Source organism: Dipodomys spectabilis, unplaced genomic scaffold, assembly GCF_019054845.1.
Source record: "Dipodomys spectabilis isolate Male_0828 unplaced genomic scaffold, ASM1905484v1 ptg000443l, whole genome shotgun sequence".
NCBI classification, from domain to species: domain Eukaryota; kingdom Metazoa; phylum Chordata; class Mammalia; order Rodentia; family Heteromyidae; genus Dipodomys; species Dipodomys spectabilis.
Genome location: NW_024871120.1, coordinates 525629 through 597717, shown reverse-complemented (window position 1 = coordinate 597717; position 72089 = coordinate 525629).

Genomic DNA, 72089 nt, shown 5'->3' with positions numbered 1-72089 from the left:
AGCAATACTCACAAGACAATATGTTGGAAATTTACATTACAACTTGTGAGGGGTATTGGAGTGAAGGAAAAGTGTGAGAAAAATGAGGGGGGAGGTAAAAAAGTTCGACATGGTATGTATTCACTACTTTACAGTTACTGCAACTCCTTCAATACATCACCTTGACAATAAAATTACATTTTAACAAAAGCACATAAAATATAATAATTTCACTGTATTGATATAGTAAAATTATTCTATGTGTATTAACTTTTTAAAAAATGAACACTATTTGACATCTATTTGAATTCATTACCCCTTCTTTTCAGAGGGTCATCAACTTGAATGTTATCCAATATTTTCACAATATACTTGCCATTATATTGAAAAAAACATAATTTTAGTATTGTCTCATAGTAAAACAGAAAAGTTTAATTCTATGGAAACTGCTAACTTTTAAAACTGAATAATTAAGAGGACAGAATACATATTTTCTTCAAAATTCCTATGACTATTAACTACTCATTTTCAAATTCTGAACATTCTGTACCAGAGACATTCAAAACAGTACCTGTTTGCATGTTACTTAATTCTGCAATAGATGCATATTCCAATGGGGTGGTACATATTGAGAAGTCAACAGAAAAAATAGCCACATTCTGGTAGAGGTTAAAACTATAAAATATCTGTAATAATTAATTCCTCAAGACTGAACATTTGTTCATCAGAGTAAGCTATTATTTCTATGCCCAACAATCCCACACTTTTATGTCATAAAGTTATCCTAACCCAACAGTTTCCAACTTGTAATGTGCACCTTAATATTCCCTAAACTTACAATATGACTAGCTTATCATTATTGTGAAAAAATACTACACTTCTGCTAATGTGATGCCCTTCCTCTTGTGGAAAGAACACTACACTAAACTTTGCTGCAACATTTCCTCCCCAGTAGTATTCTTGAAATCAGAACACTTGCAAATATTATGTATATTTATTTTTTATCTATTATAGATATTCCAGAGACTAAGATCGGAAGATTATGGTTCAAAGCCCACCAAGGCAGGAAGTTTCCTTAGATTCTTTTCTCCAATAAACTGCTCAAGAAAAGCCAGACACAAGTGACACTGAGGTTGAAGTGGTAGGGCACGAGCCTTGAGCAAAAACAGGCTCAGAGAGAATGGCCAGGCCAAGAGATCAAGCCCTAGGACAAAACAAAAAACAAAAACAAAATAAAAACAAACCCCAACCCTAGCATTTTTCTCATTGTATACAGAGGCACGTAATTAAGGAAATTGCTTCCTGTGTTACAAATAGAAGAACCAAGATGTCACACAATTGCTCTCTTCACACCGTGTTACACCAAAGCCTCAAAAAGTTGCTTTTTCTAAATTTATAAATTGTTATCATCCATTTGTCAGCAACTCTGTCCAGATTATTCACGTTATCATTTTATACATGAACTGCTGGAATTATGTATTAACTAAGTTCTAATTATACCTTGCTTGAAAGAATATTTTAGGAAAACAGAATGCCAGAATCATTTGTGAATTTGTCAATTAAACCCTCTACTTAAAGAGAATTTTGTAGTATCCTATAGAATATGAAATTATAAACAAAACCAAAATATTTATTTTAAATCTAAATTCTAATTTAGCAAGGTCTACAAAGTCCTACATTAGATGAACATTGCTATTTCTCCAGGCTTAAACTTTTGTAAGCCTTCAAGATTTCTTTGGAATCCAACAGAATGATACTTACTTTTTCAAATTTTTGGTTGGGAAATCATGAGCCATTTCACATCTAGGAATATTCTGTAAAGAAGAGAGTATTAAAAACACAACTGAAGATTATATATGACTTACATTTCAATAGGAAACGACTTCTCAAAACATAATGACAAAATTATCCCAAACTTCTAACTGTGAATCCCTTTCTTGTTATTTGGTATGTTTCATTGAGACAAAATTATACTACCTGGTCCAGGGAAGGTATCACTATGTAATTACACTCTCTAATCTCCTGTCTTAGTCTGAGTGCTAGAATTCCAGGCTTGTATCACATTGCCCTGCCATAGTTTGTTGGTTTATTTAATCTAGATACAGACTAGCAATTCTGAACTTCTCCAATGATATTATTCACTAGACTGACTGCTCAGACTGTTTATGTACTATTTTCAAAGATGTTCTAATATTTGACACAGCATATGAACATTTTCAGATGCACCTGCAGGGGTCTCTGATTCATTCCTCATTGGATCTGATCCCTTTAATAATGATTACTTGACTTTCTTACTATCTCTGATTCCTACCTATGTAATATACTCAAACATTTTTGAAGAAAGTTCACTTGAGGACTTTCTCATATTAAAAATTATCATTTCATCTAGTCTTACTCAGGACATATTTTCTATTGTTTTCTAACTTTTCTGCACATTCTGAGAGTTGTTTCATTTGTGTATGTGTGTTTGCACATAGAAGTGTCTCTGTATGTATGTGTATGTTTGTATGTATGTATGCAAAATCCTCAAGCTCTTATTCAACAATCTTGCTCATGACTAGTATTCCATCACTTGAGGCAACCTTCCAATCCAGGTTTTTGGCTGGTTAATTATAGATAGTGTCTCAGAGACTGTTTTTCCCAGGCTGGATGCACACTCAACTTTCCAGACTCCTTTATATTCTTAGGTTTTATTTTTCCAGGAGTATCAACTTTTTTTTTTTTTTGGGTCCGGTCATGGGGCCTGAACTCTGGGCCTGGGCACTGTCTCTCAGCTCTTCAGCTCAAGACTAGCGCTCTACCACTTGAGCCACAGCACCACTGCCAGCTTTTTTCTTTTTGCTTATGTGGTGCTGAGGAATCGACCCCAGGGCCTCAGGCATGCAAGGCAAGCGCTCTACCACTGAGCCACCTTCCCACCCAAGGAATATCAACTTTTAAACTAGAAATATTTTTTGAGTGTGATGTCTAAACTCTAGCCCAGATTTTTAACTCAAGGATTCATATAAAGATAGATGAAGATACACATTACAGATCCTGAGTGTACACTGTTAGAAATGTGATCTTAAGCCATGTGCCAGTGGCTCACACTTATAATGCTAGCTACTCAGGAGGCTGAGATCTAAGGGTTGCAGTTCAAATCCAGCACGAGTAGGAAACAATAGCAAGAAAGAAACAAGTTGGGGCTGGGAAGGCAGCTCAGTGGTAGAGCGCTTGCCTTGCATGCATGAGGCCCTGGGTTTGATTCCTCAGCACCACATAAGCAAAAAGAAAAAAGCTGGAAGTGGCACTGTGGCTCAAGTGGTAGAGTGCTAGCCTTGAGCTGAAGAGCTGAGGGACAACGCCCAGGCCCAGAGTTCAGGCCCCACGACTGGACCCCCCCCCAAAAAAAAGAAATAATAAATTGTGTCCCTATCTTGGGGTTCATTTCACTTAACACCATCTTATATGGCCATATGTAAATGGATAATGTTTTTATAAGTCATATAAATTCCATATTTTGTCTTTACTAAGTTGTCTCTGAAACACATGTTATCTCATGTCCAATGATGTCTTTGATCTATTTCAATGGTTTCTCTTATTTGCAATAACTAGTATATGTCTGAGTCAAGCAGTAAAGGTCAGATAAGATGATGTTAGGAGAATGAACCCCAAGATAAATATTCAAATGTTTTTTTTGTTTTTTTTTTCCTTTCATGCAATTGTTTCTAACATATTATAAGATTATTTCTTTGTTGCTTTGTATGTCCCTCCCCCACCGTATAACCCATACTTTCACTGTATTTTATGTTGGTATTTGTGGAGGGGAAGGGAAAAAACAAATTGTTTAACTAGGGATACAGGTGGACCGATTGCAACAATGAGATGTACAAGTAGTTATGTCGAAAAACGAACTTTACAACTTTGGTGTGGTGTAGGGGGTAGATCGGGTGGGGGGAAGGGGAGTATGGGAAGGGATTGGAGGGGAAACAAAGAGGAGGCAACAATGCTTGATAAGAAATGTACTCCTGTGATGGGAAGGTGGCTCAGTGGTAGAGCACTTGCCTTGCATGCATGAGGCCCTGGGTTTGATTCCTCAGTACCACATAAGCAGAAAATAAAAAAGCCGGAAGTGGTGCTATGGCTCAGGTGGTAGAGCGCTAGCCTTGAGCTGAAGAGCTGAGGGACAGCACCCAGGCCCAGAGTTCAGGCCTCACGACCGGATCAAAAAAAAAAAAAAAAAGGAAATGTACTCGTTATGTAATTGTAACTCCTCTGTATGGTATTCTCACAATTAAAAAAAAAGAAAGACTGAAAAGCTCAGAAGACATTTTGCTTTTACCGGTATGGTTCAACTAAAACCAGAAAATACTTCTTTACATTTATATAAACTATTATAACTAGTGAGGATTTAAAAAAGTTTTAGAATATATATTTTATGTCAAAATATTTGTTTATTTTTCAGTTTTGTCAGTTGTGGGGTTTGAAATCTGGGCCTGGACGCTGTCCTTCAGCTCTTCACCTCAAGACTAGTGCTCTACCATTTGAACCATTGCCAGTTTTCTGGTGGCTCTTTGGAGATAAGAGTCTCACAGACTTTCTTGCATAGGCTGGCTTTGAACCATGATTCTCAGCTGTCAGACTCCTTACTAGCTAGGATTACAAGTATGAACCACTGGCACCTACCTACATAATTATATTTTACACATTTATGAGGTATGGTGTGGTAATCCCATTCATTTATATCTTGTGTAATGATCAAGCTATATCATATCCATTAGTTTCTGTGTGTAACATTTCTTTTTAGTGAGACTGCTCAACCCTTATCTTTTCGCTGTGATGAAATATATATTCTTAACTATAATCACTTTGCTTCTTGTGGCATACAATTAATATATTTACTTTTAGTCATGGAAGTCCGCTAATTAAGGTTATATAAAACATGAATTGTAAAGTGAAAAAAATGGTTCCATTACTTGTTTTATCAAAACAATTATGCCTTTTTTCAATTATATTTCTGTGGGAATGTGTAATATTCATTGATTTAACAGTTAAAATTGATAACAGTTGATTCAAACTTGTATTTGAAAATTGCACACAACACAAATATACTTCCACTTTCTTCTACCACATAATTAAAATAACAGTATAGCAAAGCTTGGTGTTAGAGGCTCATGTGTAAAATCCTAGAAACTCAGGAGGCTAAGAACTGAAGATTTTGTTTCAATGTCAGTCTAAACAGACAAAAATGTGAAAACTTGACTCAGACATATACTAGATATTGCAAATAAGGGAAACCATAGGATCTATGTTTCTTTGGGCCTGGTTTACTTCACTTAATATAATTTTTCCAAGTCTTTCTATTTCCTAAAAAATGGGGCAATGTCATTCTTTCTGATGGAGGCATAGAATTCCATTGTGTATATATACCACATTTTCTTGATCCATTCATCTACTGAGGGGCATCTGGGTTGGTTCCATATGTTAGCTATGGTAAATAATGCTGCAATAAACATAGTCGTGCTGGTAGCTTTAGTGTGGTCTTGTTTGTGATCATTTGGGTAAATGCCCAAAAGTGGGATTGCTGGGAAATAGGGGAGCTCCATGTGGAGTCTTCTGAGGAACTTCCATACTGTTTTCCAAAGTGGTTGAACAAGTTTACACTCCCACCAACAATGCAGTAAAGTTCTCTTCTGTCCACATCCCCTCCAGCATCTGTTGTCATTAGAGTTCTTGATTATAAATGTACTCATTATCTTGACCATGTAATTTTAACCCCTCTGTACAATATTTTCACAATAAAAATAAAAAATACAAAAAAATGTGAAAACTTATCTCCAATTATCCAGCAAGAAGGAGAAGGTAAAGATGTGGCTCAAGGAATAGTGTCATCACCCATGAGCAAAAAATACAATGGAGACCATTAAACATAGAATTCAAGTCCTAAAAATTGCATATACACAGAAGACAACAATAAAAAGTACTGTGAACACCAATAATGAAGACAAAATAGTAGAAAAGATCATGAGAAATTTTGTGTTAACATCTGGAGGACAGAAATCATTTGACAGAATTTTGATTCATGAGAGGGAAAAATCAAAGTCTCATTTGTACAATCTCATTGTATCTATTTGTGGTGAAACCTGGCTATTGGGTAAAATGTGGAAGTGTAGATTGGATTACCTGACAAAGCAGACATTGCCTGTGACTATGCACCATCCCACTCTGCAAAAATCTAAACTTGTGCTCGTTAATTTAAATGAAACCTCATGTTAGAGACTGTTTGGTTCACATAGACAAGGGTCCTTATTTTGAGGCTTCAGACCAGTGCTTTTGTTTATAAGCACTCCTGCTTTACCCCCCTTCCCTTGACTTACTTAGCTGGCACCAAGCCAAGACTTTGAACTAGACCCCACTGCCTTAATCCCTCACTTTCTCCAGCTAAAACTCATTTCACATGCTACCTATGTCTTAGCATTAGTTGTTTTCTTTCTAATCCCCACCAGAAAACTCTTATATACATGTAAATCCACTATAAATACCCTAGTTAGAAAGGTAGTAAGTGTTTAGCATTGGCTGAGGCTCTCATCTGTAGATTTGCTCCCTAATAAATCTGTGCTACACTATCTCTTTTCTCCATGGCTTTTGAGTCTGACAACTGATTGGTTTGGTTTGATGTAATCCCATTTATCCAGACTTACTTTGATTTGTTGTGCTTCATGATCTTTGGAAGATTTGACCTATGCCAAGTGGCCCTTGTGTTTCCTGTAACATTTTCAAGGAATTTGGACTTACATTGAGGTCTTCGATCCATTTGGAATCGATTCTGGTGCAGGGGGATATATAAGGATCTAACTTCAGTTTTCTGTGTACAGCCAATTCTTCCAGCACAATTTTTTGAAGAGGCTTTTGAGGAGCTTGAGGCCTTTGTGACTCCATCTTGAGCTAGATGTCATCTTCTGAAGTATGAGTTATGCAGCTGACCATGAGCCCTGCCTGGGAATGAACAGAAGAAGCAATTCCTGGGCAACTAGGAACATAAACAATCCTTGGGAAAACCGCAGGCAGGCAGGTTCTGGAGGGCATGGTGACCCCTGCAGTCAGGCCACAGGTGGTGCTTGTTTAAGAAAGGAACCCTGCAGTTTAGCAAGTGTGTCCTTGAGACTCCCTGTGGTGCAAGCCAACCAGTTTAAAGTACTTCAACCCTCTGATCTAACCAACAACCTGTTTCTGCTTTGTAGTGTGCCAATCATACTATAGAATTGTATTAAGAGTTTCCTGTGATGTGTTATAATTTGTTGCAAGATGCTATGATGTATACAAAGTCCCTGCCTTCCCTAAAAAGTGTATAAAAAGTACTATAACCCTGGGCTCGGGGCCTCTCAGCGTCATGGGCTGCTGCCATGTATGTGGGGGGACCAAGTTCTAGCTTGCAATAAAGACTCCTTTGCTTTTACATTGTTGATGGTCTCTGGTGGTCTTTTGGGTAAGGATTTCCAAATTCAGTTTTACATTTGGTACATTGGCCGGGAATCCCCCCAAAGCCCACCCAGACGCCTTAACCAAGGAGTCATGAGAAACCCGGCCGGTAAGTAGAGGTATTGCCATTCTGAAATCATCTGGTATTTGAGTTGCCTGCAGGTTCTGTATTGGGGTTGGCAAGAGGTCTTGGCAGACGTGCTATAAGACAGCCAACGGGGCCGGTGGGAGATGTCCCTCAGACCTCCTGGGGGGTAAACTATCCACTAGTGCAGAAGCTTGAGTCTGGCACTTTCTGACTGATAGTTTACAGGGTAGGCTATCCACTAGTGCGGGGTCCGGCACTTTCTGACTGACAGTCTACAATGCACATGCTGTGAACATGTCTTGTCTCAGGGTTCAGTGTTTTGTCTGTGTGTCTTTTGTAATTCTTGGAATGTTTCTTCTCCCAGATTCATCCTGATGCAAGGGCTCAGAGGAGACTGGCTAACACCCCCTTAATATCTGTTTCTCTCTAGCTCCTTCTTTTTTTATGAAATTGCCACTGACCACTTGCAAGTGGCACCAGCAAGATCTTAGCCTCGGGCCTTGGCCCAGGGGGTCTGAGTACGGGGGAGAACCTGTCAGTCTGAGGGGATGGCCACTAGGGACTTCTTTCCCTTGCCCCAAGATGACTGGGAATTCTCCTTTGCCTTGGAAGGCTCCTGGGTCAATGTTTGCAGGAATCTAAAAGAAAAATCCTCCCGAGGTGAGTAGAGGGGGATCGAGTCCCCTGGTAAGTGAGTGGTGCTGAGATGTCGCCCCATTCACTGAGACCTGATTTTGTCTTTGTGGCCACTTGTCTGTCTTGTTTACTTTGGTGTGTTTTCTGTTCTATGTTTTCTGAGGTAGGGAAGTTCTGGGTGAGAGTGGCAGGCTCACTCAGCAAACTCTGGATTCAGCTTGAGAACAGCACAGAGTTCTGGGGGCCTATTAGTCCCCAACTCAGCCTTTGGTTGTTGTTTTGTCTAGTTCCGTTTTAGAATTGGTACCAGTTTTAAATGTGAATCCTTGGTTTTTGTGTTTATCAGTGTTTTTGATATTTATTTGAACATCTCTGGGGGAATAAAAGTCTCAGCCTCTGGCTGGGCTTGGTCACAAACCTGCTAAGTCTCCTTCCCCCCTTCTTTTGTTACAGCAGCCAAGAGGAGGGGCATGGACAAGCCTCAGGTGCACCTTCTCCTGGTGGAGGCTGCTGGAGAGAGGTTAGGGTGTAGATAGCAGTGAGCCTGGTCTGGACTTTCAGCTGCTCCAGACAGCTTAACAATTTGTAAAGTGCTCTTGTCAAAATTGGGTAAAAATCAGGCCAGTTCAGTTTCAGGTGACCCCCTCCCCCAGCCCTCCTCCAACAGAAGGGATTCAAAAGACTGATTGGTGAAATCCTTGCTAAACAAGCAAGCCCTGGAAAAATGAAGCTCAACAAAGGTACTTCGTTTAAAAGAAATATGTCTTAAATTTTTTAAAAAAACTAGAAAATGTACTTACAACTGATTTTGATTTTTGTGTGCTTTAAGATCTGTGTGAGTGTTTTGTATGTGTTTATGAACATGTTCAAGATAAGAGTTGTCAGCATGCTGTAACAATGGGTGAGTTTAAGTTTAAAATTCAAAAGGTTATGAGGTTTGGACATTACCAAAAATTTTAAGGAATCTTCACATTGTTTTTAATGGCTTTTTAAGGATTCTTTAACTTAAAAATTAGAAAATCTAGTGTTGAGTTCTAATTTTATTCCCTTGTGGTCAGAGAGAATGCAAGGTTTCTGAATTTGGAATTTTGCTTTGTGGCTTAAAATGTGGTCTATTTTAGAAAATGTTCCATGTGCTGCTGAGAAAAACGTGTATTCTGATGCTGCTGGGTGAAATATTCGGTAGATGTCTGTTAAATCTAGTTGATCTATGCAGTTGTTTAGATCTGCGGTTTCTCTGTTGAGTTTTTGCCTAGTTGATCTATCTAGTTGGGAAAGTGGTGTGTTAAAATCCCCAACAATTAATGTCTTTGGAACTATGTGGGATTTGAGGGAAAGTAGTGTTTCTTGGATAAATTTGGGTGCTTCGTTGTTTGGTGAATAGATATTTAGAATTGAAATATCCTCCTGAAGGAGAGATCCCTCAATTAGTATGTAGTGACATTCTTTGTCTCCTCACGAATTTTAATTTGAAGTCTATTTTATCTGATATTAGGATTGCAACTCCCGCCTGTTTATGGGGGCCGTATCACCTTGCACCAGAATCAACTCCAAATGGATCAAAGACCTCGGAGTCAAAGCAGACACTCTGAAAACATTACAGGATGCAATAGGAGAAACCCTAGGTCTCCTTGGCACAGGCTGAAAATTTCTTAATAAAGACCCAGAAACACAACAAAGCAAAGAAAGGTTGGACAAATGGGATTGCATGAAGTTAGAGAGCTTCTGCATGGCAAAGGAATAGCTAGCAAGATCCATAGAAAGCCTACGGATTGGGAGAAGATCTTCACTAGCCATATATATCTAATATATCTAATATATACTTAGAACTCAAAAAATTAAATCCCCCGACAACAAATCCTCAAAGAAACAACTGCCCAATAAATAAGTGGGCTAAAGACTTAAAGAGAAACTTCTCTGAAGAGGAAAGAAGTGTAGTAGGAAGACCCCCTCCTCAGGCAAGCAAGCCAACGTAGTCGTCTGGAGTGACAGAGCCCACCGCAACAAAGTTGTTATTAAACAAGCCACTTTATTGAGAAGGTTCCTGCACTGACTGGCCAGGGCCGCAGCACAGACTCGGGAGCTGATACTGCGACCCCGAGCAGCCCATGTGCTTAGGTTTTTATTAGCAAAAATCACAAGGTGACGCCTGGTCACATAGGCGACCAATGAGATTTTCACACACCCAAAAGATTGCACAGTCATACCAGACCACACGCAGGTGGCCAGTGAGGTTACACTTTGTCACATAATGGCTGTTTAAACCATCCTATCACTTTTGGTTTAAATGACTTGCAAATTTAATGGTAAAGCGGAGCTTAAGGTAAACATACACAAAGGAGTTTAACATATACATGTGAAAAAGGCGGAGTTTATAGTAAACTCGGGATGTCGCCAGCATGCCAGCCAGCATGCCAGCATGAGCCGGATTACTGGCTACCTGTTTAATCGGTCAGTCTTTAACAAAACAATGAAGGTGGGTTAAGTTAAGGGGAGGGGGACCTAGAGGCATTCTTTTCATTTCAAGAACTGGGCTGGTTGGAGCCAAGGTTTTTGTTTTTTTTCTATAATCCCTAAAACAAAAACAAAATCTTTAAAGAAGCTGTCCCAGCTCGAGTCTCCTCTCAGGGCCTAGTTCAGAAGGATGGCCAATAGACATATGAAGAAATGCTCAACCTCTCTAGCCATAAAAGAAATGCAAATCAAAACAACATTGAGATACCACCTCACTCCAGTTAGAATGGCTGAAATCAAAACTCTAAAAACAACAGATGCTGGAGGGGATGCGGACAGAAGGGAACCTTACTGCATTGTTGGTGGTCGTGTAAAGTTGTTCAACCACTTTGGAAAGTAGTATGGAGGTTCATCAAAAGACTCCACATAGAGCTCCCATGTGACCCAGCAATCAGACTTTTCGGCATTTACCCAAAAGTATACAAACAAGACCACATTAAAGCTACCAGCACGACTATGTTTATTGGAGCACTATTTACTATAGCTAAGTTATGGAACCAACCCAGATGCCCCTCAGTAGATGAATGGATCAAGAAAATGTGGTATATATACACAATGGAATTCTATGCCTCCATCAGAAAGAATGACATTGCCCCATTTGTTAGGAAGTAGAAAGACTTGGAAAAAATTATAGTAAGTGAAGTAAGTGAAGCCCAAAGAAACATAGGTCCCATGGTTTCCCTTATTTGCAATATCTAGTATACGTCTGAGTCAAGCAGAAAAGGTCAGATCAGGTGATGTTAGGAAAATGAACCCTAAGATATGTATTCAAATGTTCTTTTTCTTTCATGTATTTGTTTCTAACGCATTTATAAGATTATTTCTTTGTTGCTTTGTATGTCCCTACCCCACAGTATAAACCCTGCTTTCACTGTATTTGATGTTGGTATAATTTGTGAAGGGGAAGGGGAGAAACAAGTCGTTTAAATAAGGATACAGGTGGACCCATTGCAACAATGAGAAGTACAAGTTGTCATGTGGAAAATGAACTTTACAACTTTGTTGCGGGGGGGGGGGGGTGCGGGGGCCCCCCGGGAAGGATTGGGTGGGGAGGTGGGGGGAGGCTGGGAAGGGATGGAAAGGGGAAACAAAGGAGGAGGCTACAATGCTTGATAAGAAATGTACTCATTATCTTGCCCATCTAATTGTAACCCCTCTGTACAGTATTTTCACAATAAAAAATAAATAAAAATTAAAAAATTAGGAAATCTGGTATTTTAAAATCTAATATTTTAAAATGCATAAGGCTGTTTATACTGTAATCAAGATATCTGGCTTAACACAAATGCATTGGCTGTTTGGAATTTAGTTCCTTGGCTAAAATTTGGAGATAAATATTAGAAATTTAAGTGTAAAGGTTAGTTTAACACTGTCAAAGATGTTACCTGTTCTGTCTGTCTAAAACTGTGTATTTCATTCGAGAACCAAGAGATAAGAAAAGGGAAAACTTAGAAACCAACAGAAGACCTGTCTTTAGGGGTGAAGAGTGAACAGGCAGAAGCACAGTTCAGCTGGTCATGCATGGTGGGACAGGCCCTAAGGAAGTCCACAGATAATGGGACAGGCCCTGGGAGGAGTCCATGCATGGTGAAAGGGGGCAAGCTGGCACAAAGGCATTTCATCTAACACTAAAGAGTTGGCTTAGGTACGTGCCCTTTCCATAGGAGGGGCCAAGTGGCCCATCTTTGTTCTGTCCCTTTTCCCTGCAGATAGACACTGGAAAAATGATTGTTAAAATGAGTGATGTGATGATCTGATTAGTATTGCTAAAACTGCCCCTTGGACTTAAAAAGAGGGTTAAAAAGTTTATTTGTATAATGTGACTTGCTTTCAATGATGTTCTACAAGTAGTATATGTTTCTAAAAGTCATAAGGGTGTTAAGTCTAGCTTCTTGGTACAGTGATGGTGATTGTAATTCTTGCATTAAGGAAAAATTGACATTTAAGTTTAAAAGTTTTAATGTGTATCTGTTTTAAAACAAGCAGCCATGAGACAATGAATCACACTTTGCCTCAAGATTTTAAGAGATTTTTTAAAAATGCAACTAAAAACTAATGTATAGAATATTAAAAAGGAGATTAATAGGAGGCTTAAAAATTAAGGATGGATTTTTGGATATAAAGTTTAAGAGTAAAATTGTTCTTAATATTTGCCTCAAAGTGCACAAAAGGAAAAATTAGGATTACCAAAATAATTGCTATTCTAGTTTGCTCTTATAGGTTTTTTTTTTTTTTTTAACAGTTTCCAGCAAGCCCAGAGCAAAGTACAGAGGATTCTTACAAGTTTGTTAGATGTAATTTTGGCTTTTATAAGTTCCAGGTAAGAGCATGCTTAAAAGCTACTTCTATGTTGACCACCTTGTTGCTTTTAATTGGAGTAAAGTGGCCTTCTATAAGACTCATTGATCTGCAAACTGGTTCGAAGCCAGCCCGGGGAAGAAAAAGGTCCCTGTGAGACTGTCACCTCTAATCATCCAGCGGAGTGCTGAAAGAGCAAGAAAGTTGCTTTGGGACTCAGTGGCAGAGTGTTAACCTTGAGCTGTAGAGCTGAGGGACAGCACTCAGGCCCTGAGTTCAAGTTCAGCGACCAACTAAGGGAAATGCCAATGAGGCATTTTTTCCAGTGTGGAGAAGACACTCCTGGAACAAAAGCAATGGTGGAGCATCCAGAGGCAGTAAGCCACTGCTTGGATGGCGGAAATGTCGGATCCTAGAGTCATTTGTGCATGGCCCTTCAAGAATTGATCAGCCAGGAGGTCATGCGAAGACAGTTTGTAAGCATGCCTAATGTCCATGACTATTTACCTCGTAAGGGACAGGAACTTGCCATCCTGTGATAGTAGTAAAAAGCTAAAGTTATAAAATGTGGGGGATAGTTTAAATCCCAGCCCTTGTATGTGCCAAAAATTCTAATTGGCAGTAATTTTTGAGCTGACACCAGCTACATGAAATTCATCTCCTCAGGAAAAAGTTTGTAAACCTGTAAGTGTGTTTCTATTGATATCTCTCTGAAGGTCTGCATAGGTAACTTGGGCATCATTAGAGACCACATTCCTAAGCCATCCAGAAAGATGCTTTTGCAAACCAGAAGGCTAAACAAGCTACACTGCTGTAGCCAGAGAAAAGATTTGTGCATTTGCCAAAAGTTAAAATATTGTTCTTTGTAAAGTAGGCTAAGGTTATAGGTTCCTGGCTAGGTAGGATCAACACCCCTGAGTCAGCTTAAAGAAGTTACAGAAGATGAATATTCACCCATCTTCTGCTTTTAAGAACAAGGGACCAGAGTCACTTTAAAAAGTTGTGGCCAAATAGACAGAAGGAAAAGGCATGGGAAATAGTACAGGCCTGAGCCCTCTATAACTGCCTAGAAAATCAGCCTTATTAAAAGAACTATCTAGTTTAAAAAGTTGTCATCTTGGTAAATTGTCCTGGGCTATTGTCTAAATAGTCTTAAAAACTAGTGGGGTCACAGCCTACCAAGCCTATGCAATGTATCCTTAACCAGACTGTGTAGGAATTTGCAGCCCAGCAGGAGGTGTGACAGTCCCTTGAAGCCACTGAAAGACCCTGCTGCTGCTGCTACAGCTTGACAGTCCCCTGGAAGAAATCTACATTGTTACCCTGACCACCTCCACTGTGAAAAAAATAGAGTGAACTGCCTGATTCCATCACCTGAGACTGCATCCTGGTTGAAAGCTGCTAAAACTAAGATCTTGTGGGACATTCTTTTGGGTGATATCAAGAAACCTTCTCTATTCCCATAGTGGATATTGGGGGCAAGGATCACTGGCATGCTTGCCTTAGGCACTTCAGTGCATAGTGACTGAAAATCCACTCTATAGTCACAGCCAAGTTTGGCTCTGGTATGGTAATAACCTGAGTGTGTTTTCAATACAGGTAGTAATGAGACCCAGCCTTGATCTTAGACTTAAAATCTAGCAAGCTTCTGCATCCCAGTGGTGACTTGAGGCTGCTCTGAGATAACTTGGTTCTGCAAGCCAAAGGAAAAATGGGCATTTTAAAACTCTAGCCATAAAGAAGTTCAAGGAATTGCAAACAAGAGGAGGGTAGTAAAGAAAGCCTTGGGAATGGAATTGGGAAAAAATTAGTATCCTCTTTGGATAAAAAAAGGATTTGAAAAGTAAGGATTGTCTTAAAACATTAAATCATTGGAGTAAAGAAGACAAACCTCAGACAGTTTACGTATGTAGTAAATGGTATGAGTATGTCTTAAATTGGAGCTTCATGAGTACTGCTGGTATAAAATTAAGTTAACTGATATACGGAGTCAGGACTGGTGGAAAAAAATGTAAGAGCCTTTGGTACTGTTAATTTTGTTACTCATAGTTGGGTCCAGTGTTGTAAACCGGCTAGTGATATTTGTTAGAAAACGCATTAACAGTGTACAGCTGATGATCTTAAAGGCTCAATATCAACTGGTACCCAATGGAGAACATGATGTGTGCCCATAAGGACCATGATTGGTCCTTAAGGTGCCTATCAGAAAGGGGGAAATGAGGAGTCTGAGGCCTGAGTGACTCCATCTTGAGCAAGATATCATCATCTGAAGTATGAGTTATGCAGCTGACCATGAGCCCCGCCTGGGAATGAACAGAAGAAGCAATTCCTGGGCAACTAGGAACATAAACAATCCTTGGGAAAACCGCAGGCAGGCAGGTGCTGGAGGGCATGGTGACTCCTGCAGTCAGGCCACAGGTGGTGTTTGTTTAAGAAAGGAACCCTGCAGTTTAGCAAGTGTGTCCTTGAGACTCCCTGTGGTGCAAGCCAACCAGTTTAAAGTACTTCAACCCTCTGATCTAACCAACAACCTGTTTCTGCTTTGTAGTGTGCCAATCATACTATAGAATTGTATTAAGAGTTTCCCGTGATTGTTATAATTTGTTGTAAGATGCTATGATGTATACAAAGTCCCTGCCTTCCCTAAAAAGTGTATAAAAAGTACTATAACCCTGGGCTCGGGGCCTCTCAGTGTCACGGGCTGCTGCCATGTATGTGGGGGGACCAAGTTTTTCTAGCTTGCAATAAAGACTCCTTTGCTTTTACATTGTTGATGGTCTCTGGTGGTCTTTTGGGTAAGGATTTCCAAATTCAGTTTTACACTGTCTTTCTTCCATCCTGTTTCTGGCTCCCTAATCAAAAATTATGTGCCTGTAGGAGTGGATTCATTTCTGGGTCTTCAATTCTGTTGTATTGATGGAATTCCGTGTTTCTATCGGAAAGAATAGCACTACCCCATTCCTGAGGAATTGGAAAGACTGGAAAAAAATGATATTAAGTGAAATAAGCCAGATCCAATTAAATATATACTGCATGATTTTCCTCATTTGTAATAACTAGAATATGTCCATAAATCTACACGTTAAACCAATAGGTAGTAAAAGACAAATAATTATACTTGGACATGAATAACTAACAGCAATCTAAGCATTCACATGGCGAAAACAAGGGCAGCTATTCTTAGGAGAGGATCACAATGGTTCAATACCTATGTACATAGGACCATATTGCAACGAACTCTAAGAATCAATCATGCATATGAAATACATATATCTGTATATAATTTTAATAGATGTCATAAAAATAACCGACTTCCCTGTAATCTCAAAGCAAAATTCTAGGTTTAGAAGATAAAACTGAGGAATGTTTTCAAAACAAAAACTAAAATATATAGAGGAAAAAGTGGGAGAGAAAAGATAAGATGAAAAGTACAGTAGCTATCTGTTGAAGAATTCATAAAAAATTTCCAAAACTATACAAGAGAGCTGGGGTACAGCTCAGTTGTAGGACTAGACTAATATATACAAAGCCATGGATTCAATCTCCAAGAAAGCATAATAAGGTAATAAATAGTAATAATAAAATAATTACTTGAAATAAATGCTTTCAAGTTAGAGAGGCCTGATTCCTAAAACAGTATACAAATTACTCTCAATTCTTGTATCCAATGACATAAAACTACAAGAATGAAGAGGAAATAGTTTTCCTTTTCTATCCTTTCCTTTAGTTTTCTGTTTTCTTCTTTTCCTTTTTCCTTTGGCACTACTGGTGCTTGAAATTGCTAAGGCTCTGACCACTTTAGATTATTTTTCAGATGAGGTCTTACTTCTTGGCCAAGCCTCCTTTGAGCAATAATCTCTTACGTATGGCTTCCACAAAAGTGAGATAACAGGGAAATTACACTATATCTAGCTTTCTGTGTTTTTATAGTTTCTCACGATTTTTTTTTTTGTCAGAACTGGCCCTGGATGTTGGTGTTCTAAAGATCTGCCTTCTAATTAGCAAGCTTGGACTCAGACTATTTTCCAATGTAAACATTCGATATTGACTTCTATTTTCTAGATAGCATTAAATTCTATTGAGCTTAGTATGGATCATTATGATGTTATAAGAAGAACACAGAGAAATCCCTTGAATATTTTCCCAGTTTCTTTAAATATTTATAGAATGACATCACAAGTAGGACATTAATATTTCACAAGTGCCTTATGCAGACTTCAGTTACTTTAATTATTTTGTGCACATATTAAGTCCAAAATAATTTTATCAACTCTATATTAATATATCATATTTACAGATAATGTTTCTTTACCAAAAATGAGTCTGTCTCATGCTTCCCTTTTATAATTAAACCCACTACTTCTCTTTGTCCCATCCCAAACCTGTTTCAACCTGGCAACCAACACATTTTTTTTCTCCGACTTCTAGCTCATGCAATAAATAAGCTTTTAGAATTTCCTTCAAATCTATGGTAGATTACTGTCAGTTGTTGTATGCCTTAATAATGTATTGTATTCCCACGAGTTGCCTTTGGTTCTGTCATTATAGAATGTAGCACAATTCGTTTCCCATTCACCTGAAGAAAGCCTGAACTGATTTCCATTTCTTTGATTAGAGGAAATAATGCTGGTATAAACCTCTATGTTTTGGCCTTTGGGTGAATGTTACATTTTATTTCTATGAGACAAAGCCTGAAGAACTCAATTCCTGTGCTACTGTGGGTTGTTGCATATTTCATATTCTAGGAACCTGTCAAAATGTTTTCAGAAATGGCTTTCCCAAAGACATTCCTGCCAGCATCCAGTTTCTCTGTTTCTTGATAGCATTTAGTATGGACATTATTGTATTATGTGAAGTAATTCTCATACATGTTTTATAATGTCATTTTAGTTTTAATGTGCATTCATTTGATGACTGATGATGCTTTTCTTGTGCTTATTTTTCACAAGATGTATTTTGCTGGTTTTTAATCGATTTTTTTTTAACATTAGGTTTAGAGCATTTTACGTGTAGTCTACATTTGAGGCACTCTTCAGGTACAGGATTGCAAATATTTTATCCTTGACTATGGGTACCCTTCATCATCATTACCATCATCATAACCATCATCATCATCACTATTAGTATTACTATTATTAATTTTGTACATGTATGTATGGTCCTGGGGATTGAAATCAGGGCCCCTGAGATTTGTTGCATTTGTTAACAATTTACCATTTGAGGGGCTGGGAAGGTGGCTCAGTGTAGAGCGCTTGCCTTGCATGCATGAGGCCCTGGGTTTGATTCCTGAGCACCACACAAGCAAAAAAGAAAAAAGCCATAAGTGGCACTGTGGCTCAAGTGGTAGGGCGCTAGCCTTGAGCTGAAGAGCTGAGGGATAGCACCTAGGCCCAGAGTTCAGGTCCCACGACTGGACCTAAAAAAATAAAAATAAAAAAACTTCTGGCTTTTTTGCTAATTAAGCAGAGATAAGATTCTCCGGGACTTTATTTTGTGGGCTGCCTTCAAACAGAAATACTCAAATCACAGCCTAGCTGTGATGAGATACATGAACACCCTGCTCCTAAATTCTCTTCACTATTTGTATATGAGACTAAATTATTTTAGACTTTTATTGAGTTTTATTGAGTTATACTATATCAAGTTTTCCTTTCCAATAATTTTAATGCCATATTTAAGTATACTTAAATTGTCAAGACATCTTCCTTTGCTTTATATTTACATCACTCTTTTGTTTTATGTGCCACTTTCAAAACCTGCTTGAAGATAATATTTGAATAAATTGTTATATTTAAGTCAACCTTCACTTTTTAATTCTCCCCAATACTGTCTAATCTATCACCACTTATTAAAGAGAATGTCATTCCACAAGTGTTTGGTTTTAAACTCTTATTAAATATTCCTTGATAATATGTATGTGGCTCTAGTCTGGTGCCCTCCAGACCCATTGAGCTTTGTAATCTTTCCTCTACAAATATAACAATTTTACACTAACACCTTTAATATTAGACAGAGAAATATATTCCAGTTTATTTTCTTTTGTCAATGAGTCAAGAGTGCTGGTCAGGTGTTTTAAGAAATTGTCATAAACATAAATAAAATTGTGAAGCTGGGCACTGTCGGCTCATGCTTATAATCCTAGCTGCATAGGAGACTGAGATCTGAGGATTGTGGTTCAAAGCCAGCTTGAACGGGAATGTCTGTGAGATTCTTATCTCCAATTAACCACCAGAAATCCAGAAGTGGCACAGTTGCTCAAGTGGTAGAGCACTAACTTTGAGCTGAAGAGTTGAGGGACAGTACCCAGGCCCAGATTTCAAGCCCCAAGAATGACCAAATAAAAGGAGGGGGATGAAGCAGGAGACAATTAAATATCTTTGCTCAAATGTATCCTCCAATCCACAAAAATTATATGTCTCTATTTACTTAGATTTTTGCCTTTATATTCAGCATTTTATAATTTTCAATGATACTGGGTGAACAACACTGAAATACATTTTGACGATGTGTGGAGATAGCACAAAGACATTAACAGAAAACAATTGAAAAATAAGAGGCAATGGGAATGGAGAAAGACAGAAACAAGTTAATCAGGCCCTTGATCAATATGTGCATGTGCAAAATATTTCAATAAGATTTCTTCGTACAATTAATATGCACCAATTAATAAATACCTTCCAAAGGCATTGGTATTCATGTATGACATAAAGGATAAATACAGCTTCTCTGGTGAAATGAAAAAAATATAGATGAGAAAATACATAATTACAGTAATTGTGTAAACGAACTAAGAAATTTGGTCAACATTCTGAGGGCTCATGGTTCATTAGACTAGAAGGCTATTGGTGTCAAGATAATACTAAAATGTTAGACTTGAGCCTATCTTTAAGACTGCTTAATGCTAAAGTAAAATCAATAAAGGACATGTTTGACAAATAAAGTAAAATGACCGCTTATGGACAAATGAAAATAATAATATACATATATGTCTATATACATGTATGTACACATCTGTATATTCATTTATATGTATAAATATATAGTTATTTGTATATATACACATATAAATATGAAATATGCATAGGTACACATAGTATGTATACATATACACTTATTTAAAGAGACTTGAATCAGAAATATATTAAGAGCATATTAATGCCAATGAAAAACTTTAACCATCCTGAATATGTTATCCAAAAGTCCAAATACATATCTCTGTAATAATATACCAACAACCAAAGAACATATTAAAAGATCATAACATACCTATACATTGCATACATATAGAGATTAGTGGAAATAGAAACAACAATAAGATAGCACTGCACAACCATTATGTAGGAATTGGAATCCTTATACATTGTTGCTTAGCACTTAAAGTGATATAGTCAGTTTATTAAACATACTGGCAATCTTTAAGATACTACACATATAGTTGCTCTATTATCCAGCATTTTTTTTTTGTCGGTCGTGGGGCTTGAACTCTGGGCCTGGGCGTTGTCCCTCAGCTCTTCAGCTCAAGGCGAGCGCTCTACCACTTGAGCTACGGCGCCACTTCCGGTTTTTCTGGTGGTTTATTGGAGATAGGAGTCTCACGGTCTTTCCTGCCCTGGCTGGCTTTGAACCGCAATCCTCAGATCTCAGCCTCCTGAGTAGCTAGGATTACAGGCGGGAGCCACCAGCTCCCGTCTTGTTTTTGTTTTTTTTGAGTCCGGTCGTGGGGCCTGAACTCTGGGCCTGGGCACTATCCCTCAGCTCTTCAGCTCAAGGCTAGTACTCTACCACCTGAGCCACAGCGCCACTTCCGGCTTTTTTTTTCTTTTTGCTTATGTGGTACTGAGGAATCAAACCCAGGGCCTCAGGCATGCAAGGCAAGTGCTCTACCACTGAGCCACCTTCCCAGCCCCCCCCCCCCCCCCCCGCTTTTTTTAAAGCATTTGTTAAGCCAACACTTTATTATATAATACAGAAGTTTTAGGGTTTTTTGGCCAGTAAGGAGGCTTGAATTCAGGGCCTGGGCACTGTCCCTCAGCTTCTTTATTTTGTTGTTTTTTTTGGGTCCAGTCGTGGGGCCTGAACTCTGTGGCCTGGGTGCTGTCCTTCAGCTCTTCAGCTCAAGGCTAGCGCTCTACCACTTGAACTACAGCGCCACTTCCCGCTTTTTTCTTTTTGCATATGTGGTGCTGAGGAATCGAACCCAAGGCCTCATGTATGCAAGGCAAGCACTCTACCTCTGAGCCAGCTTCCCAGCCCTTATCCAGCATTTTGAATCATAATTTTATATACAAAATAGATTTCAACACATGCCCAATGAGACACATGTACAAGAATATACACAGCAAAACCTTTTCCAATAATATATAATAAAATATTGAAATGCCCATTGAGGACGTTATATAATTATACACATGTATACAAAACAATATGCTCTATCCGTCAGAAAAATTTACATGAACTTACTTGGGAAACACTAATATTACATGGGAGAAATGGATAAAATAGACTGCATTTTCTAATTAAATGAGCTTTTTAAAATTGGCACATCTATAGTGGTAGACTATGAAGTAATGGTTGGTCAAGTGGAGGGTAGGTTGAAATGATGACAGGAAGTAACTACTAATAAATATTGGAGTATTTTGAGGGGGTAGTAATGATAAAATGTTCTAGAACTGAAGGTGATGTTATAGTCCAACTCTTAACTTTCTATGAATCATTGTACTTTATCAAAGAATTACAGATTGCATTTGCATTAACTTTAGGAAAATTTTTAGAATAGTAGTGGGTGAATCTGAGTGATAATTTAGTATTTAAAATCACAGAATTCTGTAATGCATATGTTTAGTATGTTGATGAATGAGACTATCAATAAAATATGAATTGTGACATATCCTCTAAGTCACTATATATGACGTTGTGAGTCAGTGAATCTTCTACAAAATTATGTAAATTGAGAGATGAGATAGGATTGAGAAGGATGAGGGACAATGATAATCAAGATGCATTGTACTGGGCTGGGAATGTGGCTTAGTGGTAGACTTAGTTGTAGTGAGAAGCCCTGGGTTTGATTCCTCAGTACTACATAAACAAAACAAGCTGGAATTGGTACTGTGACACAAGTTGCAGAGTGTTAGCATGAGGAAAAGAAGCTGAAGGACAGTGCCCATTGTCAAGGCCCTAAGTTCAAGACCCAGGACTGGCCAAAAAAAAAAAAAAAAAAGGAAGCATTGTATTAAGACAGGCACTAGCAGCTCATGCCTGTAATACTAGACACTCAGGAGGCTGAGGATTGAGGTTTGAAGCCAGCACAGGCAGGAAAGTCTGTGAGATTCTTATCTCCAGTGAAATCTGAGAAAAATCTGAAAAGTGCTGCTGTTCCTCCAGGGATAGATATCTAGTGTTCATCCAAAGGAGCTCAGGGTCAGCTCCCAGGCAAAGAGTTCAAACCTCAGGAGAGAAAAAAGGAAAACAAAATAACTCACTAAACACTATAAACTGCATGGTCAAAAGCAACCCCCAATCACTTACTTAAAGTTAATTAAAAATATGATTAGAATAAAATACAAGTCATTTTAGGGACCAAACATAGATAGAATACAAAGGTTGTTTACAGGGACAAAGTAAATTTTATATCACGCAGTTTGGGTTGAAATTTGTTCTTCAGTCTTATTAAATCATTTGTGAAATTGACAATAGTGCCAATTATAGATTTATTTCCTTGAGGAACAGGGTGAATTCTGATGTCTTTTTATAGCAAACCATAGTGGTAAAATTTTTGCCTCTTTTTGAAGTATAACTGATATTTTAAAGTAGATTTGCCCTACTATAATATTAATTTAATCAATCATTTCATTAGGGCGATGTTGGTCAGATTTTTTTCCAGTAAATCTTATCCCTTATAATAAATGAGAGCATGCTGTGTCAGTCTCCTATTAATATGACAAAATAGTTTATGAAATCAGCTTAAAAGGAGGAAAGATTAATCTTGGCTTCTGATTTTATACATTTCAGTTTATGTTTCTTATCCTCATTGCTTTGGGTTGGCACAGTACCCCATGTCAGGAACATGTGATGGAGTATGTATATTCGTGGAAGCCAGGAAGAAAAGAAGAGGAGGAATAGGAGTGGGAGAGGGAGAAAGAAGGGTAGAGAGAGAGGGAGAAGGAAAACAAGAAGGAGACAGAGAAGAAAAAGGAGGAAGAATAGGAAAGGACTTTGATCTTAAGGTCCTCTGATCACAAGTTCTCAGTGACCAAATCTCTACAGCTGTGCCCACTTGAAAAAGTTCACCACCTCTTTATGGCAACATAGTGAAAACTAATTATTAATCCCAATCCTTTATGATTTCAGATTTAATTTCTAGAGTGGTGGGTAGATATTTCTGTACAATTGTGATAACTTCTGTTCCTAAGTATTTACTTCAATTAATCAGAGGAGCTATTTGGCATGGAGTTGGTTTGGTTATACAATTGCTGGAGAAATGAATGAAGTATATAGACTGCAAATACATTTTATTTAACAGATAAGGAAGCTTCAAGAGATTTCATTTTTGATCTTCAAAAATAACTATTTCATCTAACTCATAATGACTTGAATTTTTCATAATTTTATGGCATTTTTATTCAAGTTTTTTGTCATCTATAGTGAGGTTATTCTTCCTAGTTGAAGGAAAAATGAATACTGTAACTTCTATAGAGAGTAGGTATAATATGAATTTCCTGCCATTCAATAATGTTATATTCAAATATATAGGAATAATTGTATAAGTCATGGAATATTTTGCTTTAGTTAGCTCATATTGAGATTGATTCAATTTCTAAAAATCAGTGTTGACATAAAATATATGAAATTCAGTGTTTCTCTGAAATGACTTGGTACTCAAACTTCAGAATATACATGACCAGTAACTAAGATTTCTGCATACTCAAAAAAATGTATGAATCTAAATTTTTATGTAAAAAAAGTTTAGGGTAAAAAGAATAGAAAATCATGTATCTGCAATAGATAAAATTTAAAGTTAATGACAAATTGCTTCAGTCAGCCTGATAGAGCCTATTGATTTTAGCTTACATGAGAAATTTGATTAATGATCCTTTTGTCACTTTTGAATAATAGAGTATTTCAATTTGTCAAAAGATTCTGTCATTGAAACCTTTAGTGCATATTTTTTCATAAAAATGAAAAGTATTTTTCCACAGTGCAGGTTCAGATTTAATAACTAAATAAATATCTAAATGTTAATTTGTTAAACTGACCTCTGGAATTCAAATAATAAGAAATTTATTTTATTCTTAGATATATTATATCTGTGCTGAATATGAGTGTCTCAAGCTTCTAATCCTTGCTATTCTGGAAGCTGGGCTTCAAAGCCAGCCTTGGCAAGGAAGTTTTGTGAAACACATCTCAATTAATCACACACACACACACACACACACACACACACACACAGAGAGAGAGAGAGAGAGAGAGAGAAAGCCAGAAGTGGAGTTGTGGATCAAATGTTAGGGCACTATCCTTGAGTGAATAAAACTAAGGGATAGGCCTTGAGTTCAAATCACAAGAACAACACTCTCTCTCTCTCTCTCTCTCTCTCTCTCTCTCACACACACACACACACACACACACACACACAACACAGACATGTACAATATTATGTCTAAATTCTTATTTTAGTTTGAAGAAATAAACAATATCATGAAAAGTAATATTTGTTGCATATCCTGCATTTTTGTGAAGTGCTTTTTAGTGGTTTTTAGTTTTCTGTTTTAAGATATAGCTTAGGTTATTAAAATTAATATTAATCTATTTAATAGTTATAATTCCTCATAAAACATTGGAGTACAACATTTGGTATTTTTTCTATAGTGTTAAGAAGTATTCTGAGTAAAAGAAAGAAATGAAGAATGGAAGAAAAAAGAAAGAAAGAAACAAAGAAACAAGAAAGAGAAAGAAAGAAGAGAGAAAGAGAGAGGTAGGGATGGAGGGAAGGAGGGAGGAAGGAAAGAAGAAAAGAAGGAAGGAAGGAAGGAAGGAAGGGACAAAAACAATTTAATTTATAAAATCTGATATTTAGCAGAACATAAATTTCATGTAAGTTAACTCTTCAGTAAATGCAAGGTTGCAATTGCCACTTCTCTGCATGTTCTCTATGCGTGAATGAAACCAACAAATGAGGGATCAGAAATAACCACCTGAATCTGTTTGCATCTGTAGTAAATATGTACTCAAATCTTTTTCTCATTTTCTATACATCATTAAATAACTATTTGCAAACAATTTACATTTAGTTATAAATATTCTAAAAATTGATGTAACCAAAGGATGTCAATGTATTATATAATGTGAACACTGGTATTTATAATGCTAATATTACATTCTTCATCTTATATTAATTATAAAAATTATATTATGTATTATTTCAGAGAAATTAGCATCCTCTAATTTTGGTGTCTGTGGGAGTCCTAATAGCAGACAGTAATTAAAATCAAAGGAGATCTGTATTTCTGAAAGCAATTAACTCATTGGAGAGTGTTCAAATACATCAGAAGGGCCTTAGAAATATTGCACCATGTTTACATGATTACCTATGATGTGATTCAAGAGCCACTAAACAATCGTACTTCACTTTGCCATTACTATAATTATTCCCATTGTAAGAAGAATCATTCACATAATTTACACGATATAGGTTTGTCCTTAAGTTATTATTTTCTGTGAAATAATATCCAAATGATACACTACACTAAGAGTTAAAGCAAAAGTTGCAAAATATATTGGACAATGTAACTCCTTCCAGATACACATTTTGAAATTGTATTCCCTCTCTGGTGACATTAGAATCAACTTTTCAGAGATGACCCTGAAATAATGATCCTGATAAAAGAAGCCCAATATAACTACTCTGCCATGTGAACATCCAGCAAATAAATTATAATGAACCAGAAAGTAGACCCCCCCATAAGACAAGGAATTGCTTTGAATAACCATTTTTATAATCAATGTTCAAGCTTCTAGAGTATGGGTAATATACTCCTGTGTTTTTAAGCCACTTACATTGAAGTATTCTCTTATAGCAGCCCAATAGCTGACAAAAAGCAAAGGAATTTTTATTTAAATTTCAAATTTTCAGAAAAAAAGATTCATAATGTTTTATTAGTGGAATTTGATTCTCCAAACCTCCAGGTAAAAAATATTTTTAAATGGGAATTGAATTGAGGTTCAACTCTCTATTCAACAATCATAATTAATTTTTTGAATATTTTAATATTTTTAACTACTTGTACAAAGGAGTTGCCATTCACTGAAACAGTTTATGGATACAGAGCATCTTGATCAATTTCACCCATTTCAACATTCTCATCCATCCCTCCCAATCAAGCCCAGTCTTTACGTATCTCAATATTATGTTATGTATGGAATTTCTTGCCATTTAACAAAGCAGTTTATGTGTACAATGCACCTGGAATTGTGTTACCACTTCAACATCTTCACCCCAATTTCACACTACCCCTTGCTTTGTATATTTCAATTCTGGGAAGTATGCAATGGTTTCTTTCCTATATTCTATCCTTTTCCCCTTCAATTTCCTACCCCTCTCACATTGCCCCCCACTGTCCTCTCTTGCAGTCCACATTTACTGGCATTTATTTTGTTGGGCTTTGACTTAATCTTTTAAGAGAATGATAGTATTTTCACACTACATAGACTCTGACACTTCAGATAATTCATTTGTATCTGTTTGCATACCATCCACTATGTTTAATAAATGTTTATAAATTTACATTTAGAAGCAGCTGCTATCTACCACAAGTGAGGAAACCTAAGTTTCTCTGGGTGCAGTTAATTTCACTTAACATTATTATTTCTGCGTGTTTCATTTTCCTTAAGAATGTTACAATATTATTCTTTCTGATGGATGAATGGAATTCGAATATTTATGTATATATATGTATGTATACATACATACATACATACATACTTGTAAATAGCGATCAATAAAAGTATATATGTCTTGTATATATATATATATATATATATATATATACACACGTATATATGTAGGTTGCTTGATTTCCCTCATTTGTTGTATTAGAATGTGCCTATAATTCTACAAGTAAACACACTTGGATGGTAAAAGGGAAAACATTAGACTTGGACATGATAAATTATATGGGATTCTAAAACTTTATACAGTGAGATCAAATGGAGGATGCCCTTTGGAGAGGATCACAAAGGCTCAATAGCTATATCAATATTATCATATAAAATAATGTTCATCAAAATGATCTCCAAGAAATGATAATGAGAGTTTTATTATTTTGCTTTTTCCTTCTGTCTTCTGTTGCTGTTTTTATTTCTGTACCTTTGGTCTTATATGTAAGTTTGGAAAGGGCAAGGGGAAACACAGAAATGGTGGGACAAAAGGTGAACAAATGTAGCAGTGCTACTCAATAGACACTACATTGAAAATGAACTATACAACTTATGGGGGAGGGAGGTTGAAAGGGAAAAACTGGGAGAACATGAGGGAAGAAGTGACACTATTCAAAAGAAAGGTGCTCAATATCTGACTATGTAATTGTAACCCTTCTGTACATAATTTTTACAAATTAAAAATGGACTTCATAAACAGGCCAGAGTAGCTATACAAATATTAGACAAAATAGGCTTTAAATTAAAAGTGGAATGAAAGTAAAAAGAGACAAAGGAGGACATTAACTATTGATAAAGAAAACTCTCCATCATGGGGATATAACAATTCTAAATATCAATGCCCTGAATCCTAGAGCTCCCAAATTCATCAGACAAATACTACTTAACCTAAAAATATGCATGCATCCAAACACATTGTTGGTTGCTTGAACACATCATTCTTACCTCTGGACAGGCCATCCAGGTAAAACATTAGCCAAAAAATCTTCAGACCTAACTAACTACAATGACAAGCTATACCTAATAGATATCTACAGAATATTTCACCTAGCAGCATCGCAATATATATCCCTCTCAGCAGCCCATGGAGTGTTCTCCAAAATAGATCATATCTTAGATCACAAGGAAAATCTGTGAAAATTCAAAAGTAAAAATGAAATTACTCCTTGTATCCTGTCAAACCATGATGGGACCAAATTAGATCTTGACATCAAAAGGCATTACAGAAAATTCTGAAACTCACAGAGACTGAATAACACATTGCTAAATCATCAGTGAGTCACTGAAGAGATATGGAGGGAAGTTTCAAGGTTTATGGAATTCAGTGGAAGTGAACACACAAACTACTACCTCCTCTGGGACACAAGGGCACAGGCAATACTCAGAAGAAAATTTATAGCTTTGAGTATGTACAGCAATAAATTAGAACAATCTTGAATCCGCACTAATTATGCACCAATAGGTCTTTTGAAAAACAGGAACAAGCCCAAACAAAAGCCTGTAGACAAATTAAAGAAGTAAATAAATCAGAGTCTCAAAAAACATACAAGCAATCATAATTGACTTTTATATACTAGTAGCTCACAAATTCACCCAATGAATGTCAATGTAGCTATTTTCAGAGATAGACTCAACCAGCTCAAACCAGTGAACAAAAAAAATCTAGAATTCTAACAAGCAACATTCTGTTTGACCTTAAAAAATTCTCTGTTGTTATTATTAAGGTGATTTATAGAAGAATTGCAATTACATGAGTTAAGTAATGAGTACATTTCCTTTTATGAAATGTCTTCAGTTCTCTCATTTGTCCTGTCCCCATCCATGTGTTAAATAGTTCACTTTTATCAATGTTCAATGAACTCCACTGCTGCAATTTTTCACCCTTTTCCCTAAAGCTCTGTGCCCACCCCCCACTTTCCTGAAGACGTACAATGAATACACTAGGCATAAGGTAAAGAAGACAGAATCATCACAAACTATAAAGAACAACAAACCAAAACAAAAAAAGTCTTCTGTTTCTGTATCTCATAGTTTGAGTATATACAGCATGTTATATAAATATAATTGTTTTTTATCATTAAGTCAATTCAGGGATTAAGGTGTGATAACTTATAATGTTGCTTTCTATTTAATAATGCTCTTTATTTTAACATTAAAGTTGTAACACAATTCAAGTCCTAGTGAAATTTGAAGGTTCAAATTTAAATTTAAACTTTCAAAATGTTTAATACTTCCACTTTGGCAACCAAAATGAAAAACAGGGATGTTTTATCCTCAAGAATGTAATTATTTCATGTGCAAAAAAGTAAAATAAATGTAATATTAATTCAGTGGAAAAATAAATACTTATGCAATGCATCAATTCCATAGATTATGAGATCTATTGATAAAATTAATATAACTTGTAAAGTTGGTTTTTCGACATAACATCTTGTACATCTCATTGTTGCAATGGGTCCACCTGTATCCCTATTTAAACAATTTATTTTTCCCTTCCCCTCCACAAATTATACCAATGAGGAGATTGGAAGGAATGGGAAGGGGAAACAAAGGAGGAGGCAACAATGCTTGATATGAAATGTAGTCATTACCTTGCCCATGTAATTGTAACCGCTCTGTACGGTATTTTCACAATTAAAAAAATAATAAATAAATAAATAAAATAAATAAAACCCAGGATTGGCAAAAATTTATTTTAAAAGAAAAAATGATTAAAACTCCTATTAAGTAGATTACTTAAGACATGAAGCAAGTGATAATATTCTTTTCTAGGTGAAGTTGATATAGAAATCAAAATCTAAAGATTCCAGAGTTCTGTGTGCTTATACGTGTCAATTTATACATATGCTTGACTCACCTCGACATTATATGAAGATAACTGAGAACAGAACTAGAGTTAAAAAAATCACTCAAGGGCTGGGAAGGTGGCTCAGTGGTAGAGCACTTGCCTTGCATGCCTGAGGCCCTGGGTTCAATTCCTCAGCACCACATAAGCAAAAAGAAAAAAGCCGGAAGTGGTGCTGTGGCTCAAGTGGTAGAGTGCTAGCCTTGAGCTGAAGAGCTGAGGGACAGTGCCCAGGCCCAGAGTTCAGGCCCCACTACCGGACCCCAAAAAAAAAAAATCACTCAAACGTTTAGCTTTATTTTGTGACTAAATATGTCTTTTTTATCTCTTTATTTTATTTGAAAAATCTGGTAATTTATTTAAGTCACATCAACAATAATGAGAAATACACAGCCCCTAGCTCCTTAAAAGACAATCAATAAGACAAAAAGAAAACAACAAAGAAAAAAATTGAACCTCATTTTGCACGTAGTCTTTGTATATTGTGGTGATTTGTAACTGTAGATTATGTGACTATCCCATGAATCTGGGCTCAAATCACTAGGGCTACTGGAAGAAAATTTCAAATTCTATAGCAGCTAACACAGCTGTGCAGTTGTTTATGGGTTTCACTACAGTAGCAGCTGGGCCTGAACTGTACAAAGGAAATAATTTTAGTGCTTTGAAGGCAAAAATGTGATGAAAAGCATACTTTTATCTTGTTAGATGAAATAAGAAGACCACACCTTAAAGCTTACTAAATGATCAGCCCTTTAAAGAACAGTGCCATTTTTAAGGAACTCTAGATCATTCAAGTCCTTCATTCCATCCACAAGCATTGTTGCCATTCACAAATCATTGCCAAAGTGAATTTCCGGTTCTTTTTGATATTTCAAATGATTTAGGAGTAACAGAAACAATAATTCAAGTTGTTGAGAAAATTTAATTTAGAATAAGCAAGCAAATCAGATTCAACTCCATAGCATATCCTTCAGGAAAAATGAACTGAGGAATATGGCATGTCCTCTGTAATTTAATATCAGACATTAGGGCAAAATGCCAGAAGCAGACTCTACAAGGAAACCGAAGTCTTTGATAATATATATAAAAGGTTACCTAGGGAAAAGTAATTTTACTTACATTTTCTATTGTATGATAACATTTTTGTCTGCAAATGAGAGACTCAAAAAGATTTTAATTATGATATGAAAAATGTATTGACAGAAATGAATGAAATCAGGGAGTAGATGGTACAGGAGCTGGGTGATTCTTTAAATATTTTCATTATTTTGCATGATCTGGTATTTTTGTATTGTGGAAGTATGAATGTATTTTATATCTGTGCAGGAAAGGTTGATTATTAGATAAGTGTCTGATACCCAATGTCAGGAATCTAACCTGAGTCAGAGTGGTAAATATATGTGTGTGTGTGTGTGTGTGTGTGTGCCTGCAAGCATGTATTTAGAAGGAAGAATCTTATTTTCCTCAAGGTATATACTTAATTGTATTAGTTATATTACATTAATGACAGCAGATTAAGGTAATTAACATTTTGACACATATGTTTATATTCCTATGATTGCATGAACAAACTAAAAAGTCATTTTTGGTGTATGAGTTTTGTGGAAGGTCAGCTGAAAGTATAAACATTTGGAATCTTGAGAAAGATACCAAAGGCAATCATTTCACTGTAGATCAGTTTTAGACAACACTTGCAAGGATATATAATCATATTTCAAAGTGCAACATTGGTTTATTTTCAAAAGCTACACTATTCTATAACTTTGTAGGAAAACAAATTAAATTATGGAAACATAAAAGTAATGTGATTATTTATTGCATACAGTTTTACACTTTAGTTTTGTCAAATCAAAATACCATTTATTTCTACTGTATAGGAGGAAAACCCTAAATATTACAGTTTAAGCCATATTTCATTTTGGGAAGCTTTGTCTGTATGAATAAGTTTATTTCTTTTGTTTCTGCTTTCCTATTCATAATTCTGTTTCTCATAGTATTATTCTAAGGACATTTTCTTTATCCCAATTTGGGGCTTGAATATAACTCATGCTCAGTTTGCTAACAGTAGTCAGTCTACCATTTGAACCATGTCTCCAGCCCAGAAATTTTTGTAGTTAATTGGAGATAGAACCTCATGAATTTTCCTACCATCTTGAAAACCATTATCCCCCAAGTCTCATCCTTCTTAATCACTAGGATTATAAATTTGAGTCATGGACCCCAAGAGTCAATGACTGTTCATGTCTTATAGATTCCACATGTTTGCTAGTAATTGTAATAATAAACTACCACAGATTGGGTAGCATTAACACTATAAATACATTCCCTCTGAGTTGGTGGAACTAAAACTCCAAGATCAGAGTTGCTTCTTCTGAGTCCTCTTTCCTTGGCATATTCAAGACCTTCTGCTTCTCTTGGAGGAGAGTTCAACTTCAATTCTACCTTTGAGATTCTGTTTCCAAATGCAGTCACTTTCTAAGGCAATGGGTTTTTGATCTTTAGTGTGATTTCAGTAGGACAGTATCCAACACATAATATGTTACTTAATGGATAGGAGAAAATCTCTAATAGGAAATTATTTGGTTTGGGCATGGAAGTTATGCTATATTTAAAAAAATAACAAAAGAGGCAAAGGTTTTATTAGAGCTTGTAAAATGAGTATGAAGTCTTTACCTCAGACATACCAAATTCTTACCCTGACACACACTTAAGTGCCTAGTGATACTGGATGGTTGAACCCAAAATCCTATACTTGTGAAACAGCATCTCTTTTATTGCCATACCAGCAGATTGTAATTTGGTTGCTTATTTTGAGGTAGTATCACTATGCTTGGGCCTGCTTGGACTGCGGTCCTCCTAACACAAGCAAAACACATTGCACCCAGCAAATGGTTAGTTTCTGAAACTTCTTTTTTTGTCTGGGCTTGCCTGGAACTGCAATACTCTAATCTCTGTTTTCTAAGTAGATAATATTGCAGGTTTGAGCCACTTTATCCAGTAAAAGTATACAATTTCAAGATATCTTGATATTGCCTATATTTGTGCTTAACATATATTGCTAAACTTAATTTAATTTTCTCCCTCTTTTGTTTAGTACTCTGAGTTGAAAACATTGATTTTCTTGATATACATGGCTTTGTTTTGGGTGGAATCCCATCACAATCCAAAAAATCTCCCAAAAAGTTTATGTCAAGAATCATGAAAAAAAGGCTTCAGGTTGGAAAAAAAACACTGATCCTTAACTTATAATTGCAGTATATTTATAGTGTTAGTCAATGCTTTCTGAAGTATGAGAAGAGAAGGAAGACAGAAATGTGAAAGTTGTCATCTCTGTAGAATTTCTGTAGTTGTCACTTCATGTTATCTTTCTTCCTTAAGGCTTGCTTTATTAAAATCCTCTGAGGACTGGTAAGTTGGCTAGTGGTAGAGCGCTTGCCTTGCATGCCTGACGCCCTGGGTTTGATTCCTCAGCACCACATAAGTAAAAAGAGAAAAGCCAGAAGTGGTGCTGTGGTAGAGTGCTAGCCTTGAGCTGAAGAGTTGAGGGACAGCACCCAGACCCAGAGTTCAGGCCCCACGACTAGACCCAAAAAATAATATAAAATGAATAACAACAACAACAGTAATAATAACAGGAATAAAAATGGTAATAACAGTAGCAACAACCACAGTAGTAATAACAGTAACAATAACAGTAATGACAGTAACAATAACAACAGTAACAATAACACTAATAACAACAATAGTAATAATAGCAACAATAACAATATCAGTATTAATAGCAATAACAGTAATAATAGCACTAATAATAGTGTTAATAATAGCAACAACAACAATAATAGTCACAACAAGAGTAATAATAGTAACAATAACAACCATAAGAGTAATAATAACAGTAGTAATAAGAGTAACAATAACAACAACAATAACAGTAATAACAACAGTAACAATAACAGTAATAACAATAGTAATAACAACAGTAATAATAACAATAGTAAAACAATAACAGTAATAATAGTAATAACAATAGTAACAACCACAGTCATAATAATAGTAAAAATAACAGTAACAACAGTAACAATAACAGTAATAACAACAGGGACAACAGTGATAGTAAAAATAACAACAGTAATAATAAGAATAATAACAATAACAATAGTAACAACAGTAACAATAATAACAGTAAAAACAACAGTAATAACAACACTAATGATAACAGTAACAACTGTAGTAACAATAGTATTAATAATAGTAATAACAATAGCAACTACCCCAGTAGTAATAACAGTAACAATAACAACAATAACAATAATAGTAATAACAACAGTAATAATAATACTAATAACAACAGTAATAACAGTAACAATAACAGTAATAATAATAGTAATAATAACAGTAAAAACAATAGTAATGACAACAGTAATAATAACAGTAACAATAGTAATAACAATAGTATTAATAATAGTAATAACAACAGCAACTACCCAGTAGTAATAATAGTAACAATAACAACAATAACAATAATAGTAATAGTAATAACAGTAACAACAATAGTAATAATAGTAACAATAACAGTAACAATAATGGTAACAACAGTAATGATAATAGAAATAATAGTAATAACAACAGAAATAACAACAGCAATAATAATAGTAACATAATAGTAATAACAGTAGCAACAACAGCAATAACAACAGTAACAGTAGTAACAACAGTAATAATAACAGTAATAACAATAATACTAATAATAGTAACAATAGCAACAATAGTAATAGAAATAACAGTGATAATAACAGTAATAACAACAGTAATAATAATAGTATCAATAATAGCAACAACAACAATAACAGTAACAACAACAAAAGCAATAATAGAATTAATGGAAATAACAACAGTAATAATAGTATTAACAATAGTAATAACAATAGTAATAATAGTAACAATAGCAACAACCACAGTAGTAACAGTAGTAACAACAACAATCGTAATAGAAATAAGAGTAATAATAATAGCAACAACAGAAATAACAATAATAGCAACAGTAACAATAACAATAGTGATAATAGAAATAATAGTAATAACAGCAGTAATAATAGTAACAATAACAATAGTAATAACAACAATAACAGTAATAATAGCAAGAACAACAGGAATAATAGTAACAATAACAACAAGAATAGTAATAATAGAAATAACAGTAAAAACATCAGTAATAACAATAGCAATAATAATAATAAGAACAATAGTGATAACAACAATAGTAACAACAGTAACAACAACAATAACAACAGTAATAACAGTAATAAAAACAACAACAATAACAGTAATAGTAACAAGAACAACAATAGCAATAATAGAAATAACAGTAATATGAATAGCAATGTTAAGAGTAATAATAGTAATAACAATAGCAACGACCACAGTAGTAATAATAGTAACAACAATAATAATATCAATAATACAAATAATAGTAATAACAATAGTAATAATACTACTAATAGTGGTAACAATAACAACTATAACAATAATAACAGTGAGAACAATAATAATAGTAACAACAATAACAGTAATAATAACAATAGTAACAATAGTGACAACAGTAATAGCAACAATAACAATGGTAATAATGAAATAACAGTAATAACAACAGTAATGATAACACTAATAACAATAGTAATAATAATAGTAACAATAGTATCAAAAACAACAATAGCAATACTAATAACAGCAATAACTATAGCAATGCCAATAACAGTAATAGAAGTAATAATAGTAACAATAACAGTAATAATAACAGTAATAACAATACCAAGAGTAATAATAGTAAAACTGAGAGTAATAATAACAATAATGGCAATAATTGTAACAACAATGTAGACATAGGAGTAGGAACTATGGTTATAACCACAACAATAGGAGTAATAACAATAGTAACAACAATAACAGTAACAGTAATAAAAATAGTAATAACAATAGTAACAATAATAACAATAGTAATAATAGTAATAACAATAGCAATAACAATAACAGTAACAGTAATAACAATAGTAATAACAATGATAGTAATAACAATAGTAACAACAGCAATAACAGTAACAACAACAATAGTAATAATAATACCAATAAGCATCATAGGAGGAAGAGGAAGTCAGGTGCCTGGTCTCCAAGGAAACCACCAGGAAACCGGAAGTGGCATCATCTTGGTGTCTCTATGGCTCCCAGGGGCCCAAGGCCCCACCCCAGGGACAGGAAACTCCATGAGGAAACTCTGAGCTCCACCAGCAAACTGGAAGTGGGGCCATCTTGGTCTCTAGGGCTCAGGGTCACTCAGGGGTCCAGAGAACCCAGGGTGCTGAGTTCAAGAACCAAGAGACCCTGCCCCCCTTCCCTACTCCCACCCCCAATAACAAAGAAGAGTGGATGGATGGATGGATGAGTGGATGGATGCGTTGATGGAGGGATGGATGGATGGGTGGATGGATGGATGGATGGATGGGTGGATGGATGGATGGGTGGATGGATGGATGGATGGATGGATGGATGGGTGGATGGATGGATGGATGGATGGATGAATGGATGGATGAGTGGATGGATGGGTGGATGGATGGGTGGATGGATGGATGGATGGATGGATGAATGGATGGATGGGTGGATGGATGAGTGGATGGATGGGTGGCTGGCTGGGTAGATGGATGGATGGATGGATGGATGGATGGATGGATGGATGGATGGATGGATGGATGGATGGATGGATGATGGATGGGTGGATGGGTGGATGGGTGGGTGGATGGATGGATGGATGGGTGGATGGATGGATGGATGGATGGAAGGATGGATGGGTGGGTGGATGGATGGATGGATGGATGGATTGACAGACGGATGAATGGATGGATGGGGGAATGGATGCATGGATGGATGGATGGATGGGTGAATAGATGGGTGGATGGATAGGTGGATGGGTGGGTGGATGGATGGATGGAGGATGGATGGGTGGATGGATGTTGATTAAATATGGGTGGGATTAACATTTTCACACTTGAGTGACTTGGACCCAAGTCCTGACCTCAATGGAGTAGGTCAAGCTCTGTCTCTGACTGTCTGTCTCTCTGTCAGTGTATCTCTGTCTGTCTGTCTGTGTCTCCTTCTGTCTGTCTCTGTCTTTGTCTGTCTCCTCTGTCAGTCTGTCTGTTGGTCTACCTGTCCATGTCTGTGTCTGTCTTTGTCTCTGTGTCTGTCTGCCAGTCTCGCTGTCTTATTCTTTCTTTGTCTGTCTCTGTCTGTCTGTCTGTCTCACTCTGTCTCTCTGTCTCTGTCTGTCTCCTGTGTCTGTCTGTCTGGGTCTTGTTCTGTCTTTGTCTGTTTCTGTGTCTCTGTCTGTCTGTGTCTCTTTGTCTGTCTGTGTCTGTCTGTCTGGGTATCTGTTTCTCTGTCTGTCTGTCTGTCTCCTCTGTCTTTCTGTCTGTTGGTCTGCATGTCTATGTCTGTCCATGTCTGTGTCTGTCTCTGTCGCCTTGTGTCTCTGTCTGTTTGTTTGGCTTTGTGTCTGTCTTGCTCTATGTCTCTGTCTTTGTCTGTCTCTTTGTGTCTGTCTGTCTGTCTGGTCTGTTTGTGTATCTCTGTGTCTCTGTCTGTCTGTGTCTGTCAGTCTATCTCTGTCTCTGTCTGTCTATCTGTGTCCCATCTCTCTATCCCAGTATCTGTCTGAGTCTGTCTCTGTCTGTCTCTGTTTCTCTCTGCCTTGTTCTGTCTGTCTCTCTGTGTCTGTCTGTCTGTCTGTCTCTCTCTGCTCTATGTCTCTGTCTTTGTCTGTCTCACTTTGTCTGTCTGTCTCTGTGTCTGTCTGTGTCTCTTTGTCTGTCTGTCTGTGTCTCTCTGTGTCTGTCTTTGTCTCTCTGTCTCTGACTCTGTCCATGTCCATGTCTATGTCTCTGTCTGTCTGTCTCTCTCTGTCTGTCTGTCTGCTCTGCTTGTGTATCTCTGTGTCTCTGTCTGTCTGTCAGTCTTTGTCTCTGTCTTTCTGTCTCTGTTTGTCTATCTGTGTCCCATCTGTCTGTCCCAGTGTCTGTCTGAGTCTGTCTCTGTGTCTCTCTGTGTCTGTCTGTCTCTGTCTTTGTCAGTCTGTTTCTCTGTCTCTTTTTGTGTCTGTCTGTCTTGCTCTATGTTTGTCTTGCTCTGTGTCTGTCTGTCTGTTCTGTTTGTGTCTGTCTCGCTCTATCTCCCTTTCTCTGTCTGTCTGTCTCTGTCTCTCTGTGTCTGTCTGTCTGTCCGTCTCGGTGTCTCTCTTTCTCTTTCTGTGTCTGTCTGTCTGTCTTTGTCTCTCTGTGTCTCTGACTCTGTCCATGTCCGTGTTTATGTCTGTCTGTTTGTCTGTCTATCTCTATCTCTGCCTTGATCCATCTGTCTCTCTGTCTCTGTCTTTCTGTGTCTGTTTGTGTTTCTGTCTGTCCTCTGTCTCTGTCTGTCTATGCCTGTCCATGGTCTGTGTCTGTCTGTCTTTGTCTCTCTGTCTCTGTCTGTCTCCTCTGTCAGTCTGTCTGTGTCTCGTTCTCTCTTTCTTTGTCTGTCTGTGTCTGTCAGTCTACTTCTGTCTCTGTCTTTCTGTCTGTCCGTCTGTCTCGTCTGTGTCTGCCTGTTGGTCTGCCTGTCCATGTCTGTCTCACTGTCTGTCTGTCTCTGTCTCATTCTGTCTTTGTCTATCTCGGTCTGTCTGTCATCAGTCTACTTCTGACTTCTGTGTCTGTCTGTTCTTTGTCTCTCTGTCTCTGTCTCCTGTGTCTGTCTGGGTCTCGTTCTGTCTTTCTTTGTCTGTGTCAGTATCTGTCTGTCTGTGTGTCTGTCTGTCTATGTCTCTCTGTCATTCTCTGTCTGTCTTTCGTGTCTGTCTTTCTCTGTGTCTGTCTGTCTTTCTCTATGTCTGTCTCTGCCTCTGTCTGTCTGTCCATCTGTCTGTCTGTGCCTCTCTCTGTGTCCATCTGTGTGTCTGTCTCTGTCTGTCTTTGTCCCAGTGTCTGTCTGTCTTGCTCTATGTCTGTCCGTCTCTGTCTGTCTGCCTGTGTCTGTCGGTCTCTCTCTGTCATTCCCTGTCTGTCTGGCTCTGCCTCTGTCTGTCTGTCTGTCTCTCTGTCTGTCATTCTGTGTCTGTCTGTCTATGCCTGCCCATGTCTATGTCTTCTCTGTGTCTGTCTGTCCATCTATCTGTGTCTCTGTGTCCATCTGTGTGTCAGTGTCTGTCCCAGTGTCTGTCTGACTCTGTCTCACTGTCCCTGTGTCTGTCTGTCTCTCTGTCTCTGGGAACCGCGCATGCGCATTGCAGGAGAGCTCAGCCCACTCCCGCGCAGGCGCAGATCTGTACCGCGCAGAGCCCGGGAGCACACGCATGCATGTTCCTGCTCGGCGGGGGGGGGGGGGGGGGGGGGGGGGGGGGGCGGGGAAGGGACGGGGCGTGCTGGCTCATGCATGTGCGGTGCAGCGCGGAGGACCTCCCCCCAGGTGGCACGCATGTGCGAGTACCAACCAGAGCAACCGAGGGAATCCCACGCATGCACGCATCACATGCGCGGGAGTCACCCAGTGAGCATGCGCAATGCGGACGGAACCTCGATCCTCCGGGGTCCCCTAGGCACCTCCCGGCGGACTCACGATGTGCGCATGCGCAACTCGACCCTCCAGGGTCCGCTCTGCGCCTCCCGTCCGATTCAACCTGTGCGCATGCGCCGTGGGTCCACACGCGGGAGGGCAGAGGGAACAAGCAGCCAAGGGACACGCATGCTCAGCGGCGCTCCGCCAGGAGCGCTAGGCCCCTCCCCGCATGCGCATTGGCGCAGGCTGGCTCAGCCCCTCCCAGCTGCCTAACCCTGTGGGCAAGCGCAATGGCGCTCCGCCAGGCAGGCTCAGCCTGTCCCCGCTGAAGAACGCTCTGCGCATGCGCAATAGCCATCCGCTGGGAGCGTTCGGCCCTTCCTCGCTAACCCTATGTGCATGGGCAGTGCCGCTCCGCCGAGAGCGCGCGCATGCGCGCCCCGCGTCTTGGCGCCGGCTGATGACATCGACGCGACAGCGATGGCGGCCGCGCCCGGAAATGCAGCCGTGGCGGGGCCACGGAGCGTCGCCGCCGCCATGGCCACAGCTACGCCGTCCGGATCTGGAAGCGGAAGCGGAAGCGTGCAGGACCCCTGAGGACGCCGACCCGGGCGGCCCCTGGATCACCCTCGGTGCGTGGAGGCCTCCGGGATGCGGCGCCTTTAAGAGGCGGGGCCACTGGGAGGGCGTGGCTTTGGGGAGGGGCGTGGTGTCGCGGTGGGCGTGGCCTGCAGGGCGTGGAGCTGACTGGAGAGTCAGTGGTGGGCATGGCCTGGAACAGAGGCTATTGGGCCGCTGGGGCTTGGAGGCTTGTTCTGGAAAGACACCATTGGGCGGCTGGAGGTAATGCCATTGGTCGGCTGGGCTGGTGGGCGTGGCTCGGAAGTAAGGCCATTGGGACGCTGGGCCTAGGGGGCATGGCCTGGCAGGGACTAGGCTATTGAGGGTCCTGGCTTTGGGGGCATGGCTTGGAAGTAAGGCCATTGGGCGGCTGGTCCTGGGGGGGCGTGGCCTGGCAACAGTGATGCTATTGTGTAGTCTGGGTTTGAGGGCGTGGCCTGGGCGTGCTGCCATTGGATGGCTGGCCTGGGGGGCGTGGCCTGGCAGGAACCAGGACATTGGGTGCCATAGCTTTGGGGACTGAGCACCCAGCACCTCCCCATGGTGACCCAGATGGGGAATAAGCCCCCAGTACCTACCCATGGTGACCCAGGACCAAGACTAAGCACCCAGCACCTCCCCATGGTGACCTAGGGCCAGTACTAAGCACCCAGCATCACCCCATGGTAACCCAGGATGGGGACTAAGCACCCAGCACCTCCCCATGGTGACCCAGGATGGGGACTAAGTACCCAGAACCTCCCCATGGTGACCCAGGGCCAGGTCTAAGCACCCAGCACCTCCCCATGGTGACCCAGGCCCAGGACTAAGCACCCAGCACCTCCCCATGATGACCCAGGGTTGGGACTGAGCACCCAGCACCTCCCCATGATGACCCAGGGGAGGGACTGAGCACCCAGCACCTCCCCATGATGACCTATGGCAGGGACTAAGCACCCAGCACCTCCCCATGGTGACCCAAAGTGGGGACTAAGCATCCAGCACCTCCCCATAGTGACTCAGGATGGGGACTGAGCACCCAGCACCTCCCCATAGTGACTCAGGATGGGGACTGAGCACCTAGCACCTCTCTATGGTGCCCCAGATCCAGGAGTAAGTACCCAGCAACCTCCACATGGTGACCAAGGGCAGGGACTAAGCACCCAGCACCTCCCCATGGTGACCCAGGACCAGGACTAAGCATCCATCACCTCCCCATGGTGACCCAGGGACTGGACTAAGCACCCAGCACTATCCCATGATGACCCAGGGCCGGGACTAAGCACCTAGCACTATCCCAGGGTGACCCAGGACCAGGACTAAGCACCCAGCGCCTCCCCATGGTGACCCAGAGTGGGGACTAAGCACCCAGCACCTTCCCATAGTGACTCACAGTATCCCCCAAGCACCCAGCAGCATCCCATAATGACCCAAGACAGGAACTAAGCACCCAGCACCTCCCCAGGATGATCCCCAAGCACCCAGCACCACCCCATAGTAACCCAGGGCTGGGACTAAGCACCCAACACCTCATCATAGTGACCCAGGATGATTCCCAAGCACCCAGCACCATCCCATGATGACCCAGGGCTGGGACTAAGCAACCAGCACCTCCTCAGAGTAACCCAGGACCAGGACTAAGCACCCAGCACCATCCCATGATGACCCAGGACAGGGACTAAGCAACCAGCACCTCCTCAGAGTAACCCAGAACTGGAACTAAGCACCCAGCACCACCACCTGGGAACAAGGACCGAGCCTAAGCATTCAGCACCTCTCCATGGAGACCGAGGATAGGAACTAAGCACCCAGCACCTCCCCATGGTGACCCAGGAACGGGACTTCACACCCAGCACCTCCCTACTGTTTACATGAGTCAGGTACCAAGCACCCAGCACCTGCCTATCACTAACTTAGGACAGGTACCAAGCACCCAGCACTTCCCCACAGGGACTCTGGATAATCACCAAGCACCTAGCGTCTCACGTGTGTGTCCTTTTCCTCCCCCTGACCCCATCCCAGGTTCTCCACGTGGCGCGATGACCGCTGGTTGTACAGGATGATGGACTGCGTGCCTGGTGGCAAACTCCTCAGCTACCTGCGCGCCCGCCAAGATCCTATGCGCACTGGCCTACCTGCAGGTGAGCGGACCAGCAATGATGGGGGCCGCCCATCCATCCATCCATCCATCCACTCATCCATCCACCCACCTATCCATCCATCCACCTATCCATCCACCCACCCATCCATCCTCCATCCATCCACCTATCCATCCATCCACCCATCCATCCTCCATCCATCCACCCATCCATCCATCCACCCATCCATCCTCCATCCATCCACCCATCCATCCATCCACCCATCCATCCTCCATCCACCCACCCATCCATCCATCCACTCATCCATCCATCCACCCATCCACCCATCCATCCACCCATCCACTCATCCATCCACCCATCCATCCATCCACTCATCCATCCATCCATCCATCCATCCACCCATCCACCCATCCACCCATCCATCCATCCACCCACCCATCCATCCACCATCCATCCATCCAGAAAGTTCCGGAAAGTTCCCCCAAGATTCCAGAAGGTCCCAGAAAGCTCCAGAAGGTTTCAGAATAACTCAGCACATTCCCCAGGCAGGCGTTCCCTCCACCCAAACACACCCCAACCCTCCCACCCCCCTTCCTTGGCCCAGGAATGATTTTGGGGGGGAAGGGGGGGAGGGAAGGAGGGTATTGATGATATTGGTATTGGTATTGATACTGATCCTCTCATGGTCTATTGATGATAGGTTTTCCCAGGGGATCTGTTTGATCTTAGGACTTGAGACGCTTCCAGGACAACCCATGGAAGGTTCTAGAAAGAAGCCAGGGCTGGGGCTGGTTTCTATTTCCTTCCCCCCCCTTCTCCCCAACATCTGGGACCCAGTTGCGTTCATCCCTTGGGATTCTCCTCCATGGGAGAAGTTGAGGATGGATGATGACATCACCCCTTCCCATGATCCTTTGCGGTGACTGGTCCAGGGTCCCTTGACTATTCTTGTTGTTGTTGTTGATTTATTATGATGATTAGCTCATGTGCATGGTCTTGTCTTTCCCTTCCCCCCCCGCCCCAACCAAGCTTCTAGAAGCTTCTGGAACAAATTGCTGATGGATTTCCTGTGTGTGTGTCAGACTCAACCAGAACCCAGCGAATGGTTTCCTCTTCTCAACGCCTGGAAACCCCCACAAACTTCCTGGAAGGGGGGAGGGGGAGGGGTAATGGAAGAAATGAATAATGAATGAATGAATTCCCTCCTTCCTTCCCTCCTTCCTTCCTTCCCTCCAATACTTCCCTCCTTCCAACCCTTCCTTCCTTCCTTCCATCCTTTCTTCCTTCCTTCCGTCCTTCTTCCCTCCTTCCTTCCTTCTTTCCTTCCTTCCTTCCTTCCCTCCTCCTCTCCTTCCTTCCTTCCCTTCCTTCCTTCCTCCTTCCTTCCCTTCTTCCTTCCTTCCTTCCTTCCCCCTTCCTTCCCTTCTTCCTTCCTTCCTTCCCTCCTTCCTTCCTTCCTCCTTCCTTCCCTCCAATCCTTCCTTCCTTCCCTCCTTTCTTCCTTCCTTTCTTCCTTCCTTCCTTCCCTCCCTCCTTCCTTCCTTCCTTCCTTCCTTCCCTCCCTCCCTCCCTCCTTCCTTCCTTCCTTCCTTTCTTCCTTCCTTCTTCCTTCCCTCCAATCCTTCCTTCCTTCCCTCTAATCCTTCCCTCCTTCCTTCCTTCCCTCCTTCCTTCTTGCCAATCCTTCCCTCTTTCCCTTCTTCCTTCCTTCCTTCCTTCCCTCCTTCCTTCCTTCCTTTCCTCCTTCCTTTCCTGCGTCCAATCCTTCCCTTCTTCCTTCTTTCCTTGTCTCCAATCCTTCCCTCCTCCCCTCCTTCCTTCCTTCCTTCCTTCCTTCCCTCCTTCCTTCTCTCCTGTCCTCCTTCCTTCCTTCCTTCCCTCCCCCCCTTCCTTCTTTCCTTCCTTCCCTCCTTCCCTCCTTCCTTCCTTCCTTCCTTCCCTCCTTCCTTCCTTCCTTCCCTCCTTCCTTCCCTCCTTCCTTCCTTCCTTCCCTCCTTCCTTCCCTCCTTCCCTCCTTCCTTCCCTCCTTCCCTCCTTTCTTCCCTCCTTCCTTCCTTCCCTCCAATCCTTCCCTCCTTCCTTCCTTCCCTCAAATCCTTCCCTCCTTCCTTCCTTCCTTCCCTCCTTCCCTCCTTCCCTCCCTCCTTCCTTCCCTCCCTCCTTTCCTCCCTCCTTCCTTCCTTCCCTCCTTCACTCCTTCCTTCCCTCCTTCTTTCCTTTCCTCCTTCACTCCTTCCTTCCTTCCCTACAATTCTTCCCTCCTTCCTTCCCTCCAATCCTTCCCTCCTTCCTTCCCTCCAATCCTTCCCTCCTTCCTTCCTTCCTTCCTTCCTTCCTTCCTTCCTTCCTTCCTTTCTTCCTTCCTTCATTCCTTCCTTCCTGATCCAACCCAGAGCCTAGGAGAAGCAGCGAGCTCGGGGCCCACAGCACCCATGCTGGTTGCTGATGGCTGAGTCCTTCCTGTGTGCAACGTGGAACAGCAGCTGGGTGGGGGGAGGAGGGGCGCAGGGAAACTGGAAGCCTCTGCTGCTGTGGCTTTTTTTTCTCCTGCAGGCCCCACATGAATCATGGCCTGGAGGAAGCTGGAAACATCTGGAAGGAATTAGCAGGAAATGAGACCAAGATGTGGGAAAAGCCTGCGCCTCCTCCTCCCCACTGTGGCTGCTGCTGCTCCACCTTCTCCTCTTCCTCCTCTTCCTTCCTTCCTTCCTTCCTTCCTTCCTTCCTTCCTTCCTTCCTTCCTTCCTTCCTTCCTTCCTTCCTTCCCTCCTTCCTTCCCTCCCTCCTTCCTTCCTTCCCTCCCTCCTTCCTTCCTTCCTTCCCTCCTTCCTTCCTTCGTTCCCTCCACTCCTTCCTTCCTTCCTCCCTCCCTTCCTTCCTTCCTTCGTTCCCTCCACTCCTTCCCTCCTTCCTTCCTTCCCTCCTTCCTTCCTTCCTTCGTTCCCTCCACTTCTTCCCTCCTTCCTTCCTTCCTTCCCTCCTTCTCTCCTTCCTTCCTTCCTTCTTATGTCTTTCTGTCTGTCTCTGTGAGTCTCTGTATTTCTGTCTCTGTGTCTCTTTCTGTTTCGCAGTCTGTTTGTCTGTCACTCTGTCTCTGTCCATTTGTCTATATCTCTGTGTGTCTGTCTCTGTATCTGTCTGTCTGTCTCTGTCTGTCTATCTCTGCCTCTGTTCATCTGTCTGTCTGGCTATCTATGTCTGTGTCTGCCTCTTTCTGTCTCTGTCTGTCTGTCTGTCTGTCTCTGACTCCATTTTTCTGTCTGTTTCTGTTTGTGTTTGTTCATCTGTCTCTCTGTGTGTCTGTCTGTCTGTCTCTGTGTTTCTCTGTATTTTTCTGTGTCTGTCTCTGTTCTTCTGTCGGTCTCTCTGTGTGTCTGTCTGTCTGTCTTCATCTGTCTGTCTGTCTGTCTCTGTGTCTCAATCTCTATCTGTCTCTGTCCATTTGTCTCTCTGTCTATGTCTCACTCTGTATTTGTCTCTGTCTGTCTGTCCATCCGTCTGTCTGTCTCTGACTCCTTTTTTCTCTTTTACCGTATCTCTGTCTCTATGGTTCTGTCTGTACGTCTGTCTGTCCCTGTCTGACTCTGTGTCTCTGTGTCTGTCCATTTGTCTGTCTCTCTGTCTGTCTCTGTCTGTCCATTTGTCTGTCCATCTGTCTCTGACTGTTTCTCTGTCTATTTCTCTGTCTGTCTCTGTACATCTGTCTCTCTGTGTCTGTCTGTCTGTCTATCTCTATTTCTGTCTGTCTCTGTTTCTCTTTGTGACTTTCTGTCTGTTTCTCAGTCTGTCTGTTTATCTCTGTGTCTGTCTGTCTGTCTCTATGTCCATTTGTGTCTTTGTCTGTGTCTGTCTGTCTGTCTCTGGTTATCTGTCTGTGTCTGTCTATCTCTCTGTCTCTCTCTGGGTCTGTCTGTCTGTCTCTGACTCATTTTTCTGTGTTTGTGTCTGTGTCTCTGTCTGTCTGTCTCTGTATCTGTGTGTTTGTCTGTCTGTCTCTCTTTCTCTGTCTATCTGTGTGTCTGTCTCTCACTGTGTCTGACTGTCTCTGTTCATCTGTCTCTCTGTGTCTGTCTGTCAGTGTTTCTCTCTATATATTTGTCTCTGTCTCTTTGTCTGTCTGTTCCTGTCTGTGTGTCTCTCTGTCTCTATTTGTCTCTGTGTCTATCTCTATGTCCATGTCTGTCTCTGTCTGTCTGTCTCTGTTCATCTGTCTCTCTGTGTCTGTTTGTCTGTATCTCTCTGCCTATCGCTCTATGTCTATTTTTCTGTTTCTGTCTGTGTGTCTGTCCATGTTCATCTACCTCTCTGTGTGTCTGTCTGTCTCGTGTTTCTCTGTATTTGTCTCTGTCTCTCTGTGTCCGTCCATCTGTCTATGTCTGTGAGTCTGTCTGGCTGTGTTCATCTGTCTCTCTCTGTCTGTTTGTCTCTGTCTCTGTCTGTCCATCTGTCATTCTCTGTGTCTGTCTGTCTCTGTATCTGTTTGTCTCTGTCTATCTGTGTCTGTCTGTCTCTCTGTCCATGTCTGTCTCTGTTCATCTCTCTCTCTCTGTCTCTGTGTCTGTCTGTCTTTCTCTCTGTCTCTGTCTGTCTGTCTCTATATTTATCTGTCTGTATCTCTCTGTCTGTCTGTCTGTGTCTGTCTATTTTTCTCTCTCTGTCTGTGTCTGTCCCTGTTCATCTGCCTCTCTGTCTGTCTGTCTCTTGTGTTTCTCTGTATTTGTGTCTGTCTCTCCATCTCTCTCTGTGTGTCTCTCTGTGTCTCTGTGTCTCTGTCTCTCTCTGTTTATCTGTTTCTGTCTGTGTTTTGTCTCTCTGTCTCTGTCTGTCCATCTGTCATTCTCTCTGTCTGTCTGTCTCTGTCTCTCTGAGTCTGTCTGTCTCTGTTCATCTCTCTCTGTGTCTGCCTGTCTGTCTCTCTGTCTCTGTCTCTCTGTCTCTGTCTGTCTGTCTATATTTGTATGTCTGTATCTCTCTGTCTGTCTCTCTGTGTCTATTTTTCCTTCTCTGTCTGTCTGTGTGTCTGTCCCTGTTTATCTGCCTGTCTGTGTGTCTGTCTGTCTCTGTCTCTCTCTGTCTATCTGTGTGTCTGTCTGTGTGTCTGTCGGTCTGTTTGTGTCTCTCTGTCTCTCTGTGTCTGTCTCTGACTCCATTCCTCTGTCTTTCTGGCTGCGTTTCCTCTCTGTCTGTCTGTCTGTCTGTCCCCCCCTCCCCCCCCCGCCCCCCCACATCCCCTCTTTCTCAGCTCTGTGCCCCCCCACCCCACAGGTCCGGCCTTTTCCCCTTCCTCTCCCTTCCTCCTCCTCCTCCTCCTCCTCCTCCTCCTCCTCTCTCTTTTCTTCCAGAACTTTCTCTTTGGCCGTTTCTCCCTCCCCCTCCCCAGCATCCCCCCCTTCGGCGCCTGGCCTGGTGGGGGGGATTCAGGTCTCCCCATCCCCCTCTCCCCGACCCCACCCCCCTCTTTTTCTTCCCTGCTTCCCCTCCCTCCTTTTCCCACTGACCCCCCCCCTCAGCCCAGGCTGTGTGGGGCGGAGCTGAGGCTCAGGCCGCAGTGTGGCGGGGCGGGGACATCTGGGCCTGGGCGGATAAAAGAGGAGCCCGCAAGTTGTGCTGTGCTGTCTGGAGACACAGGACAGAGAGACAGACAGACAGACAGACAGACAGACCAGGTGAGGGGGCCTGGACGAGGGGTGGAGGGGGGTGAGGGGATCTTGGGGTACAGGGGATCCTGGGAGGGGGGAAAGGGGGAGGTGGAGGGATTTGGGGGTTCTGGGGGGGTCAAGGAGGAGAGGCCAGGGGTCAGGGAGATGCAGGGGGAAACATGGTCAATCCTGGGGTTCCCAGGACTCCAAAGTTCATTGGGGGTAAAGCACAAGGAATCCTGGGAAGAGGGGGTCAAAGGCCCAGAGAGCAAAGGTCCTGGGGTGCAGCCAGCAAAGGAGTTCAAAGGTCAAGGAGGGGGTGACAGGTCAGGGGAGGGGGGACACCTGGGACATGGCCAAGATCAGGGAGCCAAGGTCCTGGGGTGCAAAGTTCAGGGGTGAGGGGGTCAGGAAGAGGGGGAATGGGAAGTTCAGGGGTGCAGGGATCAGAGGTCACCAATCTGGGGGGTGAGGGAGGGCATCTGTCACAGGGGTGCTGGGTCCTAGGTTCCCCCAAGTTCAGAGGGGAAAAGCCCAGGGAGCAAAGGTCCTGGGGTGCAGAGTTCAGGGGGTGCAGGGGTCACAGGTCACAGTAATCTGGGGTACCAGGGCCCCAGGTCCCAGAGGTAACGGAAAACCCACCTTAGGGGTGCAGGGTGTCAGGGTCCTCCTCTTCCCCCTCCTCCTCTTTCTCCCGTCCTCCTCCTCTTTCTCTTCTTCCTTCTCCTCTTCCTCTCTTCCTCCTCCTCTTCCTCCTCCTCTTCTTCCTCCCCATCCATCCATCCATCCACCCATCCATCCATCTACCCATCCATCCACCCATCCACCCATCCATCCATCCATTCATCCACCCATCCATCCATCCACCCACCCATCCACCCACCCATCCACGCATCAACCCACCCATCCACCCATCCACCCATCCATCCACCCATCCACCCATCCATCCATCCATCCACCCACCCATCCACCCATCCATCCACCCATCCATCCACCCACCCATCCACCCACCCATCCACCCATCAACCCACCCATCCACCCATCCACCCATCCATCCACCCATCCACCCATCCATCCATCCATCCACCCACCCATCCACCCATCCATCCATCCACCCACCCATCCACCCACCCATCCATCCATCCATCCATCCATCCATCCATCCATCCACCCACCCACCCATCCATCCATCCATCCATCTGCCCATCCACCCATCCATCCATCCATCCACCCATCCATCCATCTACCCATCCATCCATTTACCCATCCACCCATCCATCCATCCACCCATCCACCCATCCATCCATCCACCCATCCATCCATCCAACCATCCACCCATCTACCCATCCACCCATCCACCCATCCACCCATCCATCCACCCATCCATCCACCCATCCACCCACCCATCCACCCATCCACCCATCCATCCATCCATCCACCCACCCATCCATCCATCCACCCACCCATCCACCCACCCATCCATCCATCCATCCACCCACCCACCCATCCATCCATCCATCCATCTGCCCATCCACCCATCCATCCATCCATCCACCCATCCATCCATCTACCCATCCATCCATCTACCCATCCATCTACCCATCCATCCATCCACCCATCCATCCACCCACCCATCCATCCATCCATCCATCTGCCCATCCACCCATCCATCCATCCATCTCCCAACCATCCATCCACCCATCTACTATCCATCCACCCATCCATCCATCCACCCATCCATTCACCCATCCATCCATCCACCCATCCATCCATTCATCCACCCACCCATCCATCCATCCATGAAGCCACGCCCCCTGTGGCTGGTCCAACCCATTCTCTTCCTCCTGCTTTTCCTCCTCTTCTTCCTCCTCCTCCTCCTTTTCTTCCTCCTCATTGTTATTACTATTATTCTCATCATAGTTATTATTATTACTGTTATTGACATTGTTGTTTTTACTATCATGGTTGTTACTGTTATTGTTAATATTATGGTTATGATCATCATTATTGTCATGGTTATTACTATTATGGGTATTGTGGTTATTATTATTGTTATTGTTGTCATGATGTTTGGGTTATTGTTATGATTGTTATTGTTGTTATTGTTACTATGGTGATGGTTATTATTATGGTTACTGCTATTGTTGTCATGATGGTTATTATTGTTATTGTTGTTGTCATTGTTATTATTATAGTTATTATTGTTGCCATGGTTATTACTATTATGGGCATTATGGTTATTATTGTTATTTTTGTTATTATTGTCATTGTTATTGTTATTATAGTTGTTATTGTTGTCATGGTTATTACTATTATGGGTATTATGGTTATTATTATCATTGTTATTGTTATTATAGTTATTATTATTGTCACAATGGTTATTGTTGTTCTTGTTCTTGTTACTGTGGTGGTGACGGTCGTTGGTGTATTCTTCGCCAAGCCTTCCTTGTTGCTCAGGAGGCTGAGATCCGGAAGATCGTGGTTCAAAGCCACTTCCACCCCCTCTCCCCGCCCACCCCCCCAGGACCAACCGAGAGACCCGGATCTCCAGTGAACCCCCCAACCCGGAAAGGTAGGTGAGGAGCTCCGGCCCCGGGTTCGCGTCCCAGGGTGGGGGGGTCTGATGGAGGAGGGAGGAAGAGGAGGAGGAGGAGGAGGAGGGTGATGGGTGATAGGAAGCCAGGGGGAAATGGGGTGCTGAGTACTTAGTACTTAGTCCTGGGGAGGGGGGAGAGGGGATGGACAAAGACAGAGACAGACAGACAGACAGACAGAAGAGACACACAGACAGATGCACACAGATGGACAGACAGACACAGACATGACAGAGGGAGAGAGAGACACAATCAGACAGACAGACCAAGATGTGCAGACAGACAGGGAGAGACAGAGACAGGACAGACAGACACACAGACAGACAGACAGAGACACAGAGACAGAGAGAGACAGAGACAGAAGAGACAGACAGGCACAGACAGTCAAACTGAGCCAGGACAGATAGACAGAGACACAGAGACAGGAAGAGACAAATGGACACAGGCACAGACAGAGACAGACAGACAGAGATGGATGTGAGAGAAACTGGCACAGACAGACACAGAGAGACAGACAGACAGACAGACAAAGAGAAGAGACAGAAGAGACAGACAGACAGGGACAGACAGGGAGAGACAGATGCACCGAGACAGATAGACATAGAGACAGACATACAGAGGCACAGAGAGACGGGCAGACAAACACAGACAGACAGAGACAAGTGACAGATGGAGAGAGGCAGAAGAGACAGACAGAGACAGGAAGATAGAGACAGACAGACAGACACAGACAGACAAATATGAGACAGACAGATGTAGACATGGAGACAGGGAGAGACCGACAGAGGTAAACGGACAGACACAAGAGACAGACAGATGTGAACAGAGACAGACAGGAAGACACAGAGACAGAACAGACAGACAGAAGAGACACACAGACAGATGTAGACACAGAGACGGACTGACAGAGAGAGATACACACAGACAGAAGAAGATGTGCAGACAGACAAGGAGAGACAGACAGAGACAGGACAGACAGACAGGCGGAGACACACAGACAGAGACACAGACAGACAGACAGGGAAAGACAGATGGACAGAAACAGAAGAGACAGACAGGCACAGACAGACAAACTGAGCCAGGACAGATAGACAGAGACACAGAGACAGGAAGAGACAGACAGACACAGGCACAGACAGAGACAGAACAGACAGACAGACAGAGATGGACATGAGAGAAACCGGCACAGACAGACACAGAGAGACAGACAGACAGAAAAGACAGAGAGAAGTGACAGATGGAGAGAGGTAGAAGAGACAGACAGACAGAGACAAGAAACAGACAGACAGCTGTAGACACAGAGACAGACAGGAAGGGAGATGGACAGACATGGAGAGACAGCAACAGACAGAGATAGACACAAGCACAGAGAGACAGACAGACAGACAAGAGACAGACACAGAGATAAGAGACAGAGGCAGATGGAGACACAGACACAGACAGAGATAAACGGACAGAGACAGAACATACCGACAGACAGACAGATGGAGACAGGGAGAGACCGACAGGTAGACAGACAGACAGACTGAGACACAGATGTGAACACAGAGACTGACAGGAAGAGACAGGACAGACAGACAGACAGACACAAGAGACAGAACAGACACAGACAGACAGACAGACAGAGATAAGAGACAGACAGACTCAGAGACAGAGAGAGACAGATGGACAGACACAGAACAGATAGACACAGGGGCAGACTGACTGACAGAAGAGTCAGACACAGACTGAGACAGACAGACAGATGTCAGCATACAGACAGACATGAGACAGAGACAGACAGACAGACACAGACACAGACACAGACAAGTGACAGATGGAGAGAGGCAGAAGAGACAGAACCAAGAAGACAGAGACAGACAGACAGACAGAGAGACCAATGGACAGATAACAGACAGAGACAGAGAGGCAGACAGACAGAGACAGACAGAGGGAGACATGGAGACAGGTGGAGACCAACAGAGATAGACGGACAGACAGACAGACAGATAGGGAGAGACAGATGGATAGAGACAGACAGACACAGACAGAGAGACAGAGACAGAGAAAAGACAGATGGACAGAGACAGGAAGACAGACACAGACAGAACAGACAGACAGAGGCGGAGATGTGACAGAAACAGGCACAGACGGACAGACAGACACAAGAGACAGACATGTGAATACAGAGACATACAGGAAGAGACAGAGATAGAACAGACAGACAGACAACAGAAGAGACAGACAGATGTAGTTACAGAGATGGATAGACAGACACAGACATGAGACAGAGAGACACACAGACAGACTAAGATGTACAGACAGACAGACGGAGACACACAGAACACACACAGACAGACACAGAGACAGACAGATGGACAGAGACAGAAGAGACACAGACAGAGACACAGACAGACATGAGTCAGAGACACAGACAGGACTGACAGACAGACGGAGACAGTTAGAATCAGAAGAGACAGACAGGCACAGACAGACAAACTGAGCCAGGACAGATAGACAGACAGAGACACAGAGACAGGAAGAGACAGACAGACACAGGTATAGACAGACAGAGAGACAGACAGACAAAGAGAAGAGACAAAAGACAGACAGACAGACAAACAGATGTACACAAAGAGACATACAGGGAGAGACAGATGCACCGAGACAATCAGACAAAGAGAACAGACAGACAGACACAGGCACAGAGAGACGGACAGACAGACAGAGAGAGAGACAAGTGACAGATGGAGAGAGACAGATGAGACAGACAGACAGACAGAGGACACAGACAGATGTAGACACAGAGACAGACAGGAAGAGACAGACAGACAGAGACAGACATGTAGACACAGAGATAGAGAAGAAACAGACTCAGACAGACAGACAGACAGAGGACACAGACAGATGTAGACACAGAGACAGACAGGAAGAGATAGACAGTCAGAGACAGACATGTAGACACAGAGATAGAGAAGAAACAGACTCAGACAGACAGACGCAGGCACAGACAGACAGATGGGCAGACACAGAGGAGACAGATGGACAAACAGACACAGACAGAGACAAGTGACAGATGGACAGAGACAAGAGTCACACAGACAGACAGAGACAAAAGACAGACAGGTACAGACAGAAGAGAAAAGAGACAAACAGACACAGACAGGAAGACAGACGGGGACAGACAGACAGACTGAGACAGAAGAGATTCAGACAGACAGATGTACACACACAGACGGACAGGAAGAGAGTCGGACAGAGACAGAGACAAGAGACAGATGGACAGAGTCAGACAGACATGAGACTGGTAGACAGACACAGGGAGAGACAGAGATAACAGACAGACAGACGTCAACACAGACAGACAGAGACAAAAGACAGAGACAAACAGAGATGTGGAGACAGACAGACGTCAACACAGACAGTGATGGAACAGACAGACAGACAAGATCGATGGACAGACAAGAGACAGAGATAGAGAGACCCAGACAGACAGACGGAGATGTACAGACAGATGGAGACACAGAGACAGACAGGGAGAGACAGAACAGACAGACAGAGAGACATGAGACCAATGGACAGATAACAGACAGAGACAGAGAGACACAGACAGAGACAGACAGACAGACAGAGACACAGAGACAGGGAGAGACTGACAGAGGTAGACGTACAGACAGAGACAGGCAGATGTCAACACAGACAGAACAGACAGACAGACAGAGATAAGAGAGACAGACAGACAGACACAGAGACAGAGACACAGACAGACAGACACAGACAGACAGACAGGGACACAGACAGACAGATACAGACAGACAGAGATAAGAGACAGACAGAGGGAGACAGACATAAGAGACAGACACAGGCAGACAGACACAGAGACAGACAGGGAGAGACAGACCAGACAGACAGACATGAGACCAATGGACAGATAACAGACAGAGACAGAGAGGCAGACAGACAGACAGATAAGAGACAGACAGACAGATTTCAACACAGAGACAGACAGACAGGGAGACAGACAAAGACAGAAAGTTAAAGACAGAGAGATAGACAGGGAGAGACAGATGGACAGAGACAGACAGACAGAGTAGGCCTTCCCGGTCTCTTTTTCCTTGTGTCTCTCGACTTCCTGATTGTATTCCTGTTGGTTGGTGTTTTCCTTCTTCTTCTTCTGTCTCTTCTTCCTCTTCCATCTCCTCTTCCATCTTCTCTTCCATCTCCTCTTCTTCTTCCATTTCCTCTTCCTCTTCCATCTCCTCTTCCGTCTCCTCTTCCCTCTTCTCTTCCTCTTCCGTCTCCTCTTCCATCTTCTCTTCCATCTCCTCTTCCTCTTCCATCTCCTCTTCCTCTTCTGTCTCCTCTTCCATCTCCTCTTGCGTCTCCTCTTCCATCTCCTCTTCTGTCTCCTCTTCCATCTCCTCTTCCATCTCCTCTTCCGTCTCCTCTTCCTCTCCCGTCTCCTCTTCCATCTCCTCTTCCGTCTCCTCTTCCGTCTCCTCTTCCATCTCCTCTTCCTCTTCCATCTCCTCTTCCTCTTCTGTCTCCTCTTCCTTTTCCATCTCCTCTTCTGTCTCCTCTTCCGTCTCCTTTTCTATCTCCTCTTCCGTCTCCTCTTCCGTCTCCTTTTCTATCTCCTCTTCGGTCTCCTCTTCCATCACCTCTTCCTCTTCCATCTCCTTTTCCTCTTCCATCTCCTCTTCTGTCTCCTCTTCCATCTCCTCTTCCTCTTCCATCTCCTCTTCCTCTTCCATCTCCTCTTCCTCTTCCCCTTCCTCTTCCTCATGTCCATGTCCTTCTTCCTCTTCCTGTTCTTCTGATACATCTCCTTCTTCTTCCCATTCTCCTTCCTCTTCCTCCCCGTTGTCTCCCTGACCCCCACAGGTCACCTCACATCCTTGAACCTCCATCCCCGGGCCTCCAACTTCCAGCCTCCATCCCTGGCCTCCATCCTTGGGCCTCCACCCCCTTGGACCTCCATTTCCAGCCTCCAATCCTGGCCTCCATCCCCAGCCTCCACCCCATTTGGCCTACTTTCCTCTACCCCCCTGGGCCCCCATCCCTAGCCTCCACCCAATTAGGCCTCCATCCCTGGGCCTCCATCCCCAGCCTCCAATACCTCTGGGCCTCCTTCTCTGGCCTCCAACTTCCAGTCTCCATCCTCAGCCTCTACCTCTGGCCTCCACCTTCCTGGACCTCCATCCCCAGCCTCCATACCTGGCCTCTAACCCCTAGGCCCCCATCCCTGGGCCTCCACTTCCCCTAGGCCTCCATCCCTGGGCCTCCACCCCCTGGGCCTCCAACTTCCAGTCTCCTTCCTCAGCCTCCACCCCTGGCCTCCACCCCATTGGACCTCCATCCCCAGCCTCCACCCTGGCCTCTAATCCCTAGGCCTCCTTCCCTGGGCCTCCAACTTCCAGCCGCCATTTCCCTGGGTCTCCACACTTGGGCCTCCATCCCCAGCCTCCCCCCCTCCATCCCAGCCCCAGGATGGGGGCCCCCCACCGCTGGGCCTTGCTGCTGCTGCTGCTGCTGCTGCTGCTCCTGTGCGGCCCTCACCCAGCCCCCGCCACCCGCTGCCCCAGGACCTGCGCCTGCTACGTCCCCACCGAACTCCACTGCACCTTCCACAGCCTCAGGGCCATGCCCCACGTGCTGGACCCCAAGATGGAGCGCGTGAACCTGGGGTGAGGCTTGGGGAGGGGAAAGGGGGGAAGGAAGGGAAGGAAGAGGAAGGAAGGAAAGAAGGAAGAAAGGAAGAAGGGAAGGAAGGAGGGAAGGAAGGAGAATGGAGGGAAGGAAGGAAGGATGGAAGGAAGGAAGGAAGGAAGGAGGGAAGGAAGGAAGGAAGGAAGGAGGGAAGGAAGGAAGGAGGGAGGGAGGGAAGGAAGGAAGGAAGGAGGGAAAGATGGAAGGAAGGAAGGAGGGAGAGAAGGAAGGAAGGAAGGAGGGAAGGAAAGAAGGAAGGAAGGAGGGAGGGAAGGAAGGAAGGAGGGAGGGAAGGAAGGAAGGAGGCAAGGGAGGAAAGGAAGGAAGGAAGGAAGATGATGATGAGTAATGATTCATTATTCTTGACCCTGACCCAGAAACAAAAGTTCTGCCCTCCCAGCGCTGGTTTTCAGGCTGTTTTCCTGATTTCCTCTTCCTGTCCTCTCGCCTGTTGAATTAGGTTCAACCACATCCGGGTCCTGACCCACGCTTCCTTCCCCGGTCTCGCAAGACTTCAGTTGCTGCTGCTGCACGGAAACGAGATGGCGGACATCGCCGAGGGCGCCCTGAGCGACCTGGGCGCACTGCAGGTGTGCAGGGAGCGGGTGGAAGTGGGGCGGAATTGGAAGGAAGTGGAAGGAAGTTTGGCAGGAAGTGGGGCAGAAATACACAGTGAAGTGGGACAAAGTAGGGGAGAAAGTGGGGCGGAAGTTTGAGGAAATAGATATGGAAGTGGAAGGAAGTAGGGCCGGAAGTGGGAAGGAAGTTGGAGGAAGAAGGAAGTGGGAAAAGAGTAGGGAGGAAGGAGGGGGGAAATGCGGAGGAAGACAGGCAGAAATGGGGATCAAATAGCAAAGGAAGTGGGGAGGAAGTAGGGAATCAATGGAGGAAGTAGAGACGTACATGGGAGGAAGTCAGGGGCAGAAGGGAGGCGGAAGTGAGACGGAAATGGATAAGGACCTGGGAAGAAGTAGGGCCGGAAGTGTAGCCGGATGTTGAGTGGAAATAGGGAAGGAAGTGGAGCAGAAGTGGGTCGGAAGTAGTGAGGATATGGATCTGGAAGTGGAAGTAGGGCCGGAAGTGGGGTGGAAATCAGGAAGTAGGGAGGAAGTGTGAGGAAGTAGGGGCGAAAATAAGCCGGAAGTGGGGAGGAAGTGGGAGGAACTAGGGGCGGAAGTGGGGCGGAAGTGGTTAAGATATGGTTCCAGAAGTGAGAAGTGGGGTGGAAATAGGGAAGGAAGTGGGGAGGAAGCAGGATGAAGTAGTGGCGGAAGTAAGGTGGAAGTGGGGCGGAAGTGGTGAGGATATGGATCTGGAAGTGGAGTGAAAATAGGGAAGGAAGTGGGGAGGAAGTGGGGGCGGAAGTGACCCAGAAGTGGCGAATGACATATAGCCGGAAGTGGGGAAGAAAATGGAAATAGGACCATGGGTAGGACGGGAAGTGGGGCAGAAATAAGGAAGGAAATGGGCAGGAAGTGGGAGGAAGTCGAGGCTGAAGTGAGGCAGAAGTGAGCTGGAAGTGGGGCAGAAGTGGTGAGGATATGGATCTGGAAGTGACAGGAAGTAGGGCCGTAACTGTGGCCGGAAGTGCGGAGGAACTTGGAGGAAATAGAGGCGGAAGTCAGCCGGAAGTGGAGAGGAAGTGACCCGGAACTGGGGCGGAAGTGAGTCGGAAGTAGGGAGGAAGTGAGAATGGGGCAGAAGTGGGACCAGAAGTGAGGAAATGTACTCGGAAGTGGGAGGAAGTAGAGGTGGAAGTCGGCAGAAGTAAGCCAGACGTGGAGCAGAAGTGTGACAGGAAGTGGTATGGAAGTAGGGTGGAAGTGAGACCGGAAGTGGGGCGGAAGTGACCCCGAAGTGGCCCTTCGGATCCCGGGAACGCCCCCTTTCACCCCCGCAGGTGCTGAGGCTGAGCTACAACCAGCTTCGGGCACTGCACACGGGCTCCCGCGGGGCCTGCGGCGCCTGTCCCGGCTGTATCTGGACCACAACCGGCTGGAGTTGGTGCTCCCGCGGGCGCTGCTGGGGCTGGCGGCTGCTGCGTCTGGACGGGAACCAGCTGGCGGCGCTGGCGCCCAAGGCTCTGGCCACGCTGTGCATGTGCGGGGGTACCGGCCTGCACGCTGCGCGTGCTGCACCTGGCCGGGAACCAGCTGGCTGCACTGCCCGCCGGCACCCTGGCCCGCGCACCCTCGCTGCGCACGCTGCACATGCAGGGTAACCCCTGGGCCTGCGTTTGCCGTGCGCGCTGGATGGAGGACCTGGAGGGGCGGGGCCGAGGTGAGCAGAGGGGGCGTGGTCAAGCGCAGGCCAAATGAGAGGGCAGGGCGGGGCTGAGGCGATGCAGAGAGGGGGCGTGGCCGAACTACAGCCGGTGAGAAAGGACGGGGGCGTGGCTGGGCGTAAGTAAGTAGCCAAGTTCCCCCAGTCACGCGGGGCGGAGGTGTGGCCGAGGCGCCCAGGGGGGTGTGGCTGAGCTCCAGCCAGTAAAAAACGGCAGTAGCGTGGCTGGGCGTGGCTGGGCATTAGTGAGGAGCTACAGGGGGCGTGGCCAAGGTCTAGCCACTTAGGTGGGGCGGGGGACGTTGCTGAGGCTCCACAGGGAGGGTGTGGCCCAGCTTTAGCCACTCAGGCAGGGTGAGGGTATGGCTAAGGCTCTACGGGGGGCGAGGCCGAGGTACAGCCAGTCAGGCAAGGTGGGCGCGTGGCTGGGCGTGGCTAAGCACTAGTGAGGAGCTGCAAGGGACATGGCCTATCTCCTGCCAGTCAGTTGAGATGAGGACATGGCTGAGGTGACACATGGGGGCGTGGCTGAGCTCCAGCCAGTCAGGCAGGGCACGGGTGTGGCTGAGGCTCGGCAGGGGGCGTGGCCAATCTCCAGCCAGTCAGGCATGGTGGGGGCTTGGCTGAGAACCCCCAGGAGGGGCGTGGCCAAGCTCCAGCCAGTCAGGCGCGGCGGGAGCGTGGCCGAGGCTCCCCAGGGGGGCATGTCCCATTTCAGCCCAGCCCTTCTCCCATGCCCCCCTGCAGGCGTGCTGCGCTGTGGGAAGGAACAGGCGTGCGTGGCCTGCGCTAGCCCTGCCGCCCGCCGCGGCTTGTACCTGCGTCGCCTGCCTCCACGCATGCGCTGTCACCCGCCGCGCATCCTCACCGGCCCGGCGGACGGCGAGGAGCTGCCGGAAGCGGAAGTTTAGGCAGAAGAAGAGGAAGTGGAGGATGGGGAGGAGGTGGGCGAGGTGCGGCTGAGGCTGACAGACTCCCGTGGCCGTGCCGCCGGCCTTGCCTGCCGCCTGCGGCGCGCGCCCAGCGTGCGTGACCTCGACGTGAAGCCCGGCCCTGCCTCCGATGTCCCTGTGCGCGTGCGCCTGTCTCTCAGCGCCGCCCTCGCCTGCTACGCTGACCCCGCCCACTTTGCACATGCCCGCTGCCTGCTGGGAGGCGATGACGACACTGATGATGTCGCGCTGATGCTGCGCTGGGACCCGGAGGCGCCAGGCCATGCCCACCCGGATAGGGACCCAGGAGATGGATCCGGGGAAGGCCACGCCCAACCCTCGGGCGGAGATGCTGATGGGGACAAGCTGTATCAGGACAGGGACCCGGATGTAGGCCACACCCACCGTCAGGGCGGAGACCCGGATGTGGACCATATGTATCAGGCCGCAGACTCGGATGTAGGCCATGCCCACCATCGAACCAGGAACCCTGATATAGGCCACGTCCTCCAGGGAGCCAGAGACCCTGATGTAGGCCCTGCCCATGCTCAGGACAGAGACCCGGTTGTAGGCCACACCCATCTGCAGGACAAATACCCAGATGTAGGCTATATGTATCAAGCCTGAGCCCCGGATGTAGGCCCCTCCCACCAGCAGGACAGACACCCGGATGTAGGCCCCGCCTACAAGCATGCCAGACACCCGGATGTAGGCCATGAGTATAATCAGAATGTAGGCCCCGCCCACCCTCAGGACAGAGACCCTGATGTCAATAACCCGGATGAGGGCTCTGCCCACCCTGAGGACAGAGACCAGGATGGAGGCCATGCCCACCCTGAGGCTAGAGACCCGGATGTCCATGACACGGATGAGGGCTCTGCCCACCCTGAGGACAGAGACCCTGATGTCAATGACCCAGATCAGGGCCCCGCCCACTCTGAGGACAGACACCCGGATGTAGGCCCCGGGTATGACCAGGTTGGAGGCCATGCCCACCCTGAGGCCAGTTTCCCGGATGTCCATGACCCGGATGTGGGCAAGGCCTACCTCCTGGTGCACGGCCCTGGCGCGTCATCATCGTTGCCAACGTCACTTCCGGGCGTGGTGGCCCGGCTGTGGGCGCGGCCTGCTTGGCTGCTGCAGCCCGAGCTGACACTGCGCTGGGCCGGGCTGCGTGGGCCACACATGCGTCTGACGTGGACGGCGTGCATGCGTGGCCCCAAAGACCCAGAGGACGCACTCTGGGTGACCCTCAACCCCCATGATGACCCCGATGACGTGCACGTGGTGACCCCGGGGCAGACGCTGCGGCTGCGCTGTACGGCGCAGGGCTCAGAAACACCACGCGTGGCCTGGACGCGGCCCGATGGCTCCATCCTGCGGGGTGATGAGGACGGCGGCCATGATGGGGGGACAACGCTGGAGATCCACAGGATGCGCCAGGCCGACGCTGACTGGTACCGCTGCGAGGCCCGCATGGGGCCCCGCGGGGAAACCAAGGCACGGTGCGTGGCCGTGGGCATGACGGGGATGGAGCCATGGGGTCTGGGGCCTACGCGGAGGAGGAAGCCAGGGAATCCGAGGCCTATGGTGTGAATGAAGCCACAGGATCTGAGGCCTACGCTGTGAATGAAGCCATAGGATCTGAGGCCTACACTGAGGAGAAAGCCAAAGGATCCAGTGCCTATGGCTCAGATGAAGCCATGAGATCCGAGGCCTACACTGAGGAAAAAGCCATGAAATCTGAGACCTATGGTGAAGAAAAAGCCTACGCTGTGAATGAAGCCATAGAATCCGAGGCCTATGGTGCAAATAAAGCCATAGAATCCGAGGCCTTCGCTGAGGAAAAAGCCATAGGATCTGAGGCCTACACTGAGGAGAAAGCCACAAGCCCCGCAGCCTACACCCTGTCTGAAGCCACAGGCCCCGCGGCCTACACCAGCTTTGAAGCCACAGCCCCCACGGCCTCCGCCCCTTCTGAAGCCACAGCCCCCGTGGCCTATACCCCGTCTGCAGCCCCGGGCCCTGCGGCCTATGGCGGCTTTGAGGCCGCCATGATGGGCCGGGTGCAGCGCGTGTTCGTGGTGGCGTCACGGGCACCAGCGGCCACGGATCTGGCGTTGCCTGCGGGCATCGCGCTGCGGCTGGGCTGCCGGGCGGAGGCGGAGCCGGTGGCGCGCGTGGGCTGGCTGCTGCCGGGCGGGCACTGGGCCTGGGTGGGGACGGAGCTGGGGACGGACGGGGTTGGGGTCGGGGCGGACGGGACGCTGACACTTCCCACACTGGGCCCACGGCACGCCGGGCCCTATGTGTGCGTGGCCATCAACGCGCGGGGGTTGGCACGCTGGGACGCTGACGTCAGCGTGGGTGGGGCGGCGGGGGGCAAGATGGCGGGAGACAAGATGGCGGAATCAAAGATGGAAGAATCCAAGATGGCGGAAAGCAAGATGGCCAAAAACAAGATGGCAGAATCAAAGATGGAAGAATCCAAGATGGCGGAAAGCAAGATGGCCAAAAACAAGATGGCAGAATCAAAGACGAAAGGCAACAAGATGGCGGAAAACAAGATGGAGGGAATTAAGATGGTGGATTCCAAGATGGTGGACACCAAGATGGCGGAATCCAAAATGGAGGGAAGCAAGATGGCCGAAAACATGACGGAATCTAACATGCCCGACGCCAACATGGCTGATTCCAAGATGGCCAAAAACAAGATGGTGGACACCAAGATGGAGGGAACCAAGATGGCGGAATCCAAGATGGAAGGAAACAAAATGGCGGAAGCCAAGATTGCAGAATCCAAGATGGAGGGAACTAAGATGGCGGAAGCCAAGATGGACGAAACGATGATGGCAGATGCCAAGATGGCGGAATCAAACATGGGGAGAAACAAGATGGAGGAATCCAAGATGGAGGGAACCAAGATGGCCGAAAACATGGTGGAATCCAACATGGCCGACACCAACATGGCGGATTCCAAGATGGTGGATGCCAAGATGGCGGAATCCAAAATGGAGGGAAACAAGATCAGGGAAAGCAACATGGCGGAATCCAAGATGAAAGGAATCAAGATGGCAGAAAACAAGATGGAAGGAATAAAGGTGGCCGAAAACAAGGTGGTGGAATCAAAGATGGAGGAATTCAAGATGGAGGGAATTAAGATGGCGGATTCCAAGATGGTGGAGGCCAAGATGGCGGATTCAAAAATGGCAGATTCCAAGATGGCAGGCACCGCTGCGGAAAGGGCTGCGGGGGCATCGAGCGGCACTGATGTCATTGTTGATGCGCCAAGCTCGAGCCCAGGCACCGGGGAAGCGTGGCTGTGGCGTCGGCGTCCTGCTTATTGCCCCGAGCGCAGGCAGCAGCCGCGTCCGCCGCCTCCGCATCTCCCTCCCTTCCCGCGTGCTGCCCCCGCCGGCCGCGGGTTCGAGCCCGCCTTGCCGCGCCGCCCGCGGCCACCATTGGCTGCCGAGCACATCCAGCCCGAGCACTGGGCGCGCATCCTGGCGCGCGTGCGCGGCCACAGCACGGGCGACTTCTGGGCCCCGCCCTCCCTGCTTCTGGTCTCCACGGAGACCTCCCCGCTTCCGGCGTTCACACTTCCGGTTTCCACACAAATATCCCCACTTCCGGTCTCTGTGTCTTCCGCCGACCCACTTCCGGTCTCCACTCGGACCTCACCACTTCCGGTCTCCACTCAGACCACCCCACTTCTGGTCTCCACACTGCCGGTTTCCACTCGAACATCACCACTTCCTGTCTTCACTACTTCCGCCTACCCACTTCCGCTCTCCCCGCAGACCTCCCCACTTCCAGTCTCCACTCAGACCCCCGCACTTCCTGCTTCCACACTTCCAGTTTCCACTCAAAAATTCCTACTTCCGGTCTCCACTCGGACCACCCCACTTCCGGCTTCCACACTTCCGGTTTTGTCTTGAACATCCCCACTTCTGGGCTCCACTCGCAGATCTACACTTCCGGTTTCCACGCAGAGATCCCCACTTCCGGTCTCCATTCGGACCACCCCACTTCCTGTTTCCCCACTTCCGGCCTCCACTACTTCGGCCTACCCACTTCCGTTTTCGACTGAGAGATTCCCACTTCCGGCTTCCACACCTCCGGTTTCCCCACGGACCTCCCCACTTCCGGTCTCCAGTCGGAACACCCTACTTCCTGTTACCACTCGGAGAGCCCCACTTCTGTCTTCCACACTTCCGGTCTCCCCACGGACCTCTCCACTTCCGGTTTTGACACGGACATCCCCACTTCCGGCCTCCACCCCTCGACCATCCACTGCTCCGACCTCTGCGCTTCCGTCCTCCTCACTTCCGGCCTCCTCACTTCCAGCCTCCTTACTTCCGGCCTCTAGGAGGCCTGGTGGCGGCCGCAAGTGGGAGCGACCGCACAAAGCCCACCGCGCCCTGCCGGGACGCACGGCGAACCCCCGTGACCCCGTGGTCACGACCCTGCATGGCCGTGCCCCGGATGCCCTCCTTTCCCGTCCTGCGGCTTCCCCCAACGGTGACCCCGGGACCTTTGACCCGCGACCCCTGGCCCTGCCCGCCGTGACCCCGCCCTGTGGCGCCTGGAATGAGCTAGAAACGGGTGAGCCTCAGTTTACCCATCTGTCTCCTGCAGGCTCTTGGTGTGGGGGCGGGGGACTGAGGGGAGCCAAATAGGTGGAGGTTAGAGGTCACAGGGAAGATACAAGACGGTCAGAGGTCACGGGGAGGTTAGGGGTCAGAGGGGGTCAGAGGTCACAGGGAAGTCAGGGGTCACAGTAGGGTCAGCGGTTGCAGAGAGGTAAGAGGTCATGGAGAGGTCACTGGGAGGTGAGAGGCCATGGGCAGGAGAGAAGTGGATGGTAGGTCAAAGGTCATGGGGAACTCAGGGGTCATGGAGAGGTCACGGGGAGGTTTCGGGAGGGTCACTGGGAGGTCAGAGGTCATGGGGATGCCAGGAGTCACAGGAGGTCAGAGGTCACAGAGTAGTCAGAGGTCACGGAGAGGTCACAGGGAGGTCAGGGGTCACTGGGAGGGCAGTGGGCATGGACAGGTCAGAGGGCATGGGAAGGGGAGGGGCGAAGTCCTTTACTCTGTCTGTCTGTCTGTTGTCTGTGTTCCTGGCCGTGTGGGGCACAGGATGACTGGGGAGACAAACACACACGCACAGACAGACAGACAGACAGACAGACATAGAGCAGACAGATAGATAGAGGGACGGATGGATAGACAGACAGACAGACAGACAGATAGGTGGATAGATGGATGAATGGACAGATAGAGCCATAGAGAGACAGACAGACAGATGGACAGAAGGACGGATAGACAGGTAAACAGACAGTAGACAGACAGATGGACAGATAGATAGACAAACAGATAGACTGATAGATAGATAAATAAACAAATGGACGGCTAGACAGAGCCATAGACAGACAGACAGAGAGATACATGGACAGATGGATGGAGAGACAGACAGACATGGAAACATACATGATTGGATGGATGGATAGATAGGTAGACAGACAGACAGCTGGATGGATAGATAGACAGACCAATGGACAGATAGACAGACAGAGCCATAGACAAAGAGATACATGGACAGATGGATGGGTAGACAGACAGACAGACTGATGGATGTATAGACAGATAGGTAGACAGACACCAGACAGACGGATGGATACAGGGACAGGTGGACAGATTGACGGACAGAAGGAGGGATAGACAGGTAGACAGATAGTAGATAGATAGAAGGACAGATGGACAGATAGATAGGTAGACAGACAGACAGATAAACCAATGGACAGATAGACAGAGCCATAGAGAGACAGACAGACAGACAGAGAGATACATGGACTGATGGACGGATAAACAGACAGATAGACTGATGGACGGATAGACAGAGCCATAGACAGACAGACACCAGAGACATGGACAGATAGATAGAAAGAGACAGACAGACAGACCGACCAATGGAAGGATGGACAGACAGAGCCATAGAGAGACAGACAGACAGAGAGATACATGGACAACTGGATGGATAGACAGACAGATAGAAACATACATGGTTGGATGGATGGATAGGTAGACAGACAAACAGACAGACAGACAGACAGATAGAGAGACAGACAGACAGACCAATGGACGGATAGACAGAGCCATAGAGACAGATAGACAGAAGAATGGACAGAGAGACGAACAGATGAACAGATGGATAGATGGACCAATGGACAGATAGACAGACAGAGGCATACACAGTCAGAGAGACAGATGGACAGATGGATGGATAGACAGATGGGTGGATGGATGGATGGATTGAAAGAGATAACATGGACAGGTGGGTAGACAGATAGGTAGACAGACACCAGACAGACAGGCAGACAGATACATAGACAAGTGGACAGACAGATGGACAGATAGCTAGATGGATGGACCAGTGGACAAATAGACAGAATCATAGATAGACAGAGCAATGGACAGATAGACAAACAGAGCCATAGACAGAGAGAGAGAGAGAGAGATGGACAGAAGGAAGGATACACAGGTAGGTAGACAGACAGTAGATAGATGGATGGACAGATGAATGGACAGACAGATACATCGGTGGACGGAGCGACACAGACACATGGACAGATAGACGGATGGACTGATGGATGGATAGACAGATGGACAGAGAGACAGAGGGACAGACAGTTGGACAGACAGAGGGACAGAGAGACAGAGGGACGGACAGATGGACAGAGAAACGGACGGACAGACAGATGGACAGACGGACGGACAAGTAGACAGATGAACAGACAGATTGACAGAGACAGACAGAGGGACAGACAGACAGACATAGACAGACTGACAGACAGATGGATAGACAGAGAGATGGACAGCCGGATGGACAGACAAAGGGACAGAGCACTGTCTCCGACCAGCACAGGGGCCCTTATCCAACACCCTGTCCCTTTGTCCCTCCCTCCGTCCGTCTGTCCATCCCCAGGCATGGAGCTGACCCCAGCGGCGCCCGATACGCGTGGGACGGACACGAGTGGATCTGACGCTGGCACGATGGACACGCATGGAAATGTCACGTGTGGATCTAAAACTCACATGATGGTCACGCGTGGAAAGGACAGGCGTGGACCTCACAGGAGCAAACTGGACACGCGTAGGCCTGCCACTGACTTGATGATCTCGTGTGAAAATGTCACACGTGACATGGAAACGATCAGATCCCTTCCACACTCACTGGACACGCGTGAAACTCACATAACTGCATCTGACATGCGTGTAAATGTCACATGTGTAAATGTCACGCGTGAAAGGGACACGATCATGTCCGTTATTCATAGGCTTAACCCCAGTGGAAATGTCACGCGTGGATCTGACTCACAGATGATGGTCACAAGTGGAAATGTCACGCGTGAAAGGGACACAATCAGACCCCTTCTGCGTGGACTTGAAACTCTTAGAATGCACATATGTGGATCGGACACACATGCAAATGTCACGCTTGGATATGACAGGCGTGGAATGGACACGATCAGGTCCATTATTCATAGACCTGACACGCGTGAAAACGTCACACGTGAAAATGTCATGCGTGGAATGGACGCGATCAGGTCCCTTCTGCATGGCCCTGATACTCTTGGACCGCAGATGCATGGATCTGACACACGTGTAAATGTCACGCGTGAATCTGACACTCACACAATGGTCACACGTGGAAATATCACTCGTGAAAGGGACACGATCACGTCCCTTCCACACTCACCTGATACACATGAAGCACACATGCGTGGCTCTGACACACGTGGAAATGTCATGCACGCCTCCCCCGCTCCCCCCGTGCTGCACGAGGCGCCCACGGAGTTCGTGTCGGCCCACGCAGGCCTCACCCTGCACCTGCCCTGCACAGCCTAGGCCTGTTCCCCTGCGGCCCTGCACTGGCATCTGCCTGACAGGACCCACGTGAGACCCGTGCATGCGAACACGCACCCTCGACTCAGCGACGTCTACGTCCTCCCCAATGGCATGCTGGTGCTGCGCCGCCTGCAGGCCCCGCTCCATGCAGGTGAGTGCGAGTGCGTGGCCGCCAACGCGCTGAGCAGCGCGAGACGCACTGTGCACGTCGAAGTCACGCCCGCGCACGCGCGTCTCCCCCCCAGCGTCCAACCCCGAGGCCCGCTCGCCACATGCGTGCCCCACGGTGCTGACCTCACGCTGCACTGCCACGCGCGCGGGGACCCCGCCCCATGCGTATTCTGGAGGCTGCCAGATGGGCGCCTGGTGGATGCTGGGAGCAGGTGAGTGTGGGAAGTGGGGGGCATCCATCCACCCACCCGTGCATCTACCCATCCACACATCCATCCATCCACTCATCCATCCACCCATCCATCCACCCATCGATCCATCTGTCCACCCACCCATCCACCCTTCCATCCATTCATCCCTCCATCCATCCACCCATGCACTCATCCATTCCCCCACCCATCCACCCACCCATCCGTCCACCCATCCATCCATCCATCTACCCATTCATCCGCCCATCCATCTACCCATTCATCCACCCATCCATCTACCCATCCATCCACCCATCCATTCATCCACCCATCGATCCACTCATCCATCCACCCATCCATGCGTCCATCCATCCATCCACACATAGTTGGGATAAAGATGATACCCCTTGATAGATAGTTAATTGATAGAGGATGGATTAGACAGATGACATAGACACAGTAGACCATAGATAACAAATCGATTATCGATTAAATATTGATAGAGATGAGGTGGGGATGGTAGATCCATTAGCAGTGAATAGGTAATTTATAGGTCCTGGCTTGCCAGATCGCAAGGTAGAACCCTAGTGATCGATCATTGATAGATGATCGATCAGGGATCGATACAAGATGAGTATTGGATGCATATGTCACATGTGCGAATAACTAACATTGGCTTCAAGTTTGTCTTCCCTTCCTTATGGTCTTTCCTCCTATTACTTCCTTCCCTCCCTCCTTCCCTCCTTCCTTCCTTCCCTCCCTTCTTTCTTCCTTCCCTTCTTCCTTCCTTCCTTCCCTCCTTTCCTTCTTCCTTCCCTCTGATCCTTCCTTCCTTCCCTCCAATCCTTCCTTCCTTCCCTCCAATCCTTCCTTCCTTCCATCCTTCCTTTCCTACATTCCCTCCTTCCTTCCAATCTCCCTTCCCTACATTCCCTCCTTCCTTCCCTCCAATCCTTCCTTCCCTCCAATCCTTCCTTCCCTCCAATCCTTCCTTCCTTCCTTCCCTCCCTCCAATCCTTCCTTCCTTCCTTCCCTCCAATCCTTCCATCCTTCCTTCCCTCCAATCCTTCCTTCCTTCCTTCCTTCCTTCCTTCCTTCCCTCCAATCCTTCCATCCTTCCTTCCCTCCAATCCTTCCTTCCTTCCTTCCTTCCTCCAATCCTTCCTTACTTCCCTCCAATCCTTCCATCTTTCCTTCCGTCCAATCCTTCCTTCCTTCCCTCCAATCCTTCCTTCCTTCCCTCCGATTCTTCCATCCTTCCTACCCTCCAATCCTTCCTTCCAATCCTTCCGTCCAATCCTTCCTTCCCTCCTTCCTTCCCTACATTCTCTCCTTCCTTCCCTCCAATCCTTCCTTCACCCTTCCCTCCTTCCTTCCCTCCTTCCTTCCTTCCTGCTCTCTCTCCCTCTCTCCTCCCCAGCTCTGACATCCGGGTCCGCGCCTTTCCCAACAGCACGCTCTCCGTGCGTCCGGTGACGTCACGCGACGCAGGGGAGTACGTATGTGTGGCGCGCAACGCGGCGGGTGACGCGCATGCACGGCTGCGCGTGGAGTTGGCGGCTGGGCCAGGCGCCTCCTATCTGCAACACAGGCTTCCCGTGACCCCCGTGACCCCCGTGACCCAGGACGCCGATCCCAGGGAGGACTGTGCTGCCCACCACTGCCTCCACGTCCCATCCGGTGTCCTGGGAGATCAGGATGTTCGGGTCGCGAGGCCTGATGGGAGTGTGGGGATCTGGGACCTGGGGCCTGGGTTAGACCTCGGATGTGTGACCACGGGTGGGGGGGCGGAGCCTGGGGCGGGTTCTTCCTCTTCCTCTCAGTCACTTCCTTCTTCCTCTTCCTCTTCATTTCCTGTTTCCTCTTCCTTTCCTTCTTCCTCTTCCTCTCAATCACTTCCTTCTTCTTCCTCTTCCTCTCAACATCATTCAACTTCTTCTTCCTCTTCCTTTCCCTCTTCCTCTTCCTTTCCTGTTTCCTCTTCCTTTCCTTCTTCCTCTCCATCTCTTCCTTCCTCTTCCTCTCACCATCCTTCATCTTCTTCCTCTTCCTCTGCTTCCTCCTCTACTTCTTTTCCTTCTTCCTCTTCCTTTCCTTCTTCCTCTTCCTCTCATCCCTTCCTGTTCTCTTCCTCAATCTCTTCCTTCTTCCTCTTCTTCCTTTCCTTCCTCTTCCTCTTCTCAGTCTCTTCCTTCTTCCTCTTCTTCCTTTCCTTCCTCTTCCTCTTCTCAGTCTCTTCCTTCTTCCTCTTCTTCACATTCTTTTCCTGCTTCCTCTTCTTTTCCTTCTTCTTCCTCTTCTCCATCTCTTCCTGCTTCCTCTCATGTTTCCTCTTCTTCCTCTTCCTTTCCTTCTTCCTCTTCTTCCTCTCCCTCTCAGTCTCTTCCTTCTTCCTCTTCATTTCCTGTTTCCTCTTCCTCTTCACTTCCTGGTTCCTCTTCACTTCCTGCTTCCCCTTCGCTTCCTGCTTCACTTCCGGCTTCCCCTTCACTTCCTGCTTCACTTCCTGCTTCCTCTTTGGCTCCCACTTCCGCTTCCGCCCCACTACCCCCCGAGCTCTAGGTCCCCTACAGCGCCCCCGTGACCTTCACGTGCCCCCGTGACCCAGGGGTCGCGCGCAGTGACCTGGCTGACGCCGGCCTCGCAGCCCGTGGCCTTCACTTCCGGCCCGGAGGACACCCACTTCCGGGTGCTGCCGGACGGGTGTCTGCGCCTGCGGGGGGCACGGCGGGCCGATGCAAGCACGTGCACGTGCATGGCGGGGTGGGGCTGGCGCGACACCGTGCGCCTACACATGCAGCTGTGGGCGCCGCGCATCCGGGTCACGCCTGATGTCCATGACGACGTGAACGACGACATCCGGGTCTCCCCCGTGGTGCGTCTGCGCGTGCGCTGCCAGGCGGATGGCGTCCCCGAGCCCCGCCTGCTGTGGGAACTTCCGGGCAGGCTGGTACTTCCAGTCCCGTATCGCACGGGGGGGAGGGATCAGCGTGGATGCGTGCGGGACGTTGGCAATCCCGGATGTGCCTGCGCTGCGCAGCGGTGGCAGCTACGCCGTGGCGTGTGTGGCGCGCAACCCGGCGGGTGAAGCCCAGATGTGGGTGCAGCTGCCGCCCTGGTGGGCGCGGGCTCTGCGCCCTGTGGCGTCGGCTCCGCCCTCTGAGGCATTGACTCTGCCCCCTAGCGCGCCAGCTCCGCCCAGTCACACGCCTGCCCTGCCATCTTGGGCGCTGGCTCCGCCCCCTGGTGCGCTGGCTCCGCCCTCTGAGGCAGCTCTGCCCCCTGCCCCGCCTGCCCCGGCATCTTGGGCGCTGACTGCTCCCTCTGAGGCATTGACTCCTCCCCCTGTTGCGCCAGCTCCACCCCATCACGCGCCTGCCCCGCCATCTTGGGCGCTGACTCCGCCCCCTGGGGCGGCGTCGGGGGCAGCACTGCGTGTGGCGCTGGGCGGCAGCTTCCGGCTGCGCTGCCCCACCTCCACGCTTCCGGTGTCCTGGCGCCTGCCTGGCGGGCTGGTGCTGCGTGGGCTTCAGAGGCATGGCCGCTTCACATTGGGCGCCAACGGCAGCCTGGAGGTGTGCGCCGCCTACGTCTGCACACCCACCCCGGGGCGCCGCCCGGACACGACCCCCGTGCGCCGGAGACCTGGATGTTCAGCTTCATTCCCACCACTAGGCCGCTGGGTGCCATGGCAGGGCAACGGACTGAGGAGACCCGGATGTGGGGCTTCATTGCCGCGGCGTTCGGTTGCCGGGCAACCAAGTGAAGATACCAGGACGTTGGGCTCCACCACAGCGTCTAGGCCTCTGCCTTCGGTTGCCAGGCAACAGACCAAGAAGACCCGGATGTGGGGCTTCATTCCTGCCTTTAGGCCACTGGGTTCGGTTGCCGGGAAAGCGCGTGAGACCCGGATGTCCGGCTCCAGCAAGACTCCTGGGCCCCAGCCGGAAGATGCCTGGATGTGGGGCTCCAAACCTGCGTGTGCTGTACAGAAGCTGCAGTCCGACCAGAGGCCACGGAGAGGCTAGGACCCGGATGTGGACTGGGAGGGACCCGGATGTGGACTGGGAAAGACCCAGATGTCACCTATCTCTGGGTCCACTGAGGGGCCAGGACCCGGATGTGGACTGGGAGAAACCCGGATGTCACCTATCTCCGGGTCCACTGAGGGGCCAGGACCCGGATGTGGACTAGAAGGGACCCGGATGTCACTTTCTTCCATGTCCACTGACCTGGATGTGGCATGGAGGAACCGGATGTCACTTTCCTCCAGATGCACTGATGGGTCAGGACCCGGATGTGGACTAGGAGGGACCCGGATGTCACCTTCTTTCATGTCCACTGAGGGGCCAGTACACGGATGTGGACTGGGAGGGACCCGGATGTCACCCTCATTCGTGTCCACTGACCCAGATGTGGCCTGGGGAACCCGGATGTCACTTATCTCCAGGTCCACTGAAGGGCCAGGACCCGGATGTGGACTGGGGGACCCAGATGTCACCCTCCTCCGTGTCCACTCTCCCGGATGTGGCGTCAGGGACCCAGATGTCACTTATCTCCAGGTCCACTGAGGGGCCAGGACCCGGATGTGGACTGGGGGACCCGGATGTCACCTATCTCCAGGTCCACTGAGGGGCCAGGACCCGGATGTTGCGTGGG